At 49.0% G+C, this 72,089-nt stretch overlaps 1 pseudogene; it reads right to left on the bottom strand.

Moving 5' to 3' along the window:
• Nucleotides 1-14,242: 14,242 nt before the first annotated feature.
• On the bottom strand, nucleotides 14,243-68,738 carry LOC141174471 (vacuolar protein sorting-associated protein 37A-like; annotated as a pseudogene).
• Between the last annotated feature and the right edge of the window lie 3,351 nt (nucleotides 68,739-72,089).

Here is a 72,089-nt window from a genome sequence, read left to right as displayed (position 1 = left end):
GCCGGGCCAACCACCGTCTGCCATATCTTGTGCATCCGCGGCCTCTTCATCCTCTGTGACTGGGGGGACAGCAGTCACACCTGTTTTGGGGCGCAGACCTGCCACCTCTTTACCCGCAACAGCCAGCGTGATTGGCAGGTCATCATTTTCTTTGGAGGTGGTAACACCAGCTGGTCTTGAGCGCTGTCCGACATCGATAGCACCACCTTTGGATCAAGGCAACCTAACATGTCCGCCTGCATCTTCCTCACAGACCGGCAGTTTGCCGGGGACACCCTTATCAACCCCGTCTAAGCACAATAGCCAGCCCTCGGTCCCTCAGATGTGGACAAGTAAAAGACCATTTCCTCCTAGCCATGAGAAAGCCAAGAGGTTGAATTTCACCATCTGCAAGCTCTTGGCTACAGAAATGCTGCCTTTCCGCCTGGTGGACACAGAGGATTTTCGAGACCTTATGTCCGTCGCAGTGCCCTAGTACCAGATGCCCAGTCGGCACTACTTCTCAAAGAAAGGTGTGCCTGCGCTCCACCAGCATGTCGCACACAACATCACCGCTTCTTTGAGAAACTCTGTGTGTGACAGGGTGCATTTCACCACAGACACTTGGACGAGTAGGCATGGACAGGGGCGTTACATGTCGCTGACTGGGCACTGGGTAACTATGGTGACAGCAGGACAAGGGGCTGCTGTCCAAGTCTTGCCGTCCCCACGAGTTGGGCGTCAATCCTCTTTATGTCAAAGTTCCTCCACTGCTTCTGCCTCCTCAACCTCCTCTCGGTCTTCCACCTGCACCCAAAGCCTGTCTGGTCATGCCACAAGCTTTCTAACTGCGCAGAAGGGATCCTGCACACCTCCTTACTATGCTGGCAGTAGGGCTCAACGTCATCAGGCGGTTTTTACATTGAAATGTCTGGGAAATGTGAGTCACACAGCTGAGGAGTTGTGGTCAGCTCTGGAGAACCAATTTCATGAATGGTTGTCTCCACTGGACCTGAAACCAGGGAAGGCCGTGTGCGACAATGCTGCAAACCTGGGTGCGGCCCTTCGCCGGGGCAATGTCACACACGTGCCTTGTATGGCTCACGTGTTGAACCTGGTTGTCCAGCAATTTTTAGCCCACTATCCCAGACTAGATGGCCTTCTGCAGAGGGCACGGTCGCTGTGTGCTCACTTCCGCCGTTCGCATCCCGCAGCTCAGCGACTTACATCTCTACAGAAGTCGTTGGGCCTGCCACTTCACCGGCTAAAATGCGATGTGCCTACCCGGTGGAATTCAACTCTGCACATGTTGCAGCGACTGTGGCAGCACCGACAAGCCCTGGTGCAATACGTTCTGACGTATAGCCTGGGCCAACGAGATTCAGAGGTGGGGCAAATCACGCTGGAGGAGTGGTCTCAGATCAGGGACCTATGCACCCTTCTGCACAGTTTTGAAATGGCGACGAAGATGTTTAGTGCTGACGATGCCATTATCAGCATGACTATTCCGGTGATTTACATGCTGGAGCACATGTTAAACAGAATTCGGAGTCAGGTGGTGGCACAAGAGGAGGTGGAGGAAGTAGAGGAGGAGGAGTTGTATGCGGAAGGGCTAACATCTGCAAGGTCCAGACGGTCGGCAGCACCAAGGCGGCAGGCATGTGAGGGTGGGGGAGATGATTTTACCAGGGCGCATGGTAGCAGCCAAACTAGTGAGGAAGGTGCAGGAGCCCAGGAAGAAGTGGAGGACGAACTGATGGAAGACTCATCAGATGAGGGAGACCTTGATCACATTTCTGTTGTGCGAGGTTGGGGGGAGAGGACAGAGGAAGGAAGCATGATTGTTACCTCGCCACCAACACAACAGGGACTTGGTGCTCCTGGATGCGCAACACACATGAGTGCCTTCTTGCTGCACTACCTGCAACATGACCCTCGAATTGTGAGAATTAGAAATAATCCTGACTACTGGGTTGCCACACTGTTAGATCCCCGGTACAAAAGTAAATTTGCAGAAATTATTCCTGCCATAGAAAGGGATGCACGCATGCAGGAGTATCAGCAGAGACTGTTGCAGAATCTTACATGTGCTTTTCCACAAAATACCAGTGGTGCACGTAGTGAATCTCACAGTTCCAACTTGCCAACCGTGGGACCGTCAAGTGTTCAGCACTCAAACCGTAACAGAACCACAGTATCTGCTGGTAACATCAATTTTGCGGAATCATTTCACCACTTTTTTAGCCCATCCTTTGCAAGGCCACAGGAGACAAGAAGTCTGACACATAGTCAACGCCTAGAGACGATGGTACAGGAGTATCTCCAAGTAAACATTGAAGCCACGACTGTGTCACTGGACCCTTGCTCTTTTTGGGCTTCCAATCTGGATAAATGGCCGGAGCTAGCCACTTACACCTTGGAGATCTTGTCATGCCCCGCAGCCAGCGTTCTGTCTGAACGTGTGTTCAGCGCTGCTGGTGGTGTGCTGACAGATAAGCGCACGCGGCTCTCCACTGATAATGTAGACAGACTCACGTTCATAAAGATGAACAAATCATGGATCCGAAACGACTTTTCTACCCCTGTGTCATCCTGGGGAGAGTAAAAGCTTGATGATTGGTTAAAATCACCCTACCAACCGTTTTAAGCTTTCAAATTACTAATCATGTTTATCTGTATCTTGACTGGAAAATAATTTGGGCTTTGTAGCAGTGTGCAGCACTGATCCTATTAGGCCATCTATAATAAGCTTCACCAGATTTAAAATTAAAAATAATTTTTAGCTGCATCTAGCCCGGAAAATAATTTTGGGGCTCCGAGATGCGCAAGACACATAAGTGCCTTCTTGCTGCACTACCTGCAGCATGACCCTCATATTGTCAGAATTCGAAGTAATCATGACTACTGGGTTGCCACACTCTTAGATCCCCCAAACTTTTCGATCAACCTTTTCATTTTAATAAAGACCAAAAAAATGGTCATTTTTGAAATTATAAGCATTAGCAGGTTGTTAGAAACTGAAATCAAACAGTTTTCAACTCAAAACTTTATTCTAGGTGATGTTACATTTTCACATAGGACCCCTTGTTCGAAAGGAGCTTCTGAACTCTCTCGTCCATTGAATTTGTCAGGTTTTGGATGGTTTCTGCTTCAATTGTTTTGCATGAGGACAGAATACCCTCCCAGAGCTGTTGCTTAGATGTGAACTGCCTCCCGCCATCATAGACACTCCTTTTAATGATGCTCCAAAGGTTCTGAATGGGGTAGAGGTCAGGGGAGCATGGGGGTCACACCATAAGTTTGTCCCCTTTTATGCCCATATCAGCCAGAGATGCAGATGTTTTATGTGCAGCATGAGATGGTGCATTATCATGCAGAAAAATGATCTTGCTGTGAAATACACGGTTCTTCTTCTTGAACCATGGCAGGAAGTGCTGTTTGAGAAAATCCACATACATTATGGAGTTCATCTTTAGCGCCTTCAGGGATCCTAAAGGGGCCGACAATCTCTCTCCCCATGATTCCAGCCCAAAACATTACTCCACCTCCTCCTTGTTGGCGCTGTAGCCGTGTTTGCGTGGGGTGTCCATCAACCAGCCATCCTCCACTCCATTCATCTGGACCATCGAGCGCTGCACGGCACTCATCCGTGAACAAAACAGTTTTGAAATCAGTCTTCATGTAATGTTTGGCCCACTGGAGCCGTTTCTGCTTGTGTGAAGTGGATAGAGGAGGTCGACAGGATGGCGTATGCACAGCTGCAAACCTCTGAAGGACCCTGCATCTTGTTGTTCGGGGGACGTTGGAGGCACAAGCAGCTTCAAAAACTTGTCTGCTGCTATGACAAGGCTTTTTTGCCGCTGCTCTTTCAACCTGACGTAATTGCCTGTAGGAAAGAGTCCTCAATTTGCCCTTATCAGCACGCACACGTGTGTACTGTGAATCAGCTACATACTTCTTGATTGCCAAGACACTTCATCCTGATCATCGCACAATGTTGATTGTAGTCATGCCTTGACCTAAACACTCCACAATTTGTTGCTTCTCAGCAGCCGACACATCCTTTTTCTTTCCCATTTTGGCAGAAAATGTAGGCTGCTTAATAATGTGAGAGAGCCTTCTTAAGTAGTCTTGCCTTTCATTGGACACACCTGCCAAACTAATTAGCACAGGTGTCTGCAATTGCTTACAGTGATATAAAGAGCCCTGACACACATCACCATCAATGAGTTTAACTGACAAACAAACAAATTCTTCCCTTATCACTCCTAAACACTTTTTGCATAATAATTTGGAACGCGGTGTACATGTGCTTTTCCACAAAACACCAGTGGTTCACGTAGTGAATCTTACAGTTCTAACTTGCCAACCGTGGTCTGTATGGAATTGTTCAATAAAGGGCCCAAAATTAAGATAACATAGATGGGAGAGGTCTCTATGAATAGGAATTCCTAAGTATTTGATACCCTGTGAGGGCCAGGCAAAGGGAAAGTTGGACTGGATGGAATCCTATATGGATTTAGGGAGGGAGACATCGAGGGCCTCAGACTTCGCTGCATTGATTTTAAAATTTTACCATGTAACAAAGTGATCTATTTCAGCCATAACAGCAGGGATGGATATATGTGATTGAGTGATATATACTAGGACATCATCAGCAAATAGAGAGCACTTGTACTCGGTGCCTCCCACCTCAATCCACCTAATATTGGGGTTATGGCGAATTGATGAGAGCAGGTGCTCCGTCACTAGGATGTATAAGAGAGGGGACAGAGGACATCCCTGCCTTGTCCCATTGGTGATTGTGAAAGGTGATGAAAATGTTCTGACGCACCCCCTGGGCCTTGGGACACCCGGAGCCGGACCCTTTTTGGTGGATGCTGGTGGTTGTAGTCTTCGTGGCGGCGATCCGGTTCCGTGGCTCAGGGCGGTCAAACCAGTGGCGGAACTATTTATGTGGTTTTGATGTTTAAATGTCCGACTACGCCACCCGTGGATTGCGGTCAGAGTGAACCGCCGCTACAGGGCAGACCGCTAAGGCTGGTGTTGTGGGTGCAGCAGAGCGTAGCATAACTCCCCACGGGAGGAGTATAGCCTCAGGGCAGTGTATGCGGAGGATGGGGGTGATGGTGCAGGGCAGCAGCAGTAACGACACGGAGTCAGTGATGCAGTTCAGGGCCTTTACTCACAGTTCTTATTATCCAGACCACGTCTGCAGGTAACGGCTGCCCACGTCGTACTGTGCTCACCAGGTGAGGGGCTCAGACAACTCCCAGATAACTTTGGAGCGCTTCACAGGACCCCCTTTGTGTGTCCTTTGTCTGGCCTTTCTTACCAACACTTCTGTCCGGCTGCCTCGGGCCTCCTCTGACCCTATGTGGTGCCTTCCTAGCGGGTGGAGCAAGGGGCTGCGCCACATAAAATTTCAGAGCCTCCGGTTTCTAGCTGAGGGTCGTTTCCTGCCTCCACTAGTTCGAGGACCGGTCTCCCCCTTTGGCCTGACCCCTCCACGCAGGTGGATTCGGGCGTGCGGTGGCGACTCGCCCGTCCGCACCCCTGGGATCCCTTCATTCCTCGTTCCTGGAGCCTTCTCCGCTCCTCTTCCTTCCTTCTCCCTCTTGCAGGCCTGGGCCTCTGTTACTAGGCCCGCCTCCGGAGCAGAGCTCATGCAGAGCCCCTGCTCCCTGCCACTTCTGCTCAGACTTCTCTGCACTGAACTAAGATGGTGCCCACCTTTTATACTCCCTTCTCAATGCACCCAGGAACTGCTTCCTCCCTGCTCCTGCACTGCAGGGTTCCCCTTCCTCAGTGTTCCCTCCCCCCACTCCAGCCAGGGACAGGGACTGTCGTGCCCATCTCAGGGGCATATTGGTCGCCCTGCCCCACGGCAATGTGGTGTAATGCATGCAGGTGTCGGGTCCTGATCCACACTCCATCCTTATCTGAGAGTGAGATATCACACCTCTGGGTGAGGTGCAATACGTCTGTAGCAACCGAGCCCTCGGTGCTACAGTTCCATTTATCTTCAGCCTAGGTGACGTATTGTGATACAGGGCCGTGATTTTGGCTATAAAAGGGTCCCCTAGACCCCTACCCCAAGCTTTTTAAGAGAATCATATATGGCGTGCCAGGAGACTCTATGGAATGCTTTCTCAGCATCCAACGAGAGTATCTACTTACAAATTTTTAACTGCATCTAGCCCAGGAAATACTTTGTGCCTAGTAGCAGTGTCTGCTAGTCAGCGGATTATCCCGGCTGTTAAGCAAGCTACACCACCTGTAGTTTGGACACTTAATTTTTTCAAAGGAAATGCTTCGGGACCACGGGATACTCAGTGAAGAGCATCAGGAGGCACCCCAAGGCATAGGGGCTGGGACTGGCACTAGGATGCCTTGCGGTGGACAGCCGAGCTCGATCCTTATAAAAGCTTTTTAACTGCAGCAGCTTTAGTGGACGCTACTGGAGCTGGAATTACGCGGCTGCTGGCATGAGACTTGCCCTCCAATAGATCCTTGTAAATGGATTTAAAGTGTATTCATTCAAATTAGAGGGACAATTTAAATTAAAAAGCTTAGAGCTGCCTCCACCACAGAGGGGCTCTCTCGACCCACCAGCGGACAGGCACCAGTATTGGGAGAGGGGGGCTGGCCGTCAGGGTTCACCGCGGCTCTGGCACAAACCCGGCGACACGGAGGTGGCACGGGCAGGAGCGGACTGGCCGTCTCGGCTTCTCACTTTTTGGATTTTAGAAGGGCATGACATGCCTATATCTGTGTCTCCCCCTCCTTTTACTCCTCCACCTCTTTTCTTTTCGCATGACTATATGTACTTGTCACTTTTCCATGTGTTAGTTGTGTCTTCTGAGCAGTTTGTCAGCTTTTGGACACCTTTGAAGGTGTTTTCTATGTGTTTCTATGTGTTTTTGTTTGCCTGCCATTGGTTTTAACGGTGTTCGAAGGTGTTCGACGAACAGTTCGACGAACAGTTCGGCGAACACACGGGTGTTCGACGAACCGAACCGAACTCGAACACTACGGGGGTGGCTCAACACTACTTATTACCAGCCACCAGCACGGGTGGAAAAGCCCGCAGTCCCAGAGCACCCATCTGAAACTAATGTGATACCCTCTGCTCCAGTCCACGATGCTGAGGCGCTCCCTCTGTTCCCCATGGGGGTCGCCCATAACCCTGGGGATATCCTCCTCAGCTCCCCAGAATTTCAGGCCAGACTGCTCTCCCTCCGCCAACATACTGTTACTCAAGACGATACGGAGCCAGATGAGGGATGGGCTCAAGATACTCCAGCGCCCCCCCCTTTACCCCATACGTCTCCTGTGGCATCCTCCACCCCACATTCATTACCCATACTCCGGCCCTTGCTCCAAGCAACTGCTGAAAGAGCACCACCCCCCAGCCCCTCAGAAGTCTGGGACCCCTGCCGCTCCCGGAATCTAGTAGACCCATCAGGACGCCCTGTCACTCTGTCAATAGGCTATGGTGACATCCTTACACATCGGGTGGGGGCCATAGTCAACCCTGCAAACACCCGTATGAGCCATGCTGGAGGATTGGCTCGTAAAATTGCCCTTGCTGCTGGTTCCACTCTGGCTGCAGAATGCCAGGCTCACTTAGCCGAAAACGGAGAGCTTTCAAAAGGCCAGACCTTAGTCACCCGTGCGGGTAGACTGCCCGCTGATGTCATCATACATGCAGTGGGTCCTATTTATGACCCCCAGAACCCCGAAGAGTCACGTTCCACTCTCGCATCTACCATCCGTTCAGTACTCCTCCATGCAGGAAAATTGAGTCATCAGGATATGCCCAGACGCACTTTAGCGATACCACTTATATCTTCTGGAATTTTCGGCTACCCACTCGGGCCGTGCATGGAGGAACACGTACTAGCCCTCAAGGAAGGCATGGAGACCCTCCCCCATGGATTGGACTCAATACGCATTGTATGTGTCCGTAGTCCAGCAGTTCATGCTGCTATGCCTTTGGCCCTTAAGCTACTAGTGGCAACCTCCTCCCCGACACCGATACCTAATGCGGTTCTGTTGCCTGAAGAATCCTCCCTAGCGGCCACCCCAAACACCACCAAGGCACACGCGACGCTGCCCGGTCCGCAACAAGTTCCTGGACCTTTAGGGATGATCAAATATCAACCCTTTACCCCAGTACAAGTAGACACTCTGGTCTCAAAGCTTCCTGATCCAGATAAATCTCCCATGCAGTATGCTAGACGCTTGGACACAACCAGAGCCATTTATGGTGCAACCTGGGCTGATTTGGCAGGTATCACATCTGTGAAGGCCAAGGAATATTTCTTGCCTACTATCGAAAAGGCCATGGATTCCACAAAAGCAGGATCCCTTAGTACGTATGAATCCGGCCTAGAATACATGAAACAGTTAAAAGCCTGGCCTCAGGATCGCTTGTCAGATCAAGCTGGGTCTGTACAAGATGTTCAACAACACCCTGATGAATCTGTGGAAGGATATGCTGCAAGACTCAGCATGCATTTTGAGGATCTCGGATACAGTCCTCACGTCAAGACGCAGGCCGCCCTGTTGGTTCAGGCCCTAGTAGATGGCCTACAAGACGCCCTCAGAGATGAGGTTCTGAGGGTACGCCCCGAGATCCGTTCTTATTCTTTTAACGACGCGGTGGACATTGTCAAAGCTTTCCAAAAAGCTATGCTAAAAATGGAAAAGGATACTAAGCCAAAGAAGAAAGCCGCTCCTGCCATGGTATATCAAGCTCAAGAAAGCTACCCACCCCCTGGCAACCAACATGGAATCAAGTGGGTAATGGCTAAAGGCACAGGTGATGATACTCCTCCCACATATAGAAAACAAGACAGAAGAAATGACAGGGGGCCACCTAGAGACAAGAGACAATCTCGTGATTCTGAAGGACGCATGCTGTGTTGGGAATTTGTAGCCCTAATCACATTCTCAGAGACTGTCCAACCCGCATACAGTACCATGACCGCTCGTTTCATGACGGTCCACACAACCATGGACCTTCCCGTGAACCATCTCACCCACGCCAATGACGGCCCGGTCAACCAGTGTCCACTTTCCCGGCTACGCACCCCACGGCCGCCTGTGGGACTGTCACTTTACAGGTGGACCATCAACCATTGAAGTTCCTGGTGGACACTGGGGCGGCCACATCTGTCATTTCTTCCACACAGCTCCCTCCCTCGGTATCCCTATCACCGGATACCCTCACCTGTGTTGGGGTGGAAGGCCAACATATTTCCTCTCCACTCACAGTCCCTGTGTCTGCAGGACCATTCACTGGAGTACTCACAAGATTCTTGGTCTCAGAAACTTGCCCCGTTAATTTGTTGGGAGCCGATCTCTTAGAGCGGATGAAGGCAACTATTACCTTCGGAAACCATGGCATGGAGCTTCTTCTGCGTGACCCTCATTCCGAACAAGGGACTGAAGACTGCTGCGTTCTCAAAGCCTTCCCTCTCATGATGATGACCATACAACCTCACACTCTTCTTGATACCTCACAGTTCCCTCACTCTCTGTGGTCCAGCGGGCCAGAGGACGTTGGCCTCCTGCAGGTTCCCCCGGTCCAAGTACACCTCAAGCCTGGACACAGGTACCCACGGTTGCCACAATACCCCCTCAAGGCGGCACAAGAACAAAGCTTGGGTACCCAAATCGCTTCCCTCCTGGAGTCAGGAGTCCTTGTCAGATGTGTATCTCCATGCAATACACCCCTCTTTCCTGTAAAAAAGAAAACCGCTCCGGGAGAGCCTCCAAGATACCGGTTGGTTCAGGATCTCAGAGCCGTCAATGCAGCTACCATTTTAGAAACTCCAGTGGTACCCAACCCAAACACCCTCTTGTCTCAGGTGCCTCCAACGGCCACCTTGTTTACGGTGTTAGATCTGGCCAACGTCTTCTTCAGTATACCCTTGCATGAAGATTCGTGGTTTCTTTTTGCCTTTACCTTTCAAGGAGCACAGCTTACATGGACCAGGACTCCACAAGGAGCCCAGAACTCTCCTAACCAATTCATTCAATCTATGAAGTCTATTCTGGAGCCATGGGTTCAAGAGAACCCTCAGGTCACTCTTCTACAATATGTGGATGATCTTTTACTCTGCGGCACTGAAGAAAATTTGCCAGAGATGTCAGCATCCCTTCTCTGGTTTCTTCACTCAGCTAACTGTAAAGTCTCGAAAGGCAAAGTCCAATGGTGTCTGCCCAAGGTCATTTTCCTCGGACATTGTATATCACAAGGTGCTAGACATCTGACCGAAGAAAGAAAACAAGCCATCATGGATATCACCTTCCCAACCACCTACTCCGCTATGCAGACTTTCCTTGGTCTCATCACTTACTGCAGGCAATGGATCCCGGATGCCTCAAAGCTTATGCAACCCCTGTATGACTGTCTTAAGGACGAAGGCTCCGTCTGGTTTCATGCTGAAGATTCACGTATCTCTCACCAACGCAGACTATGTTTTGACAGCCTTAAACAGGCTGTTGTCTCTGCCCCGGCCTTGGGCTTACCAGACTATACTCAGCCATTTCACCTCTTTGTCTCTGAATCGGAAGGTCATGCCTCTGGAGTTCTAGCACAACGCTATGATCATAAGTATCGGCCTTTAGGCTACTACTCAGCCCGCCTGGACCCTGTCGCCCGAACTGCCCCCACGTGCCTTAAGGCGGTCCACGCTGCTCACATCCTCCTTGACAAGTCAGCTGATATCGTCCTTGGACATGATCTAGTTATACAGGCTGGCCATGATCTCACGGCTGTTCTGCAACAAACCTCTCCGAAACATCTAACCAACCAAAGACACCTGCGGCTGCAGTGTTCCCTATTGTTGCCCTCCAATATAATATTTACCAGATGTCTGACTATCAACCCTGCCACTTTGCTTCCACCTTCTAGGGGGGAAGACGAACAGGGTGAAGGTCCATTGGTGGAACCTCATGATTGTATAAAAATTTTGCAGGAAGAGACTTCTGCTCCAGAGAATATGGTGGCACATCCGCTCGCACACCCTGCCTTGCACCTATGGACTGATGGATCCCGTTTCGCAGACCCTCAAGGGAAGTTCCACATGGGATATGCTGTCACAACAGACCTAACAGTCCTCAAGGCTGAAGCTCTACCACCATACATGTCTGCACAAGAAGCTGAACTTGTAGCTCTCACAGAAGCCTGCCACCTGGCAGCTGGAACAACGGCAAACATATATACCGATTCTAGGTATGGACATGGAATTTGCAATGATTTTGGACTCTTGTGGAAGTCTAGAGGATTCATCACAGCTGCAGGTACACCAGTGAAACATGCCTCATGGATTAAGGCCCTAATGAAGGCCCTGGAACTACCCATTCAGGTTGCTGTTATCAAGGTCAAGGCTCATGGAAGACTAGATTCCAGGGAAGCCAGGGGCAACCACCTAGCTGACCAAGCAGCCAAGACTGTGGCAGTGGAGAATGTGTCATCAAAGTGGCAGGAAAAGGAAGAAGAGATGGGGGAGACCCTGCAAACCGTAGCTGTGGTGCTCACTAGAGCAAGAGCCAAAGAACAGCCGGCGGAAGACCATACAAGTCCAGCGGAGACACGAGTGGAATCCAGGGGGGTCAGGATGCCTGAAGAAAAATTGTGTGAAGAACAAAGGAAGACCCCCACTGAAGAAGTCAAGCAATGGAAAGCGGCGGGAGCCGTGCTGGCAGGTCGCAAAGATTTAAAGGTCGACTCAACTCTTTATCAAGTGGACGGAAAACCTTGCTTGCCCAGGCGCATGTACTCAGCCGTGGCAGCATGGGCTCACGGGCCTACACACAGAGGAAAGAATCAAGCCTTGGCATGTATCAAGAAACTGTACTTTGCACCCGGAATCTCTTCCACTGTGACTGCATACTCAAAATCCTGCTCTGTCTGCGCTACCTGCAACCCAACGTGTACGGCACGGGTCCCTCTCCAACACCTGGCTAAACCAGACTACCCTTGGCAGAGAATACAAGTCGACCATATCCAAATGCCTAAAGCAGGAAAATATGAGTACGTTTTGGTAGCCGTGGATATGTTCTCAGCCTGGCCCGAGGCCTACCCGGTTGTCAACATGACTGCTAAAGTCACAGCCAAGAAACTGATCACTGAAATTGCCTGCAGATTTGGAGTTCCCCAAGTCATAGAATCGGATCAAGGACCAGCTTTCACAGCAAATATCTACAAAGAACTTTGGAACATGTTGGGAACAGATTTGGGCCTCCACACTCCATACCATCCTGCCAGTTCAGGCAAAGTGGAAAGGATGAATTCCACACTCAAGACCCAGCTCTTGAAAATGACCCAAGATCATCCCCTCCCCTGGCCCGACCTACTCCCTATAGTATTGTATCATATCAGACACACCCCACAAAGCTAAACATGGGCTAACTCCCTATGAAATTTTGTTTGGGACCCCACCTAAAATAGGAGAAATTAGGCCCCAAGAGTTGTCTGAAACACATGATAGAGTAGTAAAATTTGTGATTGCTCTGTCTAAAGAATTGACTAACACCCGCTCTACAGTATCTGCTTCTCTCCCAGAATCCACAGGTGATGCGGTACATGATTTCACCCCAGGCGACCTGGTGTACGTAAAGAAGTTTGTCCGGAAAGACTGTCTCCAACCCAGATTTGAGGGCCCCTACACTGTGATCCTGACTACTCCTACAGCTCTGAAGCTTGAGGGCAAGAGCACCTGGATTCACGCCTCCCATTGCAAGAGAGACAAAACGAGCCTATAAAAGATGACTACCTTCTTCTATATCTTTTCCATATGCTTACTGTCTGTCCCAGGGTGGACAGCTACCACATTTTGGGTAGATACTCACGCAAAAATCCAGACATATCGATTTGATTACTGTGACATAGTGAATTGCGCAGGAATGACATGGAATGCTGCATAGTCCCCTCATACAGGAAAGCTATAAACAATGCTGTTCCAACCTCCGAGACCTTTTTGAATCAAGAAACCACATCTCTGTTACATGATGATACCAGTAAGGAAGATATGGAGAAATACACTCCTTTGAATAAGCCTGACCAGACCCCCCATGACAGAGTCCAATTGAGAGATCTAGTTTAGGGTCAGTTGGGAGAACTCCATGTGTCATTTAGGGTAGGGCTCAATTGTTTGGGGGTGTCCCATAAGGGGGCAGTCTCTAAGATGATTGGGTGAAGAAATCCACCTCCCCTCTCCCCACACATGGATAGTCTCAAAGGCCCCGAAGCAAGGGAAAGCTTAGTGTTTAGAGGGGAATGTCAGGGTAAAAAAGAATATATATTTTCTCTACTTTTATACGCTTTGCTTATGTACTAACCACCGTTTTGTGTCTTATAACAATAAGCTTTCCTTGCTACGTGTTACTTAGATCGAAATTTATGCTAAGATGGCGCCAGTATCAGCCAGCACCTGTTTCAGAGAAATGAAACCGAATCATCAACTGATGGTTGTCTGCCCAGAGACTGAGTTAAGGAGACGTGGAGCAATCAGGAGTGGCCGGATACTAGACATTTATGGCTTACCCCGCCCCGAACAATCCATTTATGGCTTACCCCGCCCCGAACAATCCATTTATGGCTTACCCCGCCCCGAACAACCCCTTTCCCCTCCCCATTATGTAGTGTATTTAAGTTTGTGCATGCGGAAATAAAAGCGGAACATTGCTGAGATCGTGGCTTGCCAGTAGCCTTCTGAGCATGCTCTGAGTTTGAACCAGCTTGTTGTCTGACTCATTCTTTGAATGGTTGACCCATGCTCATAGCCTTAATTTGGAGTGACTGGAGGACGAGTGGAATGTCGCTACGACCCCGACATTATTATACCTATAGCGGTGCATAGTATGGATGGTGTATATGAACATGCAGACAACATGGCGGTATATTATTGTACCTATAGCGGTGCATAGTATGGATGGTGTATATGAACATGCTGACAACATGGCGGTATATTATCATACCTATAGCGGTGCATAGTATGGATGGTGTATATGAACATGCAGACAACATGGCGGTATATTATCGTACCTATAGCGGTGCATAGTATGGATGGTGTATATGAACATGCAGACAAGATGGCGGTATATTATTGTACCTATAGCGGTGCATAGTATGGATGGTGTATATGAACATGCAGACAACATGGCGGTATATTATCGTACCTATAGCGGTGCATAGTATGGATGGTGTATATGAACATGCAGACAACATGGCGGTATATTATCATACCTATAGCGGTGCATGGTTCTGGCTGTGCAGGGATATGGACTGGTGCAGCTTCTCTACTGTGGCAGCACTGAGAGATAGGAGACAAATCGTCAGTGATGTGAATGGCTTCTAGAGACATAAGTGAAACATGACAGGACTCGGCTCTGCACAGATGCACAATATGATCTAGAGAGCAATTACAATGCCACCTTGGGCCATGGAGCCAGTGTCAGTCACTATCTTTGTCTTTCCTAGGCTTCTTCGTGCAGTCGTTGTATAGGTGCACTATAGGTGCAGCAGTGACTGCCAGTCATACTGAGATAACACAGGAGGACATACAATACAAGAGGGCTGTATCCAGCACCAGATCGGAAGAAAATCATTGTAAAAACAACCATTTATTGAAAAGTTTTTATAACTGACGCACTTCAAACTCTGCGCTCTTAATCCTAGTATGGCGTAGTTCTCCAGCGCTAGGTCGTGGTTAAATAATGAAGGTAGAGGATATGATGTAGACAGATCATTAGTTCTTGAACTGAATATATAGACATTTGTTTCTCCAATCAATTATTTATTTCGTTAATATCCATTAAATCAGTTCCACCATGCATGCCATCTGGTTCTCTGATCTTTAATGTGAGAAGCCATGAAGCCTCTATGTTTTCTACTACGTGATCCATCGCCTCCTCTCTTGGGTGGAGGAACTTTCTCAGCCGCATTAACCCCGAGGCTTCTGACATCACCATTGTGCTGATGTGGAGGCACCGGATACCCTATACCTTCATTATTACCCCCCCATCTAGCGCTGGAGAGCTAGAACATACTAGGAGAACACATCGTGTGAAGCGCGGCAGTCGTGCATGCCTCGGAGAAATGCTTTTTTTATTAGATGAATTCTTGATAACATTTTTTTCAATAAATGGTTTTTACAATGATTTTCTTTGGACCTGGTGCTGGGTGCACCCCTCTTGTAGCCATTTTGCCCTGCTGGAGGGAGTATGCACAATCAGCAGGGGAGCTGGATTAACCTCTTCTTTCCTCTCTAGGAGGACATACAATGTGGAGTCCATGGCTTCCCGCTCATCGGTACAAGCCGTGTCCACTGCTCCACCAGATCCAGACCGCAGATAACATTCGCTCTATGGATCCAAGGCTGACCAGCCCAGATACTGAATCATTAATGGCAGCAATTCCCTGTATACAGACATATCTTAGGGAACTGCTATTCATGCAATTCCCCAGTATAAGGTGCACCACTATTAAACCAATACCACAGCACTTACTCTTCTCTTTTCCATGAACAGAGTTAAAAAATCATCTATTTCTGTTTTTCCCTCAAGGAAATTTTCGGCAAAATTGTCAGAGTCCTCTTCAGCTTGGTGGGCAGCGACTTTTAACCTGGCCTGTAGTGCGCTGAGACTGCAGCTCTGCGAGGAGGGAAGGAGCAGGACGTTACACCTCATCCCATATGGCACAGGGACTCACCTATTTTACTAGCGGCAGTAGGTTTCCCCAGCAAATGGGGCTCATTTACAGATCGTCCATTACAGCCAATCATAATGCAGCTTTCATTCCTCAAACTGTTCCTAAAAAATGAAAGCCAAGCTCTGGTTGGCTGCTGTGAAAGCATCTGGTCATGTACCATTCACATGCTATAACCTCACAGTACTAATCATCAGGATTAAATACAAGTCTGGACAATTGGACCTATCGTCTGTCTAGTAGAAAAGATCAGCTGATATAAAAATGTGTATTATATGGAAAACTGGGCGAGATGATGCTGAAAACATTGTATAGGACTATAGTGGCAACATGTAGCGACTAGTGATGAGCGAGCGTGCTCGTTTAACCCTTTAAACGAGCACACTCGGGTACTCGCTGAGTAGTTTCGTCGTGTTCAGCATTTCCGTTGCAGCCGGGGCGGCTGCATGTATCGCGGCTGTTACACAGCTGTGACACATGCAGGGATTGCCTGTTTGTTAGCCAGTCTCTGCATGTGTCACAGCTGTGTAACAGCCGCGACACATGCAGCTGCTGCGGCTGCAACCGATATGCACAGCACGCCGAAACTACTTGGCGAGTACCCGAGCGTGCTTGTTTAAAGGGTTAAACGAGCACGCTCGCTCATCACTAGTGGCGACATCATATGACGCGCCCCTGGGCCGGTGTCGCGCTGCGTTGCGCACGCGGGAGCCTACCCGGAGCCGGATCAGTGGAGGGTTGTAGTCTCGTGGCGGTGACCCGGTCCGTGCCCAGGGAGTCAAACTAGACGGCTGTCTATTAGTAGTAAATAGTTGATGACTACGCCACCCGTTGAGTGCAGCCAGGGAGCTGCTGCTGCAGGGCAGACCGCTGAGGCCGGTGGTAGGATTGTGCAGCGTGATAGTATAACCCCCAACGGGAGGGGTATGGCCTCAGGGCAGCCGACGTGGATGATGGGGGTAGCAGGAACCACTCAGAGACGGTACGGTGTAGTTCAGGGTCTTTACTGGTAACAACGATAGACCCTCCTGGAGTACTTGCTAGCAAACGGGGCCTGGTCAGTCTTTGAGCAGATGGGATCTCCCCTGGCCAGGCGTAGTTGTAGGCCTCCCAAACTGACTGTACTCTTCTGGCTACCTTGCTAGAAGCTAATGTAAGTAGCCCACGTCCCTGAGTGTACCGTGTGGTGCTCACCCGTATGGCCGGTGACTCGGGGCCTTCTAATGGCTTCCGCTCCACGATGGCGGTGCTGGTCCCACGCGTGTGACCGTGCCTTCGGGCTTCTGGGCCAGAGGACCTGAAATCCCCTGCCTGTCGGATTCTGCTGCTGGGTAGGAGTTAGTCCCCACAGCCTCGGACTCCGGGTCCGGTAAAGAATCTTCTTAGTCAGGGCGAACTCTACAGCTGCCAGCCCCTGACTCCTTGTAACTCTGCTGTTTCCTATGCTGCTTCTTGTCTCCACTCTCCTTGTCTGACTCACCCTGCCTCAGCCCCGGGTTTATACAGGGGAAGTTCTTCCCCTCCCAAGACTGGGCAGGAGGTGTGGCATGCACAGGATCCCTGATCAAAGGACCTCCCACCTGCTCTCAGACATAACATTACATTACTGTGGAAAACCAGACCCCTGGGGTGCCACATTCCCCCCTAGTGAAATTTAGTACTCCGGGACTAAACACATTTAGAAAAACATAACAAAGTATAACAATAACAACACAATAAGAAAAACACATAAGATGGTTGCGGCGTGTCCGCAACCGGGTGCAGTCTTTGAAGAAAAGCAAAGGTGTCCATTTCACCAACACAGGGAGACGTAACCAGGTAGGGGTCTGTCCTACCCCGAGTCCTTAACAGTCTCTAGTCCATCCTGGGTTACGCTCCAACTATATACAAGGATTCCCGGTAAATCCACCAAGGTTTCCTAAAAACAACGCCGGAGAGTTGCACTTGTTGCCGTTGCATCAGTGCCCGGATCTCTTTCTGGAGCACCCGCTGCTCGCCGGAGCTGGCGTTCTTGGCGACCTGCTGTAAAAGGAAAATCACCTCTGCAAGACAATTTTCAATTACGTTAGTTCCTAGAGTTATTTTTGGGTGACTCTCATGTTTATCAATATCTACAATGATCAGTCCCTGTGCGGCCAGTTCGACTCTACCGATTTTGAGGGCCACCTCCTTAAATCCGATCTGTGGCACGGGCTGGCCATTGCTGGCGATGATACTCAAGTCGTCGTCAGGGTAGTGGGTAATATCCGAGTCATTCCAGTACTGCTTGAAGAGCACGTACGGGATGGTGGTGACCTGTGACCCGGTATCCAGTAGGGCACTCATGGGAATGCCATCCAGTACCACAGGCAAGACTGGACGTCCTCCCACATATCTGTCGCGCCAGTTCGATGGGCCTGGTGATCTTTTTCCTGGGGGTTGGCCCTCTACCCCAGGTTGTGCCCGTTTAAAGAACAGTACCTTTCCATATGTCCGGGTTGATTGCAGCGGCGGCAGATGGGTCGTCCGTCCTCGCTGTATCGGTCACTGGGTCTTCCTCTGGCCGGTGGGGTCCTCCTTGGTCGACGCCACGGGATGTCCTCCGGTCCGGATGCCAGCTGGATCTTCCCTGGGGTGGAAACCTGTAAAGACTGCACAGTTCGGGTTAGCGCAGCAACGCTCTTAGCTAGCTCTTGGACCTGATGGTGTAGGTCTGGAGCCGGGTCATTGTCCAAAGCCTGCGCATCAGCTCCCACAGGCCCTGCTGACAAGGGCGCCGCCTCCTGGTAGTAAGTGGTAGTGGGGCGTCTGTGGGTCACAACGCCACCTGGTGCCGGTTCTCGGAGCACCCGGATGGCTCTGTCCTTGAACTGTGCAAAGTCTAGATGGGGATCCTGTAAGGCCATTGCCCGCAACTGGGTTCGGTGGGCATTGCAATATAAACCCTCTATAAATTGTTCAGTCAACAGCCTGTCCTCGTTTCCCACCCCATCAGGGTCGGTCTGCTTTATGGCCCTCAGGGCCTCTTGTAGGTTTAGTGCATAGTCCCTTATACTCTCATGCGCTCGCTGCTTGCACCCGTAGAATCTAAGCTTAATCTCGGCTGAGGTGCGGGTATCAAAGGTGTCCTTCAACCGGGTTAGTATCCCTGCGACAGTCTTCCTCCCAGGTGGCCAGGATTTTACTTCCCTTTTGGCTGCCCCGGTTAGTTGGGCCACCAGGATGCTCACTTTTTGCTCTTCTGTGAGGGGGTACACCTGGAAGAGGCTATCCAGCTTTTCTCTAAAGTCATGCAGGGTATGTGACTCCCCTGAGTACTGGGGTAGCCAAGCTGCTCCCGGGATATAGGGCATGGTGAAGGGCATAACTGCAGCAGCGGTAGCGCTGGCGGGGGTTGGGGCAGTGAAGCTCTCCTCCGTATCCGACATCTTCCTCCCCCCTAGTGGACCGTGGCCTACCTTGCGATGATCCTCTTCCGTAGGCCGCGGCTCCGCAGTGGATCGTCAGGGTTGAGGACCTTCCGTCGCGCTCCTGTGACGTCGGCGTCTGCTGGGCTCCTTCCAGGACCTTACGCAACGTCCGGACGTGAGGCGGGGCTTCAGTTCTCGCGCGCTTTCGGAGTCCACGCCCCTCTTCTTCCCGCGCGGCGTCCCCAAGATGGCGTCCAACGGCGGGAAAACTCCACGGATGGCGGGAAGAAGGTCGAAGATGGCGCCGGATGGCGGGAAAACTTCGCGGATGGCGGGAAGAAGGTAGAAGATGGCGCCGGATGGCGGGAAACCTTCACCACTGGTAAGTTTGAACAGTCTTTGCTTTTCAGGCACGCAGTACCCGGTGGTTGCGGGCACGAGATCCTGCCGACTACGCCAAAAGTTGACGCGCCCCTGGGCCGGTGTCGCGCTGCGTTGCGCACGCGGGAGCCTACCCGGAGCCGGATCAGTGGAGGGTTGTAGTCTCGTGGCGGTGACCCGGTCCGTGCCCAGGGAGTCAAACTAGACGGCTGTCTATTAGTAGTAAATAGTTGATGACTACGCCACCCGTTGAGTGCAGCCAGGGAGCTGCTGCTGCAGGGCAGACCGCTGAGGCCGGTGGTAGGATTGTGCAGCGTGATAGTATAACCCCCAACGGGAGGGGTATGGCCTCAGGGCAGCCGACGTGGATGATGGGGGTAGCAGGAACCACTCAGAGACGGTACGGTGTAGTTCAGGGTCTTTACTGGTAACAACGATAGACCCTCCCGGAGTACTTGCTAGCAAACGGGGCCTGGTCAGTCTTTGAGCAGATGGGATCTCCCCTGGCCAGGCGTAGTTGTAGGCCTCCCAAACTGACTGTACTCTTCTGGCTACCTTGCTAGAAGCTAATGTAAGTAGCCCACGTCCCTGAGTGTACCGTGTGGTGCTCACCCGTATGGCCGGTGACTCGGGGCCTTCTAATGGCTTCCGCTCCACGATGGCGGTGCTGGTCCCACGCGTGTGACCGTGCCTTCGGGCTTCTGGGCCAGAGGACCTGAAATCCCCTGCCTGTCGGATTCTGCTGCTGGGTAGGAGTTAGTCCCCACAGCCTCGGACTCCGGGTCCGGTAAAGAATCTTCTTAGTCAGGGCGAACTCTACAGCTGCCAGCCCCTGACTCCTTGTAACTCTGCTGTTTCCTATGCTGCTTCTTGTCTCCACTCTCCTTGTCTGACTCACCCTGCCTCAGCCCCGGGTTTATACAGGGGAAGTTCTTCCCCTCCCAAGACTGGGCAGGAGGTGTGGCATGCACAGGATCCCTGACCAAAGGACCTCCCACCTGCTCTCAGACATAACATTACATTACTGTGGAAAACCAGACCCCTGGGGTGCCACACATACATATACTAATATTTCAATATTCAGCCAATTCTTGCATGGCCCCCTTACAGTGCACGCCGTCCATATCCCCCCGCACTGTAAACCTTTCAGAACGTTCCCTTTGTTCTACTGAACAATAATGTCATTTGTGGCTTCAGCGGCTTTCTGCAGATTAGAAGTCCAGTTTCCACAGGAACACATAAAGGGCTTTTATTACCCTTTAACTTATCAAAGAGATCTACTGACAGCACAGTTCTGCAATTAAAGGGAATGTGTCATCAGAAAATGACCAGGACTTTATGTTAAAGGTAACCTGTCAGCTCCCCCGAGATCACAAACCGTCACCATGTATTTATTTCTCACTTTATACCCGTCCTAACAAACCCCTTTTAGTGGCTTTCTGATTTCTGCATTTGGCGAAAATCTATTTTATAATTGTGGTGGCAATTTGCTAATTAGAGGGTGACTAGTGGTGGGGCGCGTTGCAATGCCCCCACAAATATTCACCTACTTATTATCACGGCCGCAGTTATAAAAATGTTAGAAATCAGTAAGCCACTATTAATGGGCTCTTTACACAGGGTACAAAAAGATCAATAAATACATGGCGGCGCTTCGGGAGGCATGAGAAAGCTGACAGGTTCTCTTTACATGTTATTTTTAACTACTGAGTTTTTTTCGATTTTCCATAACACAATCTAGATAAAAAAAAAATGCAAACTGGCCATTAATCCTAATACTAGACTCAAACTTCTTATTCTGTTCACAAGGCTTTGCATCAGTCTCATGATCATCACAGACAGGATAATAATGAAAGGTAACAATCAATATAGAATAGAATCCACCATTCACAAGAGGTGATATCACTGTCCCGCAGGCGCCATCTTCTCTAGCCCCGTATCCGCCACATTACCTCGCTCAGCTCATGCTGTCTTTGCTGGTTTTCATTTGAGTCAGAAGCTCATACTGGAAGAGAAGAAAAGCACAAGGAAATGAGGATGAATTCACGCGTGCCGCATTTGCTGCAGCTTTTACGGCCAGATCAGAGCAGGTTTATAAGGTAAGTGGATGAGACTTTACAAATCTCATCCGCAAACTGTAAAGATTGCCCATATAGAAAAATGAGAACGCCAAAGATGTTCCAAATCCCGGCATGTCATTGTGGGGTGAAAATACAGCAGATTATCAATGTGAATTTCACCAACTTCAATATAGCAAGGGTGAGGTCGTCAGAATTCCTTAGCACAATCCACAAATGAACCAAACCTACCGTAAAGACTGCGCCTGCCATGTCAGCCCCATCCACAGTGGCTTACCTTATCTAATAATGCTTGTTGCTTTGACTCCAGAATTGGCTCAATTTGAAGATTATTTTCTGGATGAAAAAAATTAAAAAAAATTCTATATTAATATACACATACAGAGGATGAAATAAGTATTGAACATGTCACCAATTGTCTAAGTAAATATATTACTAAAGGTGCTATTGACATGAAATTCTCACCAGATGTCGGTAACAACCCATCCAGTCCACACAGGCTAAGAAATCAAATCATAGATGTCCATGAATTATGTGTAATAATGAGAAATGACACAGGAAAAAGGTACTGAACACATGAAGAGAGAGAGAGGCAAAAAGCCATGGAAAGTCATGACACCAGCTGAAATCTATCAGTAATTAGAAACCCATCCTGCCACTTAGTAAAAAATAATATTAGGTGGTTAAACTGATGGCCTATAAAAAGGTGTCTCGTTAGCAAGATGCCACACAAGAAACATCTCATGATGGGTAAAACCAGTGAGCGGTCTCAAGACCTCCGCAACCTAATTGTTGCAAAATATACTGACGGTATTGGTTACAGAAGAATTTCTAAATTACTGAAGGCTCCAGTGAGCACTGCTGGGGCCATAATCCAGAAATGTAAAGAACATAATTTCATAATAAACCGGCCACGACCAGGTGCTCTCCGCAAGATTTCAAACAGAGGAGTGAAATTAATTATCAAAAGAGTTGTCCATGACCAAGGACCACCTGTGGAGAGTTACAGAAAGACCAGGAATCAGCAATTGTTTCAAAGAAAACTATAAGTGATGCACTCAACCTCCATGGTCTGTATGCACACTTAGCACGCAAGACTCCATTGCTGAACAAAAAGCATGTTGACGCGTGTTTAACGTTTGCTCAACAATATTTAGACAAGCCTGTGAAATACTGGGAGAATATAGTCTGGTCAGATGAGACCAAAATTGAACTCTTTGGATGTCATAATACACACCATGTTTGGAGGCCAAAAGACACTGCATATCACCCCCAAAACACCATACTAACAGTGAAGTTTGGAGGTGGGAACATCATGGTGTTGGGCTGTTTTTCAGCATACGGCAATCTTCATATTAATGAAGGAAGGAGGAATGGATAAATGTACGAGACATTCTTGATAAAAATCGGCTGCAATCTACCAGGATGATGATGAAACAAGGGTGGACATTTCAGCAAGACAATGATCCCAAACACACAGCCAAGGAAACGCTCAATTGTTTTCAGAGAGAGATAATTAAAGCTGCTAAAATGGCCCACCCAATCACCTGACCTGAATCCAACAGAATATTTATAGAAGGAACTGAAGCTCAGAGTTCATAGAAGGAGCCCAAGGGATCTTCAGGATTTGTAGCGTGTTTGTGTGGAAGAATGGGACAAAATCATACCTGAGCAATGCATGCGACTAGTTTCTCCATACAGGATGAATCTTGAAGCTGTCATCACCAACAAAGGCTTGTGTACGAAGTATTAAATACATTTCAGTAAGCATAGTCAATACTTTTTCCCCGTGTAATTTCTCATTATTACACATAACTTAATTTATGGACATCTATTATTTGATTTCTTTGCCTATGTGGATTGGATGGTCTGTTACTGATATCTGGGGAGAATTTCATGCCTATAGCGCCTTTAGTAACATAGTTAGTTAGAAAATTGGTGAAGTGTGAGTATTTCACCCGCTGTGTATATCCAGTGGGGAAAATAAGTATTTGATACACTGCCGATTTTGCAAGTTTTCCCACCTACAAAGAATGGAGAGGTCTGTATTTTTTTTTTTATCGTAGGTATACTTCAACTGTGAGAGACAGAAGAAGAATCCAGAAAATCACATTGTATGATTTTTACATAATTAATTAGCATTTTATTGATTGAAATAAGTATGTGATACAATAGAAAAACAGAACGTAATATTTGGTACAGAAACCTTTGTTTGCAATTACAGAGGTCAGAAGTTTCCTGTAGTTCTTGACCAAGTTTGCACACTCCACAGCAGGGACTTTGGCCCACTCCTCCATACAGATCTTCTCCAGATCTTTCAGGTTTCGGGGCTGTCGCTGGGCAACATTGGAGTTTCAGCTCCCTCTAAAGATTTTCTACTGGGTTCAGGTCTGGAGACTAGTTAGGCTACTCCAGGACCTTGAAATGCTTCTAACAGAGACACTCCTTAGTTTCCTTGGCTATGTGTTTCGGGTCATTGTCATGGTGGAAGACCCAGGCACGTCCCATCTTCAATGCTCTTACTGAGGGATAGAAGTTGTTGGACAAAATCTCGCGATACATGACCCCATCCATCCTCCCTTCAGTATGGTGCAGTCATCCTGTCCCCTTTGCAGAAAAGCACCCCCAAAGTATGACATTTTCCTCACCATGCTTCACGGTTGGGACAGTGTTCTTGGGGTTGTACTCATCCTCCTTCTTTCTCACGGCAAGTGGAGTTGATACCAAAAAGTTCTATTTTGGTCTCATCTGACCACAAGACCTTCTCCCATGCCAGATGGTCATTGGCAAACTTGAAATGGGCCTGGACATGTGCTGTTGTTTGAGACTGTGGTCCCAGCTCTCTTCAGGTTATTGACCAGGTCTTCCTGTGTAGTGATGGGCTGATTCCTGACCTTTCTCAGAATCATGCTTACCCCACAAGGCGAGATCTTGCATGGAGCCTTACACCGAGGAGAATTGACAGTCATCTTGTGTTTCTTCCATTTTCTAAAAATTGTGCCAATAGTTGTTGACTTCTCACCAAGCTCCTTGTCTACTGCCTTGTAGCCCATGCCAGCCTTGTGCAGGTCTACAATTTTGTCCCTGGTGTCCTTAGACAGCTCTTTGATCTTGGCCATGGTGGAGAGGTTGGAGTGTGATTGATTGAGCATGTGGACAGGTGTCTTTTATACAGGTTTATATGGTGCAATTAATAAAAGGTAATGAGTGCAGAGTAGGAGGGCTTCTTAAAGAAACACTAACAGGTCTGTAAGAGCCAGAATTCTTGCTGGTTGGTAGGAAATCAAATACTAATTCCATGCAATAAAATGCAATTTAATGATTTGAAAATCAAACAATGTGGTTTTCTGGTTTTTATTTTTAGATTCTGTATCTCACAGTTGAAGTGGATATACAATAAAAATTACAGACCTCTCCATTCTATGTAGGTGGGAAAACTTGCAAAATCGGCAGTGTATCAAATACTATTTTTACCACCATGTATATGTATGTGTGTGTATATACACTACCCACAAAAAGTTAGGAATATTTGGCTTTTGGGTGAAATTTCAGGATGAACCTAAAATGCCCTCTAACCTTTTCAGGTGAACTTAATGTGACCTTCTCTAAACTTTTGAATGCACATGTCCAACTGTTCAATGTTTCAGTACTTTTTGCACAACTTGCTGTTCTCTAACAAGGAGCTTAATGGCAAAATTCACATCAGGTGTTTGATCCATGTATCGCCCAATAAAATTTGGGGTTCAATTAGAATTGGTATTAAACAGCCCCTACTACTTGAATAACAACATTAATCCTGTCATTGTCCCTCTGCATTCACAACACAGGCCTAATTTCATCTTCATGAATCACAAGGCTCCAGCTCATTGAGGTTGCATCATTAGGGAATGGCTGCTGGAGACAGGGGAACCTCAAATGGAGTGGCCTGCATTTTCTCCAGACCTGAATCCCATAGAAAACCTATGGGATCAGCTGAGTCGCTGTGTAGAGGCTCGTAACTCTGTACCCCAGAACCTCAATGACCTGAGGACCGCCCTTTCCAGGGCTGTGGTGTCAGTAAGCCAAACTTCCGACTCCCGACTCTGACTCCACAGCCCTGGTCACTACTGAGCGTGTACATAAAGTGCAGCACAGATTCATCTGAACTAAAAGCCGAGATCCTTAGATCAGGAACAGAACAGACATTTATAGGACATTTCATAACTTTCACAAATTCTTATGGAAACATTTACAGCACATCCTGTATTGTACTGCTGTACCCAATTTATTATATATTTTAGGAGTCGGAGTGGGTCCATTTTATACCGACTCCACCAAAATAGACACCGACTCAGACTCCACAGCCCTGCACCCTCCAAGAAGAGTGGGATGCCATGCCTCAGCAGACAATAACTCCACTTGTGAACAGCAGGAGAATTCATTGTCGAGCTGTAATTGATGCTGCTCAAGGCCACATGACAAGTTATTGAGGCATTGACATTTTTTGTTGGGGTATACCCACCACTGTTGTTGGCATTTGTTTCAATAAATGGTTTGAGATGAGGAAATCACCGTTACATGCTTCTACTTAAACGCCCTACTTGTATTATAATATATTACTGTAGAGGGAACTTTTTACATTTTCCATACATTTCACCAGAAAGCCACATATCCCGAACTTTTTGTGGTCAGTGTAGATATACAGGTGCTTCTCACAAAATTAGAATATCATCAAAAAGTTAATTAATTTCAGTTCTTCAATACAAAAAGTGAAACTCATATATTATATAGAGTCATTACAAACACAGTGATCTATTTCAAGTGTTTATTTCTGTTAATGTTGATGATTATGGCTTACAGCCAATGAAAACACAAAGTCATTATCTCAGTAAATTAGAATATTTTATAACAGCTTAAAAAATGATTTTAAAATCCGAAATGTTGGGCTACTGAAATGTATGTTCAGTAAATGCACTCAATACTTGCTCGGGCTCCTTTTGCATCAATTACTGCATCAATGCGGCGTGGCATGGAGGCGATCAGCCTGTGGCACTGCTGAGGTATTATGGAAGCCCAGGTTGCTTTGATAGCAGCCTTCAGCTCCTCTGCATTGTTGGGTCTGGTGTCTCTCATCTTCCTCTTGACAATACCCCATAGATTCTCTATGAGGTTAAGGTCAGGCGAGTTTGCTGACCAATCAAGCACAGTGATACTGTTGTTTTTAAACCAGGTATTGGTACTTTTGGCAGTGTGGACAGGGGCCAAGTCCTGCTGGAGAATGACATTTCCATCTCCAAAAAGCTTGTCGGCAGAGGGAAGCATGAAGTGCTCTAAAATTTCCTGGTAGACGGCTGCGCTGACTTTGGTCTTGATAAAACACAGTGGACCTACACCAGCAGATGACATGGCTCTCCAAGCCATCACTGATTGTGGAAACTTCACACTAGACCTCAAGCAGCTTGGATTATGTGCCTCTGCACGCTTCCTCCAGACTCTGGGACCTTGATTCCCAAATTAAAATTGGAACTTTGGGACCTTGTGGAGTGTGTCAATGACTGCCTTCTGGACATCTGTCAAGTCAGCAGTCTTCCCCATGACTGTGGAGCCTACTGAAACAGATTAAGGGGCCTTTTTAAACACGTAGGAAGCCTTTGCAGGTGTTTTTTTCTTAATTATTCTAATTTACTGAAACAATGACTGTTGTGTTTTCATTGGCTGTAAGTCATAATCATCAACATTAGCAGAAACAACCACATGAAATAGATCACTGTTTGTAATGACTCTATATAATATATGAGTTTCACTTTTTGTATTGAAGAACTGAAATTAATTAACTTTTTGATGATATTCTAATTTTAGGAGACGCACATATATATATATATATATATATATATATATATATACAGTACAGACCAAAAGTTTGGACACACCTTCTCATTTAAAGATTTTTCTGTATCTTCATGACTTTGAAAATTGTACATTCACACTGAAGGCATCAAACTATGAATTAACACATGTGGAATTATATACTTAACAAAAAAGTGTGAAACAACTGAAAATATGTCTTATATTCTAGGTTCTTCAAAGTAGCCACCTTTTGCTTTGATGACTGCTTTGAACACTCTTGGCATTCTCTTGATGAGCTTCAAGAGGTAGTCACCGGAAATGGTCTTCCAACAATCCTGAAGGAGTTCCCAGAGATGCTTAGCACTTGATGGCCTTTTTGCCTTCACTCTGTGGTCCAGCTCACCCCAAACCATCTCGATTGGGTTCAGGTCTGGTGACTGTGGAGGCCAGGTCATCTGGCGTAGCACCCCATCACTCTCCTTCTTGGTCAAATAGCCCTTACACAGCCTGGAGGTGTGTTTGGGGTCATTGTCCTGTTGAAAAATAAATGATGGTCCAACTAAAAGCAAACCGGATGGAATAGCATGCCACGGCAAGATGCTGTGGTAGCCATGCTGGTTCAGTATGCCTTCAATTTTGAATAAATCCCCAACAGTGTCACCAGCAAAGCACCCCCGCACCATCACACCTCCTCCTCCATGCTTCACGGTGGGAACCAGGCATATAGGGTCCATCCGTTCACCTTTTCTGCGTCGCACAAAGACGAATGCCAAGAGTGTGCAAAGCAGTCATGAAAGCAAAAGGTGGCTACTTTGAAGAACCTAGAATATAAGACATATTTTCAGTTGTTTCACACTTTTTTGTTAAGTATATAATTCCACATGTGTTAATTCACAGTTTTGATGCCTTCAGTGTGAATGTACAATTTTCATAGTCATGAAAATACAGAAAAATCTTTAAATGAGAAGGTGTGTCCAAACTTTTGGTCTGTACTGTATATCTATCTATCTATATTTTTTTCCCAAGAACCAGAAAAACTCTTCATTCCTCAAAACCGTATTCAACTACCATCCACCAAATCTTACTTGCCAGCTCCTCGATATTTTTCACCAGCTCCTCTTTATCAGATATAATCTGTTTTAGTTGTGGAAGATTTACAAACTGCTCCAGAAGAACATCCTCTTGCTCCATCATATCGGTGAGCTGTGACACGCTGAAGTAGAAAAAAAGAGAAACGTGCGTGGAAGACTTTCATGGAAATGTTACAACAGGGTACAGAGAAGCTAGTGTGCAGAATAAGCTCCCACAGACTTATCTATAGGGGTGGCCCTGGGGAATACTAGGATGGATGTCATTTTATTATTAGAACTAATATAGAATTCAGAATTTTTTTTTTGACAAATAAAAATTTAACTTTTTTTTTTTTTTATTTTAATTGTAAAAATACAAACCTCAAATCTAACAGCTCAGGAAACGTTTCAGGGAGATCAGGCATCTTATATGTAAAGCCGTTCACACCCACCTAAGAAATATATACAGGTGCTGGTGAGAGACTACAGAAACAGAAATGTTCGGTGCCTAGGTTACCGGCCGCTGCTGCTGTCTATCAGTGGTGGCCAGTCTCCTAGGCAAGGAAAGCAGTTTGCTATACAGCTTGCAAGTGCAGCTCTGAAGTTGGCGGGATCCCTGGATTCAGTACCTCTGTGCTCCTCCGACGCTGCAAAGTCAAAGCGGTCTCTGCCGACAGCAGAGGAAAGTGCATAGTTCAGACCAGCGGCGCGACCATGCCGCTGGTTGAAACTGTCCATCTTCAGGAGAGCACTGCAAGGAGGTAGCCAGCAAGACAGAGGAGCAGTGTGCTCCTGATGAAACAAGATTAGACAAGCTCTTAAAGGGGTTTTCTGATCCGACATGACACTGACTGCAGACTTGTGAATTCTCACATAGTGTGCACTGCTGTGTGCAAGTACGTGCTATGCATACTCCCAGCCAGAATCCAACTACAGTTCAAGGCCTCGCACAATACACTTGCATTGAGCGCGCTGGAAACAGTGTAGCCAGATTGTGGCCGGAAGTACGCATATTGTATACTTGTGGCCACCTGACCGCCTTTCCCGGTGTGGACACCACAGAATCCTCACTGTGTGCAGTGTGCTTTATGTGAGGATTCACAAGTCTGCAGTCATACACAGTGACTGCAGACTTGTCGTTTTAGACCAGACAACCCCTTTACAGAAACATCTTCCCTGCCCACCTATTAAAGTTTAATTGACATTTTTTGGCTTTTTCTGATCACGGCTGCGCACTTACTTCAGACGTGGGGACAGGCACCGGCAGATCTGTAATTAGGCCGTATGCGGGGGCGGCAGTTTTGGCAGAGTTGTATGTGGAAGTGTAGCACCCCGAGGGCTCGGCTGCTACAGGGGTATTGCACCTCGAACCAGAGGTGTGGTATTCCACTCCCGGGTAAGGATGGAGTGTGGACTAGAACTCAGTTAGCTGCATGCACCACATACATCCCATTTCCAGGGGACAGATCAACGGTACTCCCACCAGATAGATGTGCAGGTACGACAGCGTCTGTCCCTGGCTGGAGTGGGAGGGGGGGAGGAATATCCCAGTGGTGCAGGAGCAGAGAGGGGAGGGACTCTGGGCATAGGAAGGAGCCCATTGGTGGCTAGTCACCTGGGCTCGGGTGTCAGAGGGACTATAAAAGGTGGGCACCATCTTAGGAGTTCAGTCAGACAGAAGAAGAGGAGAAGAGTAGTGACAGGGAGCAGCAGCCTTGTCTGGGTGCTGCTCCTGAAGGGAGCAAGAGAGAGAAAGACAAGAGGAAAGGAACAAGGAACAAGGAAGGAATGGAACCTGGAGAAAGGCCCAGAGACATGAAGGAAGAGGGAACCCTGAGATCCCATGAGTGAACTAAAACGGGTGAAGGGTTGGCAGAGAAGGGTACCGGATCCCGAACTGGTGGAGGCCACTTATCCTCAGCCAGGAACCGGAGGTCGTGGCCACGTCTTGGCGCGACCACTCACTACACTCACCACGAAGGCACGCCACATAGGGTCAGGGAAACCGGAGATAGGTTTCGCCACCAGAAGGCCCGAGGAAGCTGGACATGGGTGGGTCCCTAGTGGGGACGGCCAGAGAAAGGAACGGAGAAAGGAGTTCAAGGTCACACTCCGGAACTGCCTGGGGGTTGGTCGAGCCCCCGTACCTGGTGGACGCAGCACGGCTCGGGTCGTCATCACCTGCAGGACTGACACTGATAACATCTGTGAGTAAAGCATTGAAAACTGCAATCAGTCTCTGTGTTCCATCGCACTACCAGCACTAAAGGTACCGGGACGCCCTTTCTATCACTCCCTTCACCCGCACCAGCTGCCCTGAGGCCATACCTCTCCCGTTGGGGGTTATACCACCATTGCTGCACACATACCACCGGCCTCAGCGGACTGTTCTGCAGCGGCGGCCTTGCGACCGCAAATCAACGGGTGGCGTAGTCGACACTTAAACAACATCTACAAAGACTGCCACACACTTAGTTTGACCACCCTGGGCACGGACCGGGTCCCCGCCACTCGGAGACTACTACCCCCATCGGATCCGGCTCCGGGTATTCCCCCGCGCACACGTGCGCCGCACTACAGCACTGGCCCAGGGGGCGCGTCAACTTTGCCGTAGTCGGCAGGATCTCGTGCCCGTAACCACCGGGTACTGCGTGCCTGAAAAAGAGACTTTTTACTTACCTGTGGTGAAGTTTCCCGCCGTCCGGAGTCGTTTCCCGCCATCCGGAGCCGATTCCCGCCATCCGACGCCATCTTCTGCCTTCTTCCCGCCATCCGTGGAGTTTTCCCGCCATTGGGCGCCATCTTGAGGACGCCGCGCGAGAAGAAGAGGGGCGTGGACTCCGAAAGCCCGCGAGAACTGAAGCCCCGCCTCACGTCCGGACGTTGCGTCAGGTCCTGGAGGGAGCCCAGCGACGCCGACGTCACAGGAGCGCGACGGAAGGTCCTCAACCCTGACGATCCACTGCGGAGCCGCGGCCTACGGAAGAGGATCATCGCCAGGTAGGCCACGGTCCACCAGGGGGGAGGAGGATGTCGGATACGGAGGAGAGCTTCACCGCCACAGCCGCCATACCAGATTGCAGAGCTGCTAGCGGTGCTCCAGAAGGAAGAACCGGAGTACGCGCAGGCCGCGCTGGAAGAGCTGAACAGGAGGAGCTGACCCGGCGCACGCTGACCTGCCAACCGGAGGTGCAGCCACCATCCAGCACCGCGTCGATCCCGAGAGGCAGCAGAAGCGGACCGGAGGCCGGGGACGACGCCGCGGGGGAGGCCGCAACGACAAGTAAGGGGAACGCCGTTACTCCGGGCCCTGAGGCCGCGGACCTGCCCCTACCTCCCGCCGCGGGACCCGAAGCTCTGGGTGCCGCACCGCCCACCGTACCTCCACCACCAGTAGTCAGCCCTCCAGCAGCAAGCTCTGCAGCGGAGCCTCGCCCTGAACTGTGCTCCCCAACACCGGGCACGATCAGAAAGTCACCGGCCTGGTTAAAAGGCCGAGTGCCCGCGGGCGCTGCACCCCAGCCGGGGCCCCCAGTCGTGCCATCATTGGGGAAAGACCTGTATGAGCAGCACACCTGCCCGGATGGGACACCATTCGTCTGGCCGCCTGAGTACACCAACCCCCGCTCCAGGAAGAGTCATCCCGTAGGAGCAAGGGCCCCAGATGAACCGCTAATCCCAGCTCCGGAGCCCGTGGACCTCTCTTCATCCCGCTGGAGGATGCCCAATACGAGGGGGACCCCACTGGAGAAGACCTGATGGGGTTCACTCAGGAGACCCGGGCGGGCGCCGCCCGGCGCTATGAGACCTGCCGCCAACAACTGGCAACGTTTGAGCGGGAGCGGAGAGAGAGGAAAGTGAAGGAGGAGTGGCTCCACATTAAAAACGTGGAGCAGAAGACAAGGACCCGCCAGGACCCCCCCCGTACAGCTCACGGTCCCCGAGTCACCGGGACTGTTGTTAAGTTTCACATGGCATGTGGCTGGGGCATCATTCAAGACCCGAAGACCATAAGCCAGGTGTTTGTAAACAAGAGCGACGTAGAGTCCCACCTACCGGAGGGGCACAGTGGACGGGACCTGGTGCCTGGAGATACCGTCACCTATACCAGGCATAAGGGAGTGAAGGGGTGGTACGCCCTTCATGTCCACCAGGTCAAGGAAGAAGAGGAGCAATCGTACCAGGAGGAGGAGGAGAAAGAGGGCCCGGACGGGTCTGAACCTGAGGAAGAGAAAGGAGCGTGTGGAGCACACCGTTAATCGTAAACGGTAAAAGAGGAGATGTAAATAGTTACCCGACCGGGTATAAGGACTGTTGTGGGACTGTTTCCACTAAAAGTGTGGTCCCCGTTGGGACAGAAAGAGAACTGTTGCCTATTTTTGCCCTAATCCCTAACCTGACCGAGGACTGAGAGCGGTCATCCCTTCCCTCTACCTGGCCAAAGACTGAGAGCGGCCAGATCCCAAGATCCCAAGAACCCGAGAATTCAAGAATGTTTTATTTGAGAATGCCTTAATGTGAAATTTGATATGATGCCAAAGTTTTACATAGTGTTTTTGTAAAAGAGTTCCGGTGGCATTAGCCAGCTGTTGAGAAAACCTCCCATAAAGGGATGGATGAAAGTTGATGTGTTTTATGTGTACGTACACTTTAAAAATTGTTTTTACTCTATTTCAGCCCGAGGACGTGCTGTGGTTTACCAGGGGGGAATGTAGCACCCTGAGGGCTCGGCTGCTACAGGGGTATTGCACCTCGAACCAGAGGTGTGGTATTCCACTCCCGGGTAAGGATGGAGTGTGGACTAGAACTCAGTTAGCTGCATGCACCACATACATCCCATTTCCGGGGGACAGATCAACGGTACTCCCACCAGATAGATGTGCAGGTACGACAGCGTCTGTCCCTGGCTGGAGTGGGAGGGGGGGAGGAATATCCCAGTGGTGCAGGAGCAGAGAGAGGAGGGACTCTGGGCATAGGAAGGAGCCCATTGGTGGCTAGTCACCTGGGCTCGGGTGTCAGAGGGAGTATAAAAGGTGGGCACCATCTTAGGAGTTCAGTCAGACAGAAGAAGAGGAGAAGAGTAGTGACAGGGAGCAGCAGCCCTGTCTGGGTGCTGCTCCTGAAGGGAGCAAGAGAGAGAAAGACAAGAGGAAAGGAACAAGGAACAAGGAAGGAATGGAACCTGGAGAAAGGCCCCAGAGACATGAAGGAAGAGGGAACCCTGAGATCCCATGAGTGAACTAAAACGGGTGAAGGGTTGGCAGAGAAGGGTACCGGATCCCGAACTGGTGGAGGCCACTTATCCTCAGCCAGGAACCGGAGGTCGTGGCCACGTCTTGGCGCGACCACTCACTACACTCACCACGAAGGCACGCCACATAGGGTCAGGGAAACCGGAGATAGGTTTCGCCACCAGAAGGCCCGAGGAAGCTGGACATGGGTGGGTCCCTAGTGGGGACGGCCAGAGAAAGGAACGGAGAAAGGAGTTCAAGGTCACACTCCGGAACTGCCTGGGGGTTGGTCGAGCCCCCGTACCTGGTGGACGCAGCACGGCTCGGGTCGTCATCACCTGCAGGACTGACACTGATAACATCTGTGAGTAAAGCATTGAAAACTGCAATCAGTCTCTGTGTTCCATCGCACTACCAGCACTAAAGGTACCGGGATGCCCTTTCTATCACTCCCTTCACCCGCACCAGCTGCCCTGAGGCCATACCTCTCCCATTGGGGGTTATACCACCATTGCTGCACACATACCACCGGCCTCAGCGGACTGTTCTGCAGCGGCGGCCTTGCGACCGCAAATCAACGGGTGGCGTAGTCGACACTTAAACAACATCTACAAAGACTGCCACACACTTAGTTTGACCACCCTGGGCACGGACCGGGTCCCCGCCACTCGGAGACTACTACCCCCATCGGATCCGGCTCCGGGTATTCCCCCGCGCACACGTGCGCCGCACTACAGCACTGGCCCAGGGGGCGCGTCAGAAGGAACAGGTTCAGATACTGGCACTGATCTATTGTTATCTTGTGTAGGGAAAGGTGGAAACAAAGAAAAGCCAGAAAGAGGGTACGGAGGCCTCCCTGCAGGATTGCTGTACAGGCGGAAAGACAAGAAAGGGTTTCCCTCATTAGATTAGTATTCTCCCAAGCACCATCGTAATGAAATAGGACATACAATATCTGTAGGTAGATGCTGTGTCGCCAACATGCCAGCAGATAGATCAGCCTATTATGTGCTGTAATTCTGCAGCTCTGAACATACTGTGTACGGACAGATACACACGTATTAACACACAGTTACCCTGCAATCCTATTAGTATAGCAGAGATGTTAATCTGCAGATAAGGTTACTGACAGGCTTCATGAGGACACAATGTAGCCAGTACTCCACATGGGCTGCCAGATTATCACCTCTCCTCTACTGCTAGTGTAGCCGCCATGCAAGGTGCACAATGGGAGAGAACTGTCCGGACCCTGCTTACCGGCAGCAGCAAAATACAGCACATCCACGGACAGAAAATGTACAAGAGAAGTAAGAGGAGCCGTCTGGATGGTATATAGCACCCTGTAATGCTGGGTTTAGTCATTATACCCATTCTGCCCATCAGCAGCATCATATCCATAGGCAGTCACTTCTGGAGATGTTTAGACAGGCGAGCCGCACTTCTGTCCGCACAGAATGATGGTTAATATGATAGAATATCAGCAGCACACGATCTGATCACACAGGGCAATGACGTGCTGCCAATAACGCTACAGCTTAAGCAGTCTTGAAAATGACCGCCCCATCGCACCAGCTTTGTGCTCCAAGTCTCTTCTATTCACCGCCACATATTTCTGTTGAGTGATGGAGATAAATTTACATCACTGTGACTCCAACTTGTCACTACAACTGAAGACTTCTTTGGTCTCTGAAGTGTAAATGATTGTGAACACACCGCCATTTCCACAGCTCCCATAGCGTTAGCCTATGTTCACATGTGCAGTAATCATCAGGTAGGATGGATCCAGCAGCGATCCATTCACACACAAAAAAAAAAAAAATTGACACAACTTTTTTGTCCACCTGAAAAGAAACTAATTTCAACTCGGTCCATTTTCTTAACACTGACGTCTATGGAAAACGGATCCGTTTATTAGCCATCTGTTTTCTTCCTTTTGAAACTGATCCAGTAAATAGAACAATTAACCTTTTGCAAAATGAAAAAAAAATGGATGGCTAATTAACAAATCAGTTTTCCATAGGGTTCAATGTTACAAAATGGATCAAATTGAAATAAGTTGTTGTTTTTTTTGCCACATAAAAAAAAGTTGGGCCAGCACAACTGTTCTGTTATCAGATTGCTACTGGATACGGACTATGTTCACACATCCAGTAATCATGTTAGAACGTTCTAATGGATGATTACTGACGTGTGAACTTAGTCTCATGTGCAGCGGCATCATGCAGAGTTTCCCCGACACACCGTGTCTGCAAATTGAGAATCTGGTTTGGCTTTTATCCTAAGTCATATGGCAAGGCTCGTTAAAGGGTCGATATTGACTTTTAGGATTACTTCCAAAAGGTGGCGCTAAAGTTCTAATCCTCTTCCTCTCTGAAGAGACAATTTGCATATTTAATTGCCCAGAGGAGCATGCACGGCTTATACGTCTCCTCACTCTGACATGCCAGGCTTGGCTTGGCATTCTCCACAAGGAGAAACGCTAGCCCTTAGACCCCAACCACTCGCTACAAAACTCTCATCATTGGTGTACAGTGGGTATTCCCATCAAACAATATGGAAAGGAGGGGACCCATAATTTGTAAAGTCTGAATTTTGATAATGTTAAAAGTCTAAAGGAGAGAAAAAGAAATGTTCAGGTACAAGTTAAGGTACAACTCTACAAAGAAACCTGCAGTCAAAATTAGAACTTACTGTCATTTGCTACATGGAACCACAAATTCAGCCGCAATGTGAGGGTAAACAATCGTTCAGATGAGCAGAAATAAGTGCTAAAAGCGGATGTGCCATCTTATCAAGTAGAAGTGCACCGCTCCCCAGCCTCCTCGCTTCCCGATTTATGGGGAGCAGTGCGCTCCTGCTTGATTGACAGCTTGGTGCAGCGGCATGTGTTGTGCGGCTTGTCCGAACTATGCGCTCTCTGGTGCTGCAAGCAGAGATCATTTTGCCTTTGCAGCATCTGGGAAGCAGCGGCACTGCAGCCGGCAGTGCGCTCCAGCCATCCAGCCAGCTTCGGGCAGTGCTTACAAGCTCTACTGGGAAGAACTTGTATTTTGCCACCGCAGAAGCAGAAAAGAATAAAATTAAATATACTTCCATTGTTGAGAATGGAAAGGATTTTTAATAACAAGTAAATTACTAAATTGCTTGATTTTACAAGAATTTTGCAATTTCACCAGTTTAAGAATATTGGAATAACCCTTTAAACTTAGATGATATTTCACCATAACAATGGAAGGATCTGAGATCTCAGGACAATATAATTACTTACTAGGGGAAAGAGCCAGAGGTTGGGGCCAGGGTTGGAGGGCTTTTCCAAAACTCTTCTAGTAAATTCTGGACTATTTTCCCAAGATCTGAGTGCATAGTAAACTGAAAAAGGAGAAAATTGTTAAGATGTTAACAGCTGTAAACTCTCATCAGAAAGAATCATGTGGCTAATGCCATAATAACACCTAACATGATCAGAGATTCCTGGCGTAACACTGTGTTCCAAATTATTATGCAAATAATATTTTCTCAGATTTTCCCAAATTACCTATATGAATTGCAGTTATTGTAATTTTCCAGTCAAATAACTATTAGAGTACAATTGAAAGGTTTTTGTACAAACTGCCTGTGATAACAGTATATTTAAAAAAATAAAAAACTCAAACTGCACTCAAAATGCATGTTCCAAATTATTATGCACAGCAGAGTTTTCAACCTTTTCATTTTAATAAAGAACAAAAAATGGTCATTTTTGAAATTATAAGCATTAGCAGGTTATTACAAACTGAAATCAAACAGTTTTCAACTCAAAACTTTATTCTAGGTGATGTTACATTTGCACATAGGACCGCATGTTCGAAAGGAGCTTCTGAACTCTCTTGTCCATTGAATTTGTCAGGTTTTGGATGGTTTCTGCTTCAATTGTTTTGCATGAGGACAGAATACCCTCCCAGAGCTGTTGCTTAGATGTGAACTGCCTCCCGCCATCATAGACACTCCTTCTGATGATGCTCCAGAGGTTCTCAATGGGGTTGAGGTCAGGGGAGCATGGGTGCCACACCATAAGTTTGTCCCCTTTTATGCCCATAGCAGCCAGAGATGCAGATGTGTTATGTGCAGCATGAGACGGGGCATTATCATGCATGAAACGATCTCGATGGTCCAGATGGATGGAGTGGAGGATGGCTGGTTGATGGACACCCCACGCAAACACGGCTACGGCGCTAACAAGGAGGAGGTGGAGTAATGTTTTGGGCTGGAATCATGGGGAGAGGGATTGTCGGCCCTTTTAGGATCCCTGAAGGGGTAAAGATGAACTCCATAAAGTATGTTGAGTTTCTCAAACAGCACTTCTTTCCATGGTTCAAGAAGAAGAACCGTGCATTCCGCAGCAAGATCATTTTCATGCATGATAATTAAGTATATAATTCCACATGTGTTAATTCATAGTTTTGATGCCTTCAGTGTGGATGTACAATTTCCATAGTTATGAAAATACATAAAAAGTCTTTAAATGAGATGGTGTGTCCAAACTTTTGGTCTGTACTGTACATACACACACACACACACACACACATATATACATACATACACGCACGCAGTAGGGAAAATAAGTATTTGATACACTGCCGATTTTGCAAGTTTTCCCACCTACAAAGAATGGAGAGGTCTGTCATTTTTATCATAGGTACACTTCAACTGTGAGAGACAGAATCTAAAAATAAAATCCAAAAAAAAAATCACATTGTATGATTTTTAAATAATTAAATCGCATTTCATTGCATGAAATAAGTATTTGATCACCTACCAACCAGCAAGAAATCTGTCTCTCACAGACCTGTTAGTTTTTCTTTCAGAAGCCCTCCTACTCTGCACTCCTCATCTGTATTTATTGTACCTGTTTGAACTCGTTACCTGTATAAAAGACACCTGTCCACACACTCAATCAATCACACTCCAACCTATCCACCATGGTTAAGACCAAAGAGCTATCTAAGGACACCAGGGACAAAATTGTAGACCAGCTCCAGGCTGGGATTGGCTACAGGACAATATGCAAGCAGCTTGGTGAGAAGGCAACAACTGTTGGCACAATTATTAGAAAACACAAGATGACTGTCAATCTTCCTCGGTCTGGGGCTCCATGCAAGATCTCGACCCGTGGGATAAGGATGATTCTGAGAAAGGTCAGGAATCAGCCCAGAACTACACAGGAGGACCTAGTCAATGACCTGAAGAGAGCCGAGACTACAGTCTCAAACATTACCATTAGTAACACACTATGCCGTCATGGATTAAACTCCTGCAGGGCACGCAAGGTCCCCTGCTCATGCCAGCACATGTCCAGGCCCGTTTGAAGTTCGCCAATGACCATCTGGGTGATCCAGAGGAGGCATGGGAGAGGGTCATGTGGTCAGATGAGACCAAAATAGGACTTTTTGGTATCAACTCCACTTGCCGTGTTTGGAGAAAGAAGAAGGATGAGTACAACCCCAAGAACACCGTCCCAACTGAGAAGCATGCTGGGGGAAACCTTATACTTTGGGGGTGCTTTTCTGCAAAGGGGACAGGACAACTGCACCCAGCAACAGTCCCGAAACTTGAAAGATCTGGAGAAGATCTGTATGGAGGAGTGGTCCAAAATTCCTGCTGCAGTGTCTGCAAACTTGGTCAAGAACTACAGGAAACGTCTGACCTCTGTAATTGCAAACAAAGGTTTCCGTACCAAATATTAAGATCTGTTTTTCTATTGTATCAAATAATTAATTTGCATAATTGCATGAAATAAGTATGTAAAAATTATAAAATGTTATTTTCTGTTTTTTATTTTTAGATTCTGTCTCTCACAGGTGAAGTGTACCTACGATAAAAATTACAGCCCTCTCCATTCTTTGTAGGTGGGAAAACTTGCAAAATCGTCAGTGTATCCAATACTTATTTTCCCCACTGTATATACTTTGTTCCTAAAAAAGAAAAAACCCACCGGTCTTCTATGTGAACATAACAAAGACTATAACTAAAAATCTTATATATTAAAATAAAAAACTAAAACAAGGTTGACCACATTTTTTTATGGTATTTTTATCTGAAACTTCCTTGGAAAATTCACTGGAAATATCAGAAAAGTCTGAAGTGGGGACCCCAATGTAAGACCCCCACCCATTAGATGTAAGGTGGCTCCCAAACCTCACGTGTCGATGCAGCACAGCCATCTGCAGCCACATTTTACGTAGAGCACACGCAGAACCGGGTCATTAACACATACATTAATCCTTTCATTTCGTTCTCCTTTGCTGAAGATGTGTTTGACAAAGACCTCATCTACCAAAATAAAGAGGTGTATTCCCTATGAACTAACAATACCGTGGCATCTCTTCTTCCCAGGTCCTCTGCGTTGTGCCAATCTTCTGGAAATGTGTGGATACATTGACAACTGGCCACTGCCAGGCCCCTGGTCGTAGTGATTATGCCTACTGTCCAAACTGATTAGACATGGACAAGGAGTAAGGTAACACCCCATTGTCAATTAGATGTAAGGCTATGTTCACACTAGGCGTTTTTTCACTACACATTACTTTCAATGGGTGAAATACACTGAAAGAAGTGACGTGCTCTATTCAGCAAAAAACAATGCAAATCACAAAATACTGATCATACAAAAACCAGGGTGTGAGCATGAGATTTCTGAAACCTCATAGACTTTGCTTGTACTGTAAAACACAGCTGAAAATTTGCATTAAAAAAACGCTGAAAAAAACGCAATGTGTGAACATAGCCTTCAAAGGCACTGCACAGTGGTCTGAAACACAAATTCTGCACATTTGTGATTTTATAGGGTTTATAAGATTACTAAAACAGACGTGTCAGGAGACCACACAGATCCACTTTATAAAAACAAAAACACCTCAGTCATTGAAAGGTTAAATTACAACATTCCTAAGTCCAGTGCTCAAAATCTCCCAAGTCTCCTTACATTCTGTAGTAAAGGACAGGTGACATTGGGGCCTTGCTTGTCCACCAGGTGATGTCTTATCGGTGGAAAGACTGTGATGAGAGGTTTGTCTTGAGGAAATTGTGGCGGAAGTAAACTGCAATAAAAACAAAGTATTAGAGCAAGACGCGGGATACATGACTGCAGCCTACAGAAACGTGACAGGTCCGGGGAAAATACCCAACACCCTCATCTCATCTCAATGGAAAATCCATTTAGGTGGCACGTAGCGTAAGGCATAAAGGGACGTCAGCACCTTGACATATGATCGTAATGGTGTTATAAGAGATCTGATGAGTCCATCATGACAAATCTAGTGTGGAAAACATATGCAAATCCGTCTGGAAGTGCACTGGGGCGTATCACTGCACTTAGACAGCTCCTTTCAAGTGCACGGACACGCCCCCTCTGCACTCCCGCACCAATCTGCAGACACTCCATTTCCTTTTGACTGGCACATCGGAGCTCTGCAAAAAAGAAAAGGATAATTTTTCTGGGGAGGGACAATCGACGATACTGTTCTACCACTACTTCCATATGTAAAAGGAAGCTGAGAGGACCCTATAAGCCTCCATATTGATTTAAAGTGATTTCTTATTAGTAGCAATTAAACAAGTTGCATTAATACACATCATCTATAGTGACGTCATGAGCCGCCAAGCAACATCATTTAATGGCTCCAGTGCTACAAGACATGACTATGGATGACAAGTCATTGTAGGGTACCGATTACACGCGGTGGGGTCTATCAACAGCATGGGACAAAGATATTCTAGAGGTACCTAATATGGTCTGCTTTCTTTAAGGGGTTGCCCACTACCTTGATATTGATCACTTACCCATTGGATAGGTCATTAATATGGAATCAGTGGGGGCCATCTTCACAAGTGAATAGGAGCATGCGGCTCCCTCTCTGGGGGGCTGTCAGAACCCCATCGATTTGATATTGATACCCAATGCTGATGTTATCAATATCAAAGTAGAGGACAATCCCTTTAATTCCCATTAGGTTCACATTTAATAACCCCAACAAATGTAACGTAATCTCTCAACTAAGACAATAGCACCCCGTGTCACTTACATATTGATGCTGATGGTGAAGTTCTTAAAGGTGATTGGCAGTCTGTACTCCACATCTTTCTGAATTTCAGTAATACTGGAAAGATAAAAAAAAGAAAACATTAATGATGACAATTCTACAAACTGCTGTGTCCCAAAAGAAAACACAACAGGTGGATATGTGTAAACCTAACCGATGCTCCAGTATTGTGGGTGCTGGAGCGTGCAGTCTCACAAGACACGATTTGTCTACCGTCTTGAATTGGAGGTGCCCCAGCCCCCAATAATGATCTAGGGCTGATTCGGCAGAACAGCATGAGGTCCGGCAAATCTGACCGCTTTATGGATACAACATGCTCCATATTATGACCACAAGAAAAAAGCCAAATAAAGAAGTGTGAGAACAGGACGGCGATGGGTGTACGGAGGATGGCAGAGAGATGACTGCAGAACGCAGCATAAAGCACTCAGACATTAATCATCCCTGACAAAACATAATACAAGTCCTGCTTCATGCTGGGTACGCTTCTCAGGTAACCCTATACTGAAGGACTTGTACTGTTCATAGACCTAACATACAACACATTACATACAAGTTATCCCGCAGCAAGAGACACATGACATTTTGTAATGGTTTGGAAATAATAACCATCCTAGACATCAAGTTCCCCTTTGAGAGGTCACAAGGTAATATCCGATGGCTCTAAAATGGAATCTGCCACCAGGTTTTGCTATCCCATCTGCATGATGTAAGGGCAGAAACCTGATTCCAGAAATGTGTCCCTTATTTCGCTGCAGTTTTGATAAATTTTAGTTTTATCTACTGCAGATCTAGCAGTGCTCTGAATGCTGAGCTCCGTATAACCAGCTGCACCACTGATTGGCAGCTTTCTGTGTACACTGTGCATAGGCAGAAGGCTGCTATACAGACCTTGTGAAAAATGAGAAAAGAGAAAGGGAGAAAAAGCGTGCCATGTACCACCTGAGGAAGATAGTTCACTATCGAAACGCTTTGTGGAAAGGGCTCATTAAATTTATTTTTTAGTCCTAAAAATTTTTTCGCTTCTAGTGTTCATTCTTTTAGCGCCCTATAGACCGCTTTTTTATTTAATTTGGACCACTCCTGAAAAATGAGGGATACCTGGTTGCAGGTTTACTAGTCTTCTAGTCACAACCTCCTACTGATAAAACAAAGATTTTATCAAAACACCAGCAAGCAGCCCAGAAAGTGACACATCGCTGGAATCAGGGTCTCTGTCTCTACATCATGCTGCTCTCAGAATATATGGTAAAAACCTAGTGACAGATTCCCTTTAAGCTCTCATCTCTAGTGATCAGGACCCTAGAATTTTCTTCTGAGGTGGGTTTCCCTTTAGCTCTGCACCTACCTAGCGTCACTGCATGGCTGCGGAAATAAAAAAATAAATAAATAAAAAAGAAAATCTTTCTGAACTCTGAAGAGAACGAGCAGTTGTGGAGTGTCTATATAATAGATGTACAGAAGTGGGATGACGGCGGCCTGTGCTGAGCATTGCCCGGCTGATCGGGTGATGACTGATGGGTCACATGAATGAGTTATTACAGCAGAAACCGCACCCGTCCTGATAACTATTCCTGCAAGGAACCGGCCGTCCCTAACCCTGCAGCTACATAATAGAGATGCAAAGAAACAAGGAGAAAGAAAGGATGCAATGACAGGGATCACCAAGTCATATCAAAAATATAGAATTTTATTAAAGACTAAACATACAAGACATGTTAAAAAAAAACACTAAAAAGCAACAATTGCGCCAATGAATAACAAAACCATTGCAAGGTACTGATATGGTTAATCCTCACATATATATGCCCAACTAGTCACAGAAAATCTCAATATATGACTACAGACTGCCCACCACAATATAATAAAGAGCAAGGCAGCAGCAAAGTATCTATTCACAAAGGCATTAATATCCAAATAAGCCTATAAAAATAGTGCCCATTATATAAAGCCACAATGAAACCTGCTGCTGACACAATCGCCCCAAATGTGAAACAATACAATTGGATTGCTAAAAGAGCAAGCTAACGCTGTTAGGTCGGGCAGTAGAAAAAAATGATGTAAATACATCTGAACCATCAGGCAACCTACAGAAATGTGCATGGAGGATGTTGTTTTTACATAAGAGTTATGTATACAGAAAAGCTATATGTCCTATACAGGAAAAGTGTGGGATGAGGAGCTTACAAGACCACTAAAGTAAGACATTCACAAGCTCCTTCTGTATACTCCCTGGTGCCGGGGGTCCGACCCCACTGATCTTACACTGAGAATGCATGGAACTCCTGTAATGTCACCCTTCTTTTCTACAATGTAATCAAGGCATATTTATATGTCTGAACAAGACTTGTATCGACCCATAAAAGAAAAGAGCCCCAGCTCCACCATACTGAATCCCTGCACAGCGACGCTATCAGCCGTGCAGGGACACAACGCAGCTGCCGTCACTTATATAATGGCCGAATGTGCAGGGAAAAGCCACAACGGACCTCATTGTTCTGAAGGCTGCAGCGTATCCTAGCTATATGTGACACTACTCTGACATAGGGAAAGGGACAAAAAACCCTTCAAATAGCAGTGAGTGACGTCTGATTAATATTTAGATTTGTATTGAACATAAAACCATAATCTTAGGACCATTACATACATTACCAGACTACTTTATAGATGATCAATTGCCAGCACAAGTTATATTACGCCCAAAATATCTCTGCAGCACCACCAAATTGCTGTATGAAAAATATGAGGAGTTATATAAGTGTATTATCTGTACAGGTCCATATATCAGCCACTATTATGGGAAATATGTAATAAAATACACTATTATACATTATTAATGTTCTGTCCCTTTAAAATTCTGTCACCATGGTAACGACAGTCATACCCAGCCAATAGGATTGCTCGGTTTGAATTTGAAAAAAAAAAAAACCTCCTATGTGGTGAGTTTGTTCCATCTGATCTGAGTGTGAAGACAGACACCTGCGATCAGCGAGAGATTATAGGTATAAGACGTGATATAATATAATGGACGGAGCCACATCCCATCACACGCACTCAGCGACCACAACTGACAGGAATCAGCCCATTTACCAGAGGAGAAGTCATTATTCCCCAACACATGATACGCTGAGACACCAGTGGGGGGCGCCACACTCATCACATCTCCCATCTGGAAGGATCCAGCCATCACTTCTAATGGGGGTCACTGCCCTTTTTTGGTGATTGCTGGAGTTTCCCGCGGTCGGACCCCACTGATCTATCAGTCGTCACCGAGCCCAGGGATAAGGGGATGACTTGTTCCATCTGATAATTCCCCTTTAATGAAGCTCAGATACAGAACAGTAAATATCCTCCACATTTCCCAATTTGCCCTTTCCCCAGCAGAGCCCCCGAATTATTTATAGCCAATGTTTCTAAGACCAAAGAAATATCAACCAATCCCCAAACCCTCTGCTGACGCCTCCTGAGGTTTTATAGATTTTGGAGACATTTCTACAAGAGAAGATATCAGCGGACACCATGGGGATGGAGTATTCTGCCAGCGTTGGAGCAGGTAGTATCCATCACTCACTCACCGTTCTCTATACTCTTGTTACATGGGTTTCTGGGGCTTTCATTAAACAGACTCATCTGGGGGGACATTTTCTTTCCTTTAATGCATATACTTGGTGGTAAATATTTTTCTGAGTTTTATTGAAAATTGTGCACAGTTTGCCTCCTGTACCCTCTGTGCTGTACTGTCTATTGCTGGCTGCAGAACTAGTTAACTGAGAATCCATCAGTGAGCTCCTTCTGACAGTCTTAACATACATACGTCCTCTTTGTACGGTGAGGATTGCTCCTAATATCTGGTTGTGTTTTCTGCAGATTACATCAGTCCTGAGGAACAGCTGAGGAGACTGGCATATTGTGTGAAGTTTCTCCCTTCTCCCCTCTACAAGAAGGAGGTCAGTGAGACGACTCAGGGCAACGCTACGGCCTCTTCTATAAGGTAGCTGTGTATTCGGATCTTCCTTGTAGCCTCCTAACTTCATCTCTTCTCTTCCAGCGCCTTATGCCGACCAACCCCATTGCCCAAAGAAGATGCATCGAAGAGTATAAAGCCAGGGAGAAAAGGAAGAGGGAAGAAAGGCGCAAGGAACTAAAAGAACGGCGCAAGTACCTGGATGAAGAGGAAGACGAGGAAGAAGAGAAGGAAGAAGAGGAGAAAGCAGCAAAGAAGATAAAGCTGGACATCATGGATTTAAGACAGAGGACACTAAAAGAACTGTGCGCCTACCTGGATGAAGAGGAAGAAGAGAAAGAAGAGAAAGCAAAGAAGATGAAACTCCACATCAAGATCCCTAGGGGGGAAGTGACGGCCAAAGGCCAGAAAAGAAGACAACCGATCCCAACAACAAGAAGGAAGAAGGAGAACCAGACCAACTTCCGCCAGTACATCAACCGGTATTTGAGAGGAAAGAGGAACATCATGTGGACCATCCTGCTGGAACCTCTCTGCCGAAAACATCACATACGGCAATACCGGCTGGTAAGTATCAGACCACCAAATAACAGCAGGATAGTGTAATATAGTGGTAGTGTATCAGTATTAGTGTAATAAGAGTAATAATGCTAGTGATAATAGTAAGAAATAAATAAAATAGTAATAAAATAACAGTAGTAATAGTAGTAGGTAGAATAGCAGTGTGATCCAGGGTCCTAGGACTGATCGCCTTTTCTCGGGGGCAAGAAGGAATTTTTCCCCTGTGACACAAATTGGCTGAAGGTGTCCAGGGGTTTTTGCCTTCTTCTGGATCAATACTGTAGTTATAGGGTAGTATTAGTAGTGATAGGAAAGAATAATAATAATGTAAAAATATAGCAGGTTATTAATAATAATAAGAATATTATATAGCTATATTTATAAAAATAAAAACATAAATTAAAATAACTCCAGTAGTACAATAAGTAATATATTAATTATACAACTAATAATAACATTATTAGGTTTGATCCAGGGTCCTAGGACTGATCGCCTTTTCTCAGGGTCAAGAAGGAATTTTTCCCCAGTGACACAAATTGGCTGAAGGTGTCCTGGGGTTTTTGCCTTCTTCTGGATCAACACTCTAGGTATAGGGTAGTATTAGTAGTGATAGGAAAGTAGAATAATACTGTAATAAGATAGCAGGATGTTAATAATAGTAAGAATATAAAAATAATTATAGTGTTGTTTTGATTATTTTAAGTAGTTATAGAAAAGTTAGAATAGCAAAGTAATAAGATAGCAGGACATAAATAATATATAATCTATAAAAAGTACAAAAACCTAAATTAAAATACTAATAACTACAGTAGCAGTACAATTAGTTGTGTAATATTAATAAGAATTCTTAATAACTAGTAATAACATTATTAGATTTGATCCAGGGTCCTAGGACTGATCGCCTTTTCTCGGGGTCAAGAAGGAATTTTTCCCCTGTGACACAAATTGGCTGAAGGTGTCCTGGGGTTTTTGCCTTCTTCTGGATCAACACTAAGTATAGGGATTTTAGTAATACCATTATCATAAACACAAGAGTAATAAAAAATGATAAAACTAATTAAAAAAATGAATTATAACAGGTACAATTGATTGCATTAGTACAGTAATAATAAACATTAAAAATGGTGGTCCCAGTTAGTAAGTTAGTGTAGTGTTAGTGTAGGGACCCATCTGAAGAGGTCGCCTTGACGTTGGCAGATGGGCTTGCACAATTTGCTCAAAGTGTGCGCTAAGAACCTCATATTTCTATGTACAGGAGATCTAGCAGTAATACCATTCAGGAGATAGGTATTTGTGTACACACATTTTGTTATATACTTTTGTGCCGCACACAGGGCAGGTATACAGGTACAGGACGCTCATATGTAGTGAGAGTGTTGCAGTAATATTATAATTGGGCCTTAAGGGTAAAATGTTGATAACTACAGGTCCTGGAAACACATCAGAAACTAGAACCTGTAAGTAACTGGTTCCCAGCTAGTGATTAATATGTAAAGGGCAGTCTGGTACCAGGACCCGCGTTATAGGACACATTATCATCAGGCAGGTGCAGTCAGGGCTCTTACAAGATCTGCGTCAGTCGTGTGGCAGTATAACACAGTCCCGCCTCAGGCGCCAGCAGTGGAGCCAACCCTGATCCTGGCAGCTTAACCCCTTATATGACACAGTCAGTGGCTTTCACAGCATTTAGGCACTTAAGACCGGAGAGGGAGGCGCGATCATGGTGCCGATGAGTTTCTATGGCAGCCGAGATCTAACAATGGACCCCATGACGGCCATCTTACTGCTCTTATTAGACCCCGGCTGAGGAGAGGTCTATGAGGACACCAGTCAGAGTTATGTCGCCTGCTCTGCAGCTATTAGAAATATCTAGGGCTGATTAGTTTGCTATCTGTAAATCGGATCTAGCCCTGCCCCCCCCCCAGCAGCACTGGGCTACCACTGGTGTGATCAGGGCTATTGGGCTCCTAGATTGGGCAGAGGAGCTCAGTCTTCAGCAGTAGCTGGCTGAGGAGAGCGGAGCGACGTGCATGGGGCTGCTGCACAAGAAGCAGCTCACAAGGTGGAGATTTATCCGGTACCCGGGCTGTGATCTGCTTTGCAAGCTGCATAGTCGCTGCCTCCTAGGACCCGAACTTCACCCCTAACAGGCACAGCAGAGCTCGGACAGCTGCAAGTGCCGGAGAGTGGCTGATTAGTGACTGCTGTGTCTCCTGCACTCAGATAAGAGCGGTACAGAGCGGGGGCTCAGTAATGGTGAATACGGGAAGTGTCCACCCCTCACATGCCCTATATGTGGCCCCCAGAGGTAAAGTCTTCCCTGTACCCAGCGCCTCCTCCTGCCTTCACTGCTGGCGTGCGCCATTGCTTAGAGGGGATGTCTGAAGATAACAAGTTACATACATAGTAACATAGTTTTTAAGCTTCAAGGAAGACTAAGTCCATCTAGTTCAACTCATAGCCTAACATGTTGATCCAGAGGAAGGCAAAAAAAAAACATGTGGCAAACACTAAGCTCCACATTGGGGAAAAAAATTCCTTCCCGACTCCATACGATAATCAGACTAGTTCCCTGGATCAACGCCCTATCAAGGAATCTAGTATTTATATCCTGTATAATATTATACTTTTCAAGAAAGGAATCCATGCCCTTCTTAAATTTTAACAGTGAATCACTCATTACAACATCATGTGGCAGAGAGTTCCATAGTCTCACTGCTCTTACAGTAAAGAATCCCCGTCTGTGATTATGATTAAACCTTCTTTCCTCCAGACGTAGAAGATGCCCCCTTGTCCCCGTCTCAGGCCTCAGAGTAGAAAGATCAGTAGAAAGGTCTTTGTACTGTCCCCTCATATACTTGTACATAGTAATAAGATCACCCCTAAGCCTTCTTTTTTCCACAGTAAATAACCCCAAGTGTAATAACCTGTCTTAGTATTGCAGACCCCCCAGTCCTCTAATAACCTTGGTCGCTCTTCTCTGCACCCGCTCTAGTTCAGCTATGTCTTTCTTATACACCGGAGACCAGAACTGTACACAGTATTCTAAGTGTGGTCGCACTAATGACTTGTATAGAGGTAAAATTATGCTCTCCTCATGAGCATCTATGCCTCTTTTAATGCATCCCATTATTTTCTTTGCCTTTGCAGCAGCTGCCTGACACTGGCCACTAAACATGAGCTTGTCGTCCACCAATACACCCAGGTCTTTTTCAGTGACAGATTTATCCAGTGTTTTACAATTAAGCATATAATTATACATTTTATTTCCTCTGCCCAAGTGCATTACCTTACATTTATCCCCATTAAAGCTCATTTGCCATTTATCAGCCCAAGCTTCTAGTTTACATAGATCCTCCTGCAATATAAAATTGTCCTCCTCTGTATTGATTACCCTGCAGAGTTTAGTGTCATCTGCAAATATTGAAATATTACTCTGTATGCCCCCTACAAGGTCATTAATAAATATGTTAAAAAGAAGGGGGCCCAATACTGACCCCTGTGGTACCCCACTGTTAAATGAGACCCAGTCTGAGTGTTTTCCATTAATAACCACCCTTTGTTTCCTATCACTGAGCCAATTCTTAACCCATATACATATATTTTCCCCTATCCCCATTGTTCTCATTTTATGTATCAACCTTTTGTGTGGTACCGTATCAAAAGTTTTTGAAAAGTCCATATACACAACATCCACTGCATTTCCTTGGTCCAGTCCAGAACTTGCCTCCTCATTAAAACTGATCAGATTAGTCTGACAGGAACGGTCCCTTGTAAACCCATGTTGATATTGGGTCATGAGGTTATTCTTCTTCAGATACTCTAGTATAGCATCTCTTAGGAAACCCTCCAGGATTTTACCCACAGTAGAGGTTAAGCTTACCGGCCTATAATTTCCAAGTTCGGTTTTTGTCCCCTTTTTGAATATTGGCACCACATTTGCTATACGCCAGTCCTGTGGTACAGACTCTGTTATTATGGAATCTTTAAAGATTAAAAATAATGGTCTATCTATGACGTTACTTAATCCCTGCAGTACTCGCGGGTGTATCCCATTCGGGCCTGGGGATTTGTCAACTTTAGTTATCACTTATCCACAGGCTCAGTGATCACTTACTGATCGTGAGGTCTGACCACTGCGAACCATCGTCTGATCGGGAAGGAACGGAAAGTCAGGGAACAACTGCAGCTCCATTCATTCTCTATGGGGCTCTGGAAAAAGCCGAGCTCAGCGCTTGGATGCCACATAGGGAATGAATGGAGCAGATCCTGGAGTAATAACATGTCCTCCTCAGCTTTCTGTCTGTGTAAGTGGCTCAGCCCTCGTCTCCCCTTCTGTTCCCGACTTCTGTTTTGTTCCCTGTGGACTTTCTCTCAGTCCTCTGCAGCCATTATGTGTGTAGACAACTTCAAAAAGAAAAAGTAGCAGAACATCAGTCATCTAATAATCCACGATATTCAGGGGGGAAAACAAAACGGTGATGTTCTTACACAGTCGCCTCCTCCTGAGCTAATGAAGATGTCGGTGGCAGCACATTGCGGTTTGTGTTCTCTGCCTGAATATCGCGGATTATGTGCCCTCCCGCAGCTTCTCATCATCCATGTTGGGCTGTTGGACGACGTGTGGACGCTCGGCTTGTTGGATTCTTGTGTTACTACCAGCACTGACTTTATATTGTGACTCCTGTGCCGATTCCCATTTCTAATTGCAGCGTGTTATACCAGCACGTGGCGGCTGCCACAATCACGTGACGGCTGCCACAATCACATGACGGCTGCCACAATGACGTGACGGCTGCTACAATCACGTGACGACTGTAGCTTCGGCGTCCCTGCCTCCTGCTAGGCAGGGACGCCGTTCCCCTCACCTCTCCACTCCGTGCCCGGCGTCTTCCTCCCGCTCTGCTGGCAGCGCACGCTGCTTCCCGGTCAACGTGCTTAGGGCGCGCGCGCTCCCTCTCTCTTAAAGGGGCCGCGCGCGCCGTCCTAAGGAGTCCCCGGCCAATGGCCGGAGGACCTCACCATATATAAGGCACCTCCTCCAAAATGGAGGTGCCCGAGCTCTGTTGTTGCAAAGCCTTTCAACTCTGCTTCAGCCCTCAGATCCCGTTGCCTGATACCTGCCTGATATTTGCCTGATCTCTGTCTACCTGCTTGCAATCCTGTGGTCCGACAGTCTGCCTACCAGCACCTGCCAGTCTGTCTATGGATCAGTCCGCCTGCGGACCAGGAACTACCTGCCAGATACCTGCCTGCCTGTCCAGAGACTCTTACCCGCTCACCTGGGAGCGCTCACCTGCTACCCGCCTGCTAGCCTACCTGGAGGCTTAGCCGTCACTTGCTGTGACCACCTGCCTGTCCAGAGACTCTCACCCGCTCACCTGGGAGCGCTCTCCTGCTACCTGCCTGCTAGCCTACCTGGAGGCTTAGCAGTCACTTGCTGTGACCACCTGCCTGTCCAGAGACTCTTACTCGCTCACCTGGGAGCGCTCACCTGCTACCTGCCTGCTAGCCTACCTGGAGGCTTAGCCGTCACTTGCTGTGACCACCTGCCTGTCCAGAGACTCTTACTCGCTCACCTGGGAGCGCTCACCTGCTACCTGCCTGCTAGCCTACCTGGAGGCTTAGCCGTCACTTGCTGTGACCACCTGCCTGTCCAGAGACTCTTACTCGCTCACCTGGGAGCGCTCACCTGCTACCTGCCTGCTAGCCTACCTGGAGGCTCTGCCGTCACTTGCCGTGACCCCCTGCCTGCCTAGAGACTCTTACCCTGTTGTCACTTGCCGCGACCACCCGCCTGTCAAGAGACTGTCCCCGTCACTTGCCATGACCACCCGCCTGTCAAGAGACTGTCCCCGTCACTTGATGTGACCGCCCTGCCCTTCTACCCTGAGACTGTCCTTGTCACTTGCAGTGTCTACCTACCCGCCTTCCCTGGGAGCCACCCGCTTCCTTACAAGGACTGCCCTTTGTATAGTAGCTCAGAGGTTCCACCTCCCACACCCGTTACAGTTTTCTCGGGCCATGGAACCCGTGGCACCCAAGCTCCCTCGCTCTCGGACCTATGTCATGAACTTTTGTGTCACCCAGGCCTGGATGCCACAAGTGTAATTAAAGCTGTGTCTGAGAGCAAGGGGGAGGTTCTCTAGTCAGGGGAACTTTAGCATGCAATGCCTCCTGTCTCAGGCCAGTAGGGGGAGCAGGCTGCCCCTATAAAAGCTGGTACTGGGGACAGGGTTAGAGAGAACTGGATTGCCTGTCTCAGCTTTGAGACGTGTCCCAGAGTGGAGCAGGGACAGAAAGTTGATTGCACCTAAGAGGAAGTGTGGCAGTAGGAGAGAGCCACCAGCCAGAGACAAGAGGCGAAGAGATCCTGTCTTGGCAGAGAAAGACTTAGCTTTACCAGACTTTGGTGTCTGAGGCTGGAAGTGACGCGCCCCCTGGGCCATGTTGTGTGGCGTTGCGCACGCGGGGGATACCCGGAGCCGGATCTGATAGGGGTAGTAGTCCTCGTGGCGGTGACCCGGTCCGTGCCCAGGGTGTCAAACTAAGTGGCGTTATTGGTATGATGGTATTAGTGTCCGACTACGCCACCCGTTGAATGCGGCTATGAAGCCACCGCTGCAGGGCAGACCGCTGAGGCCGGTGGTACGGTTGTGCAGCGTAGATAGTATAACCCCCAACCGGAGAGGTATGGCCTCAGGGCAGCGGATGTGGAAGATGTTGGGAGAGATGGTGTGGATGTCCCAGCACTGATGGTGCCGGTGCGACAAGGAATCACTGAGACGTGCAATTGCAGTTTTCACAGCTTTACTCACAGTTCTTTATCAGGTCCCTTGTGCACAGTTAGGACCACCCGAGCCGTGCTGCGTCCACCAGGTGCGGGACTCGGCCAACTCCCAGGCAGTTCCAGAGCGTGGTCCTGAGCTCCCCTCTCTTCCTTCCTACTGGCCGTCCCCACCAGGGATCCACCTTTGTCCAGCTCCCTCGGGCCTTCTGGTGGTGAAACCTTTCCCGGTTTCCCTGACCCTATATGGTATGCCTTCCTGGTAGATATGGCGAGGGGTCGCGCCAAAACTTGTCCACGACCTCTGGTTCCTGGCTAAGGATAATTGGCCTCCACCAGTTTGGGCTCCGGCACCCTGTTCTGCCAACCCTTCACCCGTTATTTCGTGGGATCTTAGGGTTCCCTCTTTACTTGCGTCTCTGGGCCTCTCCTGGTGTTTCTGTTCTTTCTTCCTCGTCCTTCTCTCTCTCCTTCAGGCCTCCACTCCAGGCCTGGCTCTGGAGCTGGGCCCAGACTGAGCCACAGCTCCCTGTCAGCCCTCTCTGGCTGAGCTCCTCTCTGAACAGAACCCTGTCTTAAGATGGTGCCCACCTTATATACTCCCTCTGACACCCGAGCCCAGGTGACCAGCACCCAATGGGCTCCTACCTATGCCCAGAGTCCCTCCCCTATCTGCTCCTACACCACTGGGATGTTCCTCCCCCCCCCACTCCAGCCAGGGACAGAAGCTGTCGTACCTGCACATCTATCTGGTGGGAGTACCGTTGATCTGTCCCCCGGAAATGGGGTGAGTGTAGTGCATGCAGCTAACTGAGCTCCGTTCCACACTCCATCCTTACCCGGGAGTGGAATACCACACCTCTGGTTTGAGGTGCAATACCCCTGTAGCAGCCGAGTCCTCGGGGTGCTACATTCCCCCCTGGTAAATCACAGCACGTCCTCGGGCTGGAAAAGAGCAAAAGCAAATTAAAACATACAAAAATTTTAAAGTGTACACTCGCATGTAAGACATATTAACTTTCAATCATCCCTTTATGGGAGGTACTTTTCTCTTTTAACGTTACAGGTATAAAACATTACGGAAACATTATCAGACTTTCTTCACACACTTATAAAATACCATTAACTCTTTTAGCATCATATAAAACTTTTTCATATAAAACATTCTTGACCAACACGTTCTTGATCTCTGGCCACCGTGCAACTTGTGACCAGGTAAAGTGCAACAGTCACTAGTTCCAAAGTAGAAAAGCAGTTCTTCTATAAAACCAGTAGGGGGCGCCTTAAGAAGCGCAACTATTTACAGGGTATGGCCGCTCTCAGTCCTCGGCCAGTGGGAATAGGGGAATGGCTGCTCACAGTCCTCAGCCTGGTTAGGGATTAGGGCACACAGGTAACAGTCCCTTTAATAACTCCACACTAGTCCCAACGGGGACCAAACTTCAATTAGCAGCAGTTCTCATAACAGTTCTTGTAACAGTTCTGGTACCCTGACGGGTAACTATATACAGTTCTTTGTTTATGCTACTTCCCTTCAGTAGCGGTGTCCTCTCCTTGTCTCCTCCTGAGGGTAGTCTTCAGACCCGTCCGGGTCCTCTTGGCTTTCCTCGTACTGCAACTCCTCCTCGGTTAGCCGGTGTACGTGAAGGGCGTACGGTCCTTTGGCACACTGATGCCGGGTGAAGGTGACCTCGTCACCTGAGTAGAGGTCACGTCCTCGGTGTCCTTCTGGAAGGTGGCTCTCGACATCCCTGCGGGTAACAAAGACGTCGCCGGGGGTTCGGTGGTCCCGGATAAAGCCCCAGCCATTCTCTAGCTGGAATTTTATTACGGTCCCGGTGGCGCGGGGACCGTGGGCCGCACGGGGGTTTCGTCGGGCCCTTCGCTTCTGTTCCGCGCTTCGGACCTGCAGCTGTTCCTCGCGGATCCGCCTCTCTCGCCGTTCTCTCCCAAAGACCTCCAGCTGTTGACGGCAGCACTCCTCACGCCGGGCTGCGTCCACCCGGGTCTCCTTGGTGAACCCCATGAGGTCCTCACCGGTCGGATCCCATGCAAATTGGGCGTCCTCTAGCAGGAGCGGAACAATTTTGGCGGGTGCCGGAGCCGGGATCAGGGGCTCACACAGGGGCCGTTCCTTCCGGAGTCGGGGGTTGACGTACTCCGGTGGCCACACGAAGGGCAGCCCGTCCGGGCAAGTATGCTGCGCAAAGAGATCTGCGCCCAGGAGTGGCACTGTGGAGGTAGAGGGCGCTGTAAGGGCGGCAGCGCCCGGGGGTACTCGGCCTTGCGACCAGGCCGGGGGAATTCTATTTGGGTCAAAGGACGGCACCGTTGAGGAAGAGGGCGCTGGAGGGGCAGCGGTGCCCGGGTTCACCAGGCCTTGCGACCAGGCCGGGGGCACTTTGGAGGTAGAGGGCGCTGTAGGGGCTGCGGCGCCCTGGTTCACCAGGCCTTGCGACCAGGCCGGTGGCACTTCCTGTTTCGCCGCGCTCAGGGTCAAGGGGCGTGGCGCGGAAGGGGGCGTGACCGCGGCTCCTGCCGCTTGAGGCCTAGTTGGGAGCGGTGGCGGTGCGGCAACGGGCGTGGTGAGTAGGACTTCGGGCTCTGCGACGGGGAGCTGGGGCAGGCTTACGGCTACTGGGCTCGGGGTAGTGACGTCCCCATTACCTGCTTCCATCCTAGCGGCTCCCTCCGCGGCGTCGTCTCCGGCCTTCGTCCCTCCTGCACCATCCTCAGGGGCAGACATGCTCCACGTTGCGGGCGGCGCCTCCTGCTGGAGGGTTACAGCTTGCCGGGCCATCTCCCTTCTCCACTCGGCCAGTGCATCCTGCTGTGCCCGGGCCATCCTCCGGTCCAAGTCCTCCAGCGCAGCCTGTGCACGCTCCGGGTCTTTGGGGAGCTGTGCCAAGATCTTCACTAGGCTGTCTGGCGTTACGGCCTGCAGCAGGCTCCGGTCCGAGGTGCTGGCATTGCTGGGCGCTTCCTCCATTCCCGGGTGCGATCTGTCCAGACTCCTCCAGGCCGCACCCATCCTCTCAATTTTGTTCCCTATCCGCCCCCATTGGGAGTGGTCCCGGGGCAACTTAGTGACAGTCAGTTTCAGGGGCAGCCCCCCCACTCTGATGAACATCTCCATTGTCGTAGTCTCGGCTGGTGGGGGCGGTCTCTTCCCTTGGCGCCACTCTGGGACCATGCCCACGATGGGAGGTGGTCTCTTGCCACCCTCTGGCACGCCCACAATGGCGTCCGCTCTGCCAGGGTGGGAAACCGTCCAAGATGGCGGGAATCGTCCCCTAATGGCGGGAAACTCCGCGGATGGCGGGTAAAAGCTGCAGATGGCGGACAAACGGCGGGAAACGACTCCGGACGGCGTCCGATGGCGGGAATCCTCTGGAATTGGCGGGAGACTCCTTTTTGAGGTAAATGTGAACTTTTCTTCAGGCACGCAGTACCCGGTGGTTGCGGGCACGAGATCCTGCCAACTACGCCAACGTTGACGCGCCCCCTGGGCCATGTTGTGTGGCGTTGCGCACGCGGGGGATACCCGGAGCCGGATCTGATAGGGGTAGTAGTCCTCGTGGCGGTGACCCGGTCCGTGCCCAGGGTGTCAAACTAAGTGGCGTTATTGGTATGATGGTATTAGTGTCCGACTACGCCACCCGTTGAATGCGGCTATGAAGCCGCCGCTGCAGGGCAGACCGCTGAGGCCGGTGGTACGGTTGTGCAGCGTAGATAATATAACCCCCAACGGGAGAAGTATGGCCTCAGGGCAGCGGATGTGGAAGATGTTGGGAGAGATGGTGTGGATGTCCCAGCACTGATGGTGCCGGTGCGACAAGGAATCACTGAGACGTGCAATTGCAGTTTTCACAGCTTTACTCACAGTTCTTTATCAGGTCCCTTGTGCACAGTTAGGACCACCCGAGCCGTGCTGCGTCCACCAGGTGCGGGACTCGGCCAACTCCCAGGCAGTTCCAGAGCGTGGTCCTGAGCTCCCCTCTCTTCCTTCCTACTGGCCGTCCCCACCAGGGATCCACCTTTGTCCAGCTCCCTCGGGCCTTCTGGTGGTGAAACCTTTCCCGGTTTCCCTGACCCTATATGGTATGCCTTCCTGGTAGATATGGCGAGGGGTCGCGCCAAAACTTGTCCACGACCTCTGGTTCCTGGCTAAGGATAATTGGCCTCCACCAGTTTGGGCTCCGGCACCCTGTTCTGCCAACCCTTCACCCGTTATTTCGTGGGATCTTAGGGTTCCCTCTTTACTTGCGTCTCTGGGCCTCTCCTGGTGTTTCTGTTCTTTCTTCCTCGTCCTTCTCTCTCTCCTTCAGGCCTCCACTCCAGGCCTGGCTCTGGAGCTGGGCCCAGACTGAGCCACAGCTCCCTGTCAGCCCTCTCTGGCTGAGCTCCTCTCTGAACAGAACCCTGTCTTAAGATGGTGCCCACCTTATATACTCCCTCTGACACCCGAGCCCAGGTGACCAGCACCCAATGGGCTCCTACCTATGCCCAGAGTCCCTCCCCTATCTGCTCCTACACCACTGGGATGTTCCTCCCACCCCCCACTCCAGCCAGGGACAGAAGCTGTCGTACCTGCACATCTATCTGGTGGCAGTACCGTTGATCTGTCCCCCGGAAATGGGGTGAGTGTAGTGCATGCAGCTAACTGAGCTCCGTTCCACACTCCATCCTTACCCGGGAGTGGAATACCACACCTCTGGTTTGAGGTGCAATACCCCTGTAGCAGCCGAGTCCTCGGGGTCTCTGGGTCTCTGGGCCTCTCCTGGTGTTTCTGTTCTTTCTTCCTCGTCCTTCTCTCTCTCCTTCAGGCCTCCACTCCAGGCCTGGCTCTGGAGCTGGGCCCAGACTGAGCCACAGCTCCCTGTCAGCCCTCTCTGGCTGAGCTCCTCTCTGAACAGAACCCTGTCTTAAGATGGTGCCCACCTTATATACTCCCTCTGACACCCGAGCCCAGGTGACCAGCACCCAATGGGCTCCTACCTATGCCCAGAGTCCCTCCCCTATCTGCTCCTACACCACTGGGATGTTCCTCCCCCCCCCCACTCCAGCCAGGGACAGAAGCTGTCGTACCTGCACATCTATCTGGTGGGAGTACCGTTGATCTGTCCCCCGGAAATGGGGTGAGTGTAGTGCATGCAGCTAACTGAGCTCCGTTCCACACTCCATCCTTACCCGGGAGTGGAATACCACACCTCTGGTTTGAGGTGCAATACCCCTGTAGCAGCCGAGTCCTCGGGGTGCTACAGAAAGATTCCACATCCCCCAGCAGAGAACCAGTCCGCAAGGGACTATACATTCCTTGGCCTAAGAAGTCTGGAGGCCCTGCCACAACCGAAGGGACCAGTGAAGCCGTACAAGGCTGGGAGCAGAAAGGAACCCACGTCGCAGGCCATACAGGCGAGAAAGCACGGAAAGCTCGGAAACGTGGGCTGTTACTCTATAAGGAGGGGATAGCCAGAAGGAGCGCAGAAAGCACGGTAGGCCTACACCCTCACCCTGACCAGGGCCAATTTCCCCATTGCGCTCAGACATCCAGGTCCCCTCCTAGCTGGGACTGTTTATGGGTCAGTTTGCCTGTTTCAGTAAAGACCCTGGACTGCAACCTGTTGTCTGTGTGCTCCTTGCTCCTCCAGCACTATCATCACTGGGACTCTCACTACCATCACTCCCACCATCCACTATACTGCCCTGGGGCCGCACTCTTCCCGTGGGGAGTCACACTACCCTAGCTGCACACCTCATCAGCCCCAGCGGTCTGCATGCAGCGGCGGTTCCTAATAACCGCAATCCACGGGTGGCGTAGTCGGACATTATCAATAACACATAACGGACTACCAATGGCCTGACCACCCTGAGCCACGGAACCGGGTTGCCACTACTACTCCCATCGTTCCCCCTATTGCCCGGATCCGAGTGCCCCACGGCCCAGGGGGCGAGTCAGCTTTGGCGTAGTCGGCAGGATTTCGTGCCCGCAACCACCGGGTACTGCGTGCCTGAAAAAGACTGTTGTAAACTTATCTGTGGCGAAGTTTCCCGCCGTCCGGAGTCGTTTCCCGCCATCCGGAGCCGATTCCCGCCATCAGACGCCATCTTGGACCGTTTCCCGCCGTCTTCTGCCGTCTTCCCGCCATCCGCAGCTGCTTCCCGCCATCGGACGCCATCTTCAGGACGCCGCGCGGGAAGAAGAGGGGCGTGGACGTCAAAACCGCGCGAGATCCGAAGCTCCGCCCCACGCACCGACGCTGCGCAAGGTCCTGGAAGGGAGAGAGAGCGACGCTGACGTCATCGGAGTGCGACGCCAGGTCCTCGTCCAGAGCAGCAGCGGAGCCGCGGCCTACAGAAGAGGATCGTCGGAAGGTAGGCCACGCTTAACTAGGGGGGAGGAAGATGTCGGACACAGAGGCGCCCACTACCACCAACGCAGCTGCAGCAGCGGTGATGCCCTTTTCCTTGCCCTACATCCCTGGAGCGGCCTGGCTGCCCAAATACTCAGGGGAGCCCCATGCCCTAACTGACTTCAAGGAAAGACTGTATAGTTTGTTCCAAGTTTACCCCCTGACAGAGAAACAGAAGGTCAGCATATTGACAGGGCAGTTAACTGGCGCAGCCCAAAGGGAGGTAAAATCATGGCCCATTGAGGAGAAAGGGACTGTGAAGGGTATTCTGGCCCGGCTGCGGGGTACCTTTGATACACGTACCTCCGCTGAAATTAAATTGAGGTTCTATGGATGTAAGCAGCGGGCACAGGACAGCATCAGAGACTATGCCCTAAATCTGCAGGAAGCCTTGAGGGCTATTCAACAAACTGACCCTGGCAGTGTGCAGGAAACCGATAAGCTGCTAACAGAACAATTCATAGAGGGTCTGCTGTCCAGCGCCCACAGGGCCCAGCTGCGCCTCATGTTCTTCCAGAACCCCGACCTGACCTTTGCCCAATTTAAGGACAGGGCCATAAGGGTGCTCCGTGAATCTGCAACCAGTGGCGCTATAAACCCCCGGCGCCCTGCTATCACCTACCACCAAGGAGGCGGCGCCCTCCTCTATGGACTCCGTGGAGGCTGATGCACAGGCCCTGAACCAAGCCCCGTCGAAAGGCCTGCACCACCAAGTCCAGGAGCTAACCAGGAGCGTCGCGGCGTTGACCAGGACCGTCCAGGCGTTGCAAGTGGACCCATCAAGACCCATCGAGCTGGCTTCAAGTCCGGAGGATGTCCCGTGGCGTCGACAGAGGAGGATCCCGTCGTTCCGAGGGAGGCCCACAGACCGCTACGCAGAGGATGGACAGCCCATTTGCCGTCGATGCAACCAGCCCGGACACATTTCCAGGTACTGTAATTTAAACGGGTCCAACCTGGGGCAGAGGGCCGACCCCCAGGCATAAGATCACCAGGCCCTTATAATTGGCGTGATAAGTACGTTGGGGGGCGCCCGGTTTTACCCGTGGTGCTGGACGGTATCCCCATGAGCGCCTTGCTGGATACTGGGTCGCAAGTAACCACAATCCCTTATGTACTTTTTAAGCAGTATTGGACTGATGCTGATATCACACGGTATCCAGACAGTAACTTGAGCATCATCGCCAGTAATGGCTTACCCGTGCCGCAGATGGGGTTCAAGGAGATGACAATTAAAATTGGTAAAGTTGAACTGCCGGCACAGGGAGTGATTATTGTGGACATTGACCGTCATGAAAGTCACCCTAAAATAACTGTGGGTACTAACATCATTGAAAATTGTCTTTCAGAAGTAATTGTAATTCTACAACAGGTGGCGGTGAATGCTAGTTCCAGCCAAAAGAGAGTCCTCAACAAGGAGATAAAAGCCCTGATGAGACGGCAGCAGGTAGAACTGTCTGGTGGTGAGATCGGTAGCGTAAGACTCAGTGATCCATTCCCCATTTCCATGCCTCCCAAAAGTGAAATGATGATCTGGTGTCGGACTGCAATCGGGTTGAGAGGTAGAGACTACCAAGCCATGGTAGAACCCGTGTACTCAGACAGCAGGCCCACCATTTTGACAGCCCGGGGGGTGGTTAGTGTCCGTCATGGGAGGGTGCCCGTCCGCATCCTCAACATTGGGGAGAGGGAGGTACACTTACCCAGGTACGCTACACTCGCCAAACTGTTTGTTGTCGAACACCAAGCTATCAGGGCTGTGGAACCCTTGCCTCCATCTCCTCAGGCGGAGGGTAATGGCTCCCAGAAACAAAAGGAGGACTGGTGCCAGAAACTCCACGTGGGTGCTGACTCCACTCCCCTGCACCAAAAACAAGGAGTCTACCGGGTGGTACAGGAGTACGAGAGAGTCTTTAGTAAGCACCCGCTAGACTTCGGCAGAGTAAAAGGGATAAAACACCACATCCCCACAGGGAGCCACCCACCAATAAAAGAGAGGCACCGACCTGTACCCGCTGCACATTATCAGAACGCCAAGGGTATGCTGCGGGAAATGAAAGAAGCTGGGGTCATTAGAGATAGCTGTAGCCCCTGGGCAGCCCCCTTGGTTCTGGTGAAAAAGAAAGACGGCACCATGAGAATGTGCGTGGACTATAAACAAATCAACCGTATTACCCACAAAGACTCATATCCGCTGCCTAGAATAGAAGAGTCTTTAGCCGCACTAAAATCTGCTAACTTCTTTTCTACTTTGGACCTTACTAGCGGGTACTGGCAGGTTCCTGTGGCAGAGGCTGACAAGGAGAAGACCGCCTTCACCACCCCGATGGGACTGAGCGAATTCAACTGTATGCCTTTCGGGCTCTGCAACGCACCAGGGACCTTCCAGCGGCTGATGGAATGCTGTCTAGGGCACCGAAACTTCGAGACGGTCCTCCTTTACCTGGACGACGTGATCGTCTATTCGAAGACCTACGAGGACCACCTAAAGCACCTGGCCGAGGTGTTCGAAGCCCTGGCAGGCTATGGCCTGAAGGTGAAACCATCGAAGTGTCACCTGCTGAAACCAAAGGTCCAGTACCTAGGGCACGTGGTAAGCGCGGAAGGAGTGGCCCCCGACCCTGACAAAGTCACGGCAATCAAGAGCTGGCCAAGCCCCTCGAACATCAAAGAGGTGAGACAGTTTCTCGGGTTGGTAGGCTACTACCGAAGATTCATCCCCGGGTTCACTAAGATGGCAGCTCCTATGCAAGACCTCCTGATCGGACAGTCTAAGTCCAGGAGTCAAAAGCCACCCTTCAAGTGGGATAAACCGGAAGAGGAGTCCTTCCGCCAGCTAAAGTTGGCCCTCACTGGGGATGAGATCCTGGCCTACCCTGATTATGGCCAGCCTTTCATTCTCCACACAGATGCCAGTAATGTGGGACTGGGAGCCGTACTGTCCCAAAACCAACAGGGCAGAGAACGGGTGATCACATACGCCAGCCGGAAGCTGAGGCCCACCAAGAGGAACCCGGAGAATTACAGCTCCTTCAAGCTAGAATTCTTGGCGGTGGTGTGGGCCGTGACAGAACGCTTCAAGCATTACCTGGCCTCCGCAAAGTTCACCGTGTACACGGACAACAACCCGTTGACTCACCTGGACAATGCAAGACTGGGTGCCCTGGAACAGCGGTGGATGGCCCGTCTCTCCAACTATAACTTCGTGATCAAGTACCGGGCAGGCAAAACCAACGCCAACGCGGACGCCCTATCAAGAATGCCTCACTTACCTGAAGGTGACGAAGACCCAGAAGAGCTGGAGGAGGTAGAACTCCCCGCGTTTCACCGGTATGGAGCCGCTCAACACTCTCACCGCGTGAAGGAGGAGGATCTAACAACTGTGATGATGAATCCCCTACCTCACCACAGCTGGGCCGAGACCCAAGATAGTGACCCTGCAGTCCGCCTGGTGAAAGATCTGCTGACCCGGGAAGACGCCCGCCTAGATCCAGATGCCCCAGAGGAAGCCAAGCAGCTATGGAAGGAGAAGAGCAAGCTGTTCCTCTACGAAGGCAAGTTGTGCAGAAGGATTGTCAACCACCGGACGCACGAGCTGACCTGGCAAGTCGTGGTCCCAAGGCGAGATGCAGCTATGGTCCTGGGAGCTTACCATGACAGAGCGGGACACTTCGGTTGGAAGAAACTGGAGTTCCTACTAAGAGGAAGGTTCTTTTGGGTCGGCATGAGAGGAGCTGTGGAAAAATGGTGCAGAGACTGTGGCCCTTGTCACCTAAGGAGGAAGGACCGTACCAGCCAGAAGACACCCTTGAGGCCCATCATCACCACGCAGCCTCTTGAGCTGGTAGCTCTGGACCACGTCAAATTGGCTCCAAGCCGGTCGGGATACATCTATGCCCTGACAATCGTGGACCACTATTCCCGTTTTCTAGTGGTGGTCCCGGTAAAGGACTTGACAGCCCAAACAGCGGCCAGAGCCTTCCAGCAATACTTCTGCCGTCCACACGGGTATCCGGAACAGGTCCTGACAGACCAGGGTCCAGCGTTCGAAGCTGAAATCTTCCAGGAGTTCTGCAACTTCTATGGCTGTAAGAAGATTCGTACAACGCCTTACCACCCCCAAACCAATGGGATGTGTGAGAAGATGAACAATATAGTCATTGATCTCCTGAAGACGTTGCCCCTGGAGGAACGCAGCCTGTGGCCAGAAAAACTGCCGGACCTGGTAGACATGTACAACAATATCCCGGTGAACGCTACAAACTGCACCCCGGCTTACCTGATGCGAGCCAGACCGGGTAAGCTGCCCGTAGACCTGGAGATGGGAGTCCTAATACCTGAGGACACCTCCCCGGATGTGGACTGGGATACGGAAAGGCAACTGCAGTACAAGAAGGTACAGGAGAGTGTGGAGAAGAGCCTGGCCCAGGTGAGAAAGAAGCAAGAAAGACTCTTCAATCAACACGCCCCTGCTAGTCCCCTAGAACCTGGTGAGCAAGTCCTAAAGCGAAAAAGAAGGCTACATAAGTTGGACGACCAGTGGGAAAGGGAACCCTACACCGTACTGCAGTCTGACCACGACAACCCAAAGGTGTGCGTAATCACCAAGGACGGAGGAGAAACCACTAGTGTCGTCTCCAGAGACCACCTCAAAAGGTGCCTCGAGCAACTCCGTAGTGCAGAAGAGGATCAGAGTGACCTTGAACCTGCAGAGGACAAGGAAGAAATGATCAGCACCGTTCTCGGAGAGTTCCCTCAGTCCTGGACTCGCATAAATGATGCTATAGTGGTACCCGTCCTGCATTTCCTGCAACCGGCACAGCAACAACCAACACCAGAGCCGGAAGGTGAAGAGGAGCAAGCGGTTCCAGAGGCAGAAGAGCCTGTTCCAGCAGCCCAGGAGAGTCAACCCTCTGCTGACAATGAGCCTGCCATGCCTGCGGTAAGCCAAAGGACCCGCAGACAGCTGCCTGCCCTACCTGTACACCCAGCTGGTAGCTGTACCCCTAACGCTAGTGGGGAAAGCCAAGTCAGTCCACCACCAGACAGTGGGTTAAGGAGGTCAACCAGGAGCACAAAGGGACAGATACCCGCTCGCTGGAGAATATAGAGTGTACTAAATTGTAAATAACCTTGTTGCCAAATGTTGAATTGTTTGCCAAAGTTACCTGCATGTTTATTGATAGTGTGTTTCAGTTTCTTGCAGTTACCGTAAGGATTCACAGGTTATGGACTTTTATAACCGGGACCTTGTATGGACTGCATTCTGAGCCTAACCCAGGAATGAACTAAGACTGTGAAGGACTTGGGGTAGGACAGACCCCCACCTGGTTAAGGCTCCCCGTTGTTTTGGTGATATGGACACCCGGTCACAGGCCACACTGTGACCTAAAGAACTCAATTTGTGCGTCGTCTGTCTGTTAATGTTTTATTGTTATGTATATTATCTTTGGTTACTGTTTAGTCCCAGAGTACTAAATTTCACTAGGGGGGAATGTGTCACCCAGGCCTGGATGCCACAAGTGTAATTAAAGCTGTGTCTGAGAGCAAGGGGGAGGTTCTCTAGTCAGGGGAACTTTAGCATGCAATGCCTCCTGTCTCAGGCCAGTAGGGGGAGCTGGCTGCCCCTATAAAAGCTGGTACTGGGGACAGGGTTAGAGAGAACTGGATTGCCTGTCTCAGCTTTGAGACGTGTCCCAGAGTGGAGCAGGGACAGAAAGTTGATTGCACCTAAGAGGAAGTGTGGCAGTAGGAGAGAGCCACCAGCCAGAGACAAGAGGCGAAGAGAGCCTGTCTTGGCAGAGAAAGACTTAGCTTTACCAGACTTTGGTGTCTGAGGCTGGAAGGATTCCACATCCCCCAGCAGAGAACCAGTCCGCAAGGGACTATACATTCCTTGGCCTAAGAAGTCTGGAGGCCCTGCTACAACCGAAGGGACCAGTGAAGCCGTACAAGGCTGGGAGCAGAAAGGAACCCACGTCGCAGGCCATACAGGCGAGAAAGCACGGAAAGCTCGGAAACGTAGGCTGTTACTCTATAAGGAGGGGATAGCCAGAAGGAGCGCAGAAAGCACGGTAGGCCTACACCCTCACCCTGACCAGGGCCAATTTCCCCGTTGCTCTCAGACATCCAGGTCCCCTCCTAGCTGGGACTGTTTATGGGTCAGTTTGCCTGTTTCAGTAAAGACCCTGGACTGCAACCTGTTGTCTGTGTGCTCCTTGCTCCTCCAGCACTATCATCACTGGGACTCTCACTACCATCACTCCCACCATCCACTATACTGCCCTGGGGCCGCACTCTTCCCATGGGGAGTCACACTACCCTAGCTGCACACCTCATCAGCCCCAGCGGTCTGCATGCAGCGGCGGTTCCTAATAACCGCAATCCACGGGTGGCGTAGTCGGACATTATCAATAACACATAACGGACTACCACTGGCCTGACCACCCTGAGCCATGGAACCGGGTTGCCACTACTACTCCCATCGTTCCCCCTATTGCCCGGATCCGAGTGCCCCACGGCCCAGGGGGCGAGTCACTTTCCCGTCAGAGGTCCCAACAGGAGTCCATCCTGAGTCACCTGCGTAGTGTTAACTCTCGCCTGGACACACTGACTGTCTCATCGGGAGCTGCTTCCACTCGCACACTTACTACCCCGGCACCGCCGCTGCCCATCAATACCATAGCATCCCTTCCCGGTCCCCGTCTCTCCGCCCCGCCTCGTTTTGGCGGAGATCCCGGTCAGGCACGGGGCTTCACTAACCAGTGCACTCTGCACTGCGAACTTTTGGCACACCAGTTTTCCACCGACCGAGCCAAAGTAGTCTTCATCATGTCCCATCTCACGGGGGAGGCGCTAGCTTGGCTAAATCCTCTATGGGAGAGAGGAGATTCCCTGGTGTCCAACCTGCTAGCCTTTCTCACGGCTTTCCGGAAAGTCTACGACGAACCAGGACGGAAGACCTCATCCGCCTCATCTCTGCTACGCCTCCGTCAAGGAAGTCTCACCGTGGGCCAATATGCCATACGGTTCCGTACCCTTGCTTCGGAGCTTGCCTGGGATAACGACGCCCTGGTGTCCGTCTTCTGGGAGGGTCTGTCCGGCCGTATTAAAGATGAACTCGCCGGTCGGGACATTCCTACCACTCTCGACGACTTAATAACACTCGCCACCCGGATTGACATCCGGTTCCAGGAGCGCACCAAAGAGGTCACCCGTGAGAGGAGGTTTCCACGCCTTGCCCCTACCTTTCAGAAACCCGTCACTTCCTCCGTTCCTCCGTTACTCAGGCGCACTCACCCGAGCCTATGCAGGTCGACCAGACCAAGATGGTCAAAACCCGTCAAGAATTACGCCGTGCCGAGGGGAGCTGCTTCTACTGTGGCAGTAAGGAGCATCGGATCCGTTCCTGCCCGAGAGGTCAGGAAACGCCTGTGTCTAGGATCACTCAGAGAGGTCGTCCTAGACAAGAGTAAACCCTCTCCATCTCTGATGCTGTCGGTCTCTATCATCTGCGGGGAGAACAGTTTCTGTGAACTAGCTCAACTTGACTCTGGAGCTGCCGGAAATCTCATTTCTCTATCCCTGGTAGAGAAATACCACATTCCCACCAAACCCCTGGCTGTACCCTTATCTGTCGCCTCCGTGGATGTGGGTCTCTTACCGCATCCCATTCAACTCATCACCGAATCCATAACTCTGCAGGTGGGAATGCTGCACTCTGAGAGCTTCTTCTTCCATGTTCTGCCTGGACTCTCTCACGCCCTCTTGCAAGGCCTACCTTGGCTCCAGAAACATGCACCCGTGCTTGATTGGCAGACCGGAGAAGTCCTTCGCTGGGGAGAGGACTGCCATAAGACTTGTTTAGTTCCCGTTCTTCCTGCCCGTCCTTCTCCTACCCCAGCCAATCTACCCGGCCTACAGGTTCCCTATTGGTCTTATGCGGATGTCTTTAATAAAAGAGAAGCAGAGACATTACCCCCTCATAGACCATACGATTGCCCAATCGACCTGATACCCGGCGCTACTCCTCCCCGTGGGCGTATTTACCCTTTGTCCGCTGCTGAGACCCAGTCCATGTCTGAATATATTGAGGAGAATCTGGCCCGGGGATTTATCCGGAAATCTAACTCCCCGGCGGGAGCAGGCTTCTTCTTCGTCAAAAAGAAAGACGGCTCACTCCGTCTAGACATTAGAAACGTATCGTCACATTTAATGTCGGAGGTGTAGATCACTTTAAGAGAACTTCCGTCCCGTCCTGTAATGAGCCATGTGAGCTCCTTGTCTGATCAGGATAACAGAGGGGTGGAATGTATTTGTACACCGGACAGATTAGTTGTTGGTTTCTCGGGTTTGGGCTTTGGACGCTGTAGGCCTCGTCTTTACAATGTACTGCCTCCTCTCTGTTTACAGCCTGGGAAGACACATGATAAGTTCAGGTAATATGATCTGTAGGAAAAAAATGGGTGAAGCCGGACTGCGGGACTAAGTTTAGATCAAGTGCGTCAGTAACCTTTATCTCACCAAACAGGTCACAGTCGTTCACGTTCATTTCAGATCTCACATGTACAAATACACATGAATGAGCACGGTCATGCACTGTGGACTTGTGGACTGAGGCCACGGCCCCACTATCAGTATTCGGTCAGTATTTTTTCTCAGGAGTGGGAGCCAAAACCAGGAGTGGGTGATAAATGCAGAATTGGTGACTTGTTTCTATTAGACCGTTTCTCTGATTGTTCCTCACCTGGTTTTGGCTCCCACTCCTGAGAAAAAATACTGACCGAATACTGATAGATAGTGTGGCCAATCATCAGCGTCAGGCCACAGCCCCACTAACAAGTCCACCGGTGCTCATATAAAGCCTTTTCAAAAGGGCCGATACAAAGTGTACCAAGATGGTGGCTTATTGTCGGCAGCACGTCCTGTTTACATGGGCAGATGAGATGACTATAAACAATCCAATCAGGCGATGGATGAGTCTTTTTCTAAATAATACATTGTTCCTGGTTAATAATATTTTTTTAGGACTTGGACCTCCTAAAATTAGGACTTTAAAAATCCTAAATATTTTCACCGTGATAGTGATGCTCATAGTCAGTCTCCTCTCATATGCCACAGCAATTCCAACAGTAAAGCGTTGTCCCATACACAAGAGTACTTCAGCCGAGTGTCTCTGTGTTCTCTATAAGAGAACCGCAGTCCTACATCTTTGGTGATAAGGGAAACAGAAGCATCAATAGTTCAAAATCGGACATGTCGGACACTTTAGAGGTATTCTCATCTCCAAAATCCTATCCCAATATGTAGTAGGTGTAATAATATTAGCAAATACCTACAATTATAAATGTAGGATAGTTCTTCTGATTAGCTATGTCACTTACCCCATGTGCAGGGCATTGCAGTAGCTTAGGTATTCATTGTTACGACCATTAAGCGTAACTATGTGTGGTCGTAACCATGGATGCCTAAGCTACTGCAATGCCTTGCACATGGGGTAAGCAACATTGCTAATCAGAAGGACTATACTACATTTCTAATTGGAGGTATTTGCTAATATTATTATTACACCTACTACATATTGGGATAGGATCTTGGCAATAGGAATACCCCTTTAACTTCCCCAACAACCAGTTGTCTGGGCCCCCATACACATTTGAGTTTCAGCTGAATCTGTCAATTTGCTTGCTTTCTCAATCTGTCAATATCGGTGGGATAGGTCAACATTAGTCTAATATGTATGGTGGGCCTTCAGTTAGATATTTTGGTTCTAATACAGCTAAATATACCAGTAGAGTTTATACAATGGGCTCTGTGCTGCTTTATAATGGTCACCCCAGAGTTTGAAGCCCCCGTAGATCCCAGTATACCACACAATAGAACATTTGCTGCATTTTACAACAGTTTGGCTTTTGTAGATCCTTATTTCCATAAAGAACGGATGCAGCCAAATATCCCAGAATACTAAGAATTATTCAGGAATGGTTCCTTGAATAGTCAGGTATTTTCTTTTTTTCCTCGATGTCCTGGAAAGAGGTGAAGGCTCAGCAGGAGAAGCTCCGAGATGATCATTCCATCATAATGTGTCATTGTCGAGTCTTCAGATGTGGTCCTCTCCCCGCGTGGGGTTTTCCTTTTAGGAGGAAGCTTTAGATTTACCACGTCAGTGTTCTGCATTGTTACTTATTTTTATGTTATGTGAATGTTTTATACACGAGAACATTGACCACTGAGCCTTTATTATAGAATTCTCGGTAAAGCTACTAAATATAGCCTAATGATAATATACAATCACGTTTGTTGTACTTGCGGAATTTTATTCTAGTGGTTTCCTGCTTCCTGACTAATTGTGATTTAGATTAAATACTATCTGACCGCGGTCACTTGTGAGGTCCGAGTACTATCTACGTCTTATACGAGTGTTGATTATGTTAAGGAATATATCAGCTAGAAATTTCTGTAATTATTAAAACCAGACATTTATATTCTTTTTTATCAATAGGTTTTTAATTTCTGATTGTCAAGAATTTTCTAATTGTATTCTCTGTAAATGATCAGGCGGCAATATTACCTGAGCTGATAAGCCTTACAGTGGATATATGGACCACTTTACACTGTGGATGTTCACTGGGTTATAGGCATGCTCTCTGACCTGTGCAGAGGTCATTGTGCAGAGAGGGGGGAGAAGGTCAGCTGAGACCATCACCTTTTGTGAATGGTGGATCCTGTATTATCTATATGACAAGATGTTACCTTTTATTTTAATCCTGTCTGTGATGATAATAAGATGGCTGCTGAGAATCTCTACAGAACAGGCAGGGTAAGCCAATGCTGAGACTTAATATGCATTTACACTGAAAGATTATAAACGAGAGCTGCTGAGAAGTGGAGTGTAAATAGGCTATAGCGTAAAACGAGAAAAAGACGGATTTTGGTAAGACCTTACCTGTAAAATCCTTTTCAGCGAAGGAAGGAAGGGAGACACAGATCCATTACTAGTGGGGGTTGGCGGAGCCCCACAGGATAGTTCACCTCAGATTTAGAAAAAGTGACAACCGGCCCCTCCAGCTTAGGCTCCTCCTACTCCCATGTTCTCCAGTCCGTACACAAGCTAAGGAAGAGCAGACAACACCAGGGGAACAACACAACCCCTTCTGAAAATTCAGAAATGTGAGATAACAGGTTATGTATATAACAGCATGAAAACACACAGTCCCAGGCACTACTTACTGGACCTGACAACTGCGATGAGCTGGCAATGCTGGAACAGAGCCCTAGTGCGCCAACCCCAGACCAGATGACCGCCATCAGGAGGGAGTCGCGCCGCATCTAGAAAAACCATAATACACTTCTGCCATGGGAGGGTGCTGTGTCTCCCTTCCTTCCTTCGCTGAAAAGGATTTTACAGGTAAGGTCTTACCAAAATCCGTCTTTCAGCAGCAGAAGGGAAGGAAGGGAGACACAGATCCATTACTAGTGGGACGTCCCAAAGCAGTCCAAAACTCAAGGGTGGGAAACAGTGGCAGAATCACCAACACCCCAACAACTTAGGCAAGTGCGCAACAAGCGCCGAACAAAAAATAAAGAGATAACCTAAACCACCGCCGCCTGCAGGACCCTGCGTCCCAAGGCCGCATTGGTGGAAGCACTCACGTCCACTTTATAAAATTTAGTAAAAGTGTGAACGGAGCACCAGGTAGCCGCCCGGCAGAGCTGCGCTGCCGAAGCCCCCTGACGAAAAGCCCACGACGAACCAACAGCTCTCGTGGAATGAGCTTGAACCTTAACTGGACAAGGCTCGCCCTTGAGCCGGTACGCCTCCAGGATAGCCGAACATATCCACCGAGCTATAGTGTCCTTGGAAGCCCGCTGACCACAGCGACGACCAGCAGGAATCACAAACAGAGAATCCGATTTTCGAAACCCTTGCGTGATTGAAAGATAGAACTTCAATGCCCGCACCAAATCCAACGAGTGCAAGGTCCGCTCCTTCGGAATCTTTGGTTTCGGACAGAGGGAAGGCAACACGATGTCCTGATTGAGGTGGAAAACGCGACACCACTTTAGGTAAAAAATCTCCACGGGTACGAAGTGCCACACGATCCGGGTGGATTCCAGAAAAGGGGGCGAGCAAGACAGTGCCGCCAACTCTGAAACCCTTCTTAAAGAGGTGACCGCCACCAGGAAGGCCACCTTCCAAGAAAGCAAGCAAAGCGTAGCTGAATCCATAGGCTCAAACGGCCCATGCTGAAGAGCCTCCAAAACTAAATTGAGCCGCCAAGGAGCCACAACCGCCCTCCGAGGCGGAAACTGAAGTGCAACCCCGCGAAAAAATGAACGCACATCCCTGCGTGAGGCAATAGCCTTCCGAAAAAGCCTGGATAGTGCAGAGACCTGACCCCGCAAGGTACTAACTGCTAGACCCTTGACCAGACCACATTGCAGAAAGGCCAAGAAGTTGGGAATGGAAAAAACCCTCGGGTTCCTTGACGATCCAGAACACCATGAATAGAAGGCCTCCCAAGTTCTGTGATAAATCCTAGTCGTAGCTGGACCTCTGGCCGCCCGCAAGGTGGCAATGAACTCGGCCGAAAACCCACGACGGGTCA

Source organism: Phyllobates terribilis, unplaced genomic scaffold (genome assembly GCF_046119375.1).
Source record: "Phyllobates terribilis strain yellow unplaced genomic scaffold, ASM4611937v1 Scaffold_13__5_contigs__length_258822181, whole genome shotgun sequence".
Lineage (NCBI taxonomy): Eukaryota > Metazoa > Chordata > Amphibia > Anura > Dendrobatidae > Phyllobates > Phyllobates terribilis.
The sequence above is the reverse complement of the archived record's forward strand: the minus strand, read 5'-3'. Positions and strand labels throughout refer to the sequence as shown.